Here is a 72,089-nt window from a genome sequence, read left to right as displayed (position 1 = left end):
TATATTTGTAAAATATACTTATTTTCTTTCACTTACAAATATTAGATAATAAAAAATAAATTGTTGGGGAATATGCATTTGAGGTTGAAATATAAACTTTAAAACTTAAAGGCTAAGTTTGACAGACTTTTGTTTACAAGGGAGTCAACTATATGGGAGGCAGATGGGAAAGTGACATGAAGCCCGCATTCAGAACATCAATGGTTTTATGAAGTGGCAGAGCAGGCTAATGGATCTATTTCTTATGTTCTAAAAATATAGAATACTTTGAATATTTTATCATGATAGAAGAGTGTTGATATTCCCCAAATATCCAAATATTACATCTGGAGATGTACTTCAGGTGTAGTTCTGCAGTAACAGTGTCGATAGATTTTTAATGGCATACCAACAAAACATAATCTTTCAGGAATGTGTTTAATAGTTGTATCACAGTGTAAAAATCAGTTCAAGTTAATTCTATTTGATTATAGTGCATTCTGAGCTCATTGTACGCTGTGGAGACGTATAGAGTCAATTTCAGCAACTTTTGGATTTGAGTGTTTAACTGTATTTTATAACGATCCCATCTGATGGTAATACTGGGCAAGTCAGAGCGAGACCTGGCTTGATCAGCCATAAGTTTTAAATTTGCTGTTTATATACTGTGGTGGTTTACTGATCATATTCATGAAAAGCTGCTAAAATACTTCTCATGAAAGAACATCTAACCTTATTACACACAAACGGAAAAACTATTGTACAGTATACGAATGATATGATACAGCTTTATTCTGTATATCAGAAATCAAGATTCAACTATTTTACCATCAAAAGCATCCTGGCAGCTACTCACACCTCAGGGTTCATACTTCCAGTTAAAAAAAAGTTGACACAGATTGAATTAGTTTCTTTTAAGCAAACTTATGATTTCACAATATTGTTTCTTTATTTAAGGGACTTAGGAAGGGATATTAATAAAGCTGTTAAAATACTTCTTGATGTGGTAAGGTCCCGGGGAATGTTGCTGAACAAAGAGATCTTGGAGTGCAGGTTCATAGCTCCTTGAAAATAGAATCACAGGTAGATAGGATAGTGAAGAAGGCATTTGGTATGCTTTCTTTTATTGGTCAGAGTATTGAGTACAGGAGTTGGGAGGTCATGTTGCGGCTGTACAGGACATTGGTTAGGCCACTTTTGGAATATTGCATGCAATTCTGGTCTCCTTCCTATTGGAAGGATGTTGCCAGGGTTGGAGGATTTGATCTATAGGGAGAGGTTGAATAGGCTAGGGTTGTTTTCGCTGGAATGTTGGAGGCTGAGGAGTGACCTTATAAAGGTTTATATAAATCATGAGGGGCATGGAAAGGGTAAATAGACAAAGTCTTTCCCTAGGGTGGGGGGAGCCCAGAACTAGAGTGCATAGGTTTAACGTGAGAGGGGAAAGATATAAAAGAGACCTAAGAGGTATGTGTATGGAATGAGCAGCCAGAGGAAGTGGTGGAGGCTGGTATAATTGCAACATTTAAGAGGCATTTGGATGGGTATATGAATAGGAAGGGTTTGGAGAGATATGGGCCAGGTGCTGGCAGGTGGGACTAGATTGGGTTGGGATATCTAGTTGGCATGGACGAGTTGGACCAAAGGGTCTGTTTCCATGCTGTATATCTCTCCGACTCTATGAGTAGTGGAGAAGGCATTAAATGCTGTATGGTCTACTTCAGCTTCTACTTCATAAATGTCTGTGCCACCAAGTCTGGATTAGAGAAAGACTCTCCACAGTGAAAGGCCATCAAAAGATTGCAGATTATCTGGCTGAGAAAAGAAAAGAAATAAACTAGGATTCTCTTTGGACAGATTCTGGAAATGTTGCATATTTACATGAAAGACTATGTTAATCTGTTGTCTATATTTACTTTCCTAACTTAAGCGTTTTAGAACCATTGTTCTTAGTTTGAGAAATTAGAGCTTTGAATGTAAGATAAATAGAAACATCTGATTGAGAAAATGGCAAACAATTCTGAAGTAAGTACAATTCTAACAGATCATCACCAGTTGTCTCTCTCAACATTTTCATTCTTCTCATAACTTGCCTTTCCACTCATTTTTGTGCTGGTACAAACTTGTCTAAAATACATTTGCTTCCACCCTTCAAGCCTTAATATATATTGTCAATGGTTGTTGTCCCATCACTGATCCCTGTGGAATCCCAAAATGGAAAAAATAACCCTTATATCCACTTGTTGTTTCCAGACCATTAGACAATTCTCTACCCATTACAACACTGCCTTTGCTGTTTGAATTCACGTATCGCTGGACATTGGAGTGTGTCTCAGAAAATTAACAAATAGTGAAATTCACAACTGATCTTGGAGGAACGTGTTTGGGAGAGGTCACCGCACAGAAACAGGTAAGTGAATAGTTATAAGTATAGCCTTGCTGTAAATCTACAAAAGTGAGTACAGTGGGTTCTTTCTTGATTATATGTTTATTGAGATATGTCTCTTGATTAAACTTAAAAATATCAGCCATAAGTTTTAAGTTAGCCTGGAGCTGTGTTTTGTAGATGAATAAGACGGTGCTATTTTTTGGTTCTGCAGATTACAAGAAGCAAAAATGGCCCTTAGTAGGGAGAGTTTACATGTTACTGAGGACCATATCTGCAATATAATCCACAGTACCATTGGTTGCGAATCCTATCAGATCGAATGGATCAATTGGAGCAACAAATAGAGGCAATGAGTAACTTACAACAACAAGGGGGTGTGATGGATAGCAGTTATAGGAAGGGAGAAAAACTGCAGATCCAGTCACATAGATGGGTTAACTCCAGGAAAGGTAAGAGAGGTAGTCAGGTAATGCAGGAGTCTTCTGTGGCTATCCCCATTTCAAACAAGTATGCTGTTTTAAAAAATGGAGGGGATGGTGGATTCACAGGGGAATGTAGCATGAACAGCCAAGTTTCTGGTATCGAGACTGGCTCTAATACAAGGGATACATCGGGTTCCAAGAGATCAATTGTGCAGGGTACTCTCTAGTCTGAGGTGCAGACATTTCTGTGGCCAGCTGTGAAAAATCAGAATGGTGTGGTGCCTCCCTGGTGCCAGGATCAAGGGTGTCTTAGAGAGGATGAAGAATGTTCTCACGGGGGGGAGGGACCAACAGGAGATAATTGTACACATTGGAACCAATGACATAGGAAGGAAAAAGGATGAGATTCTGAAGGGAGATTAGAGAGGGTTAGGCAGGAATTTAAAAAGGAGATCCTCAACATAGTAATATCTGGATTACTCCCAGTGCTACAAGCTACTGAAGATAGGAATAGGAGGATAGTGTAGATAAATGAATGGCTGAGGAGCTGGTTTATTTGAGAAGGATTCACATTTTTGTATCATTGGGATCTCTTCTGGGATAGAAGTGACTTGTACAAGAAGGACAGTTTGCACCTAAATTGGAAGGGGACTAATATACTGGCAGGGAGATTTACAAGAGCTGCTTGGGAGGATTTAAACTCGTAAGGGGGGTGGGACCCAGGGAGATAGTGAGGAAAGAGATCAACCTGAGACTGGTACAGTTGAGAAAAGAAGTGAGTCAAAGAGTCAGGGACAAAGTAGAGAATAAGGTAGGACTGATAAATTAAACTGCATTTATTTCAATGCAAGAGGCCTACAGGGAAGGTAGATGAACTCATGGCATGGTTAGGAACATGGGACTGGGATATCATTGCAATTATGGAAACGTGGCTCAGGGATGGACAGGACTGGCAGCTTAATGTTCCAGGATATGAACATGACAGGAAGGACAGAAAAGAGTCAAGAGAGGAGGCGGAGTGGTGTTTTGATAAGGGATAGCATTGCAGCTGTACTGAGAGAGGATATTCCTGGAAATAAATCCAGGGAAGATATTTGGGTGGAACTGAGAAATAAGAAAATGATGATCAATTTATTGGGATTGTATTATAGATTCCCTAATAGACAGCGGGAAATTGAGAAACAAATTTGTAAGGAGATCTCAGTTATCTGTAAGAATAATATGGTGGTTATGGTAGGGAATTTTAACTTTCCAAACATAGACTGGGACTGCCATAGTGTTAAGGGCTGAATTGAAGAGGAATTTGTTAAGCGTGTACAAGAAAATTTTCTGATTCAGGGTGTGGATGTACCTACGAGAGAAGGTGCAAAACTTGACCTACTCTTGGGAAATAAGGCAGGGGCAGGTGACTGAGGTGACAGTGTGGGAGCACTTTGGGGTCAACCACCATAATTCTATTAGTTTTAAAAATAGTGATGGAAAAGGATAGACGAGATCTAAAAGTTGAAGTTCTAAATTGAAGAAAAGCCAATTTTAACAGTATTAGGCAAGAACTTTCAAAAGCTGATTGGGGGCAGGTGTTCACAGGTAGAGGGATGCCTGGAAAATGGGAAGCCTTCAGAAATGACATAACAAGAGTCCAGAGACATTATATTCCTTCAAGGCTGAAAGGAAAGGTGGGTAGATGTAGTGAATGCTGGATAACTAATAAAGAAATTGAGGATTAAGAAAAAAGAAGGAAGTATATGACAGGTATAGACAAGATCAAATGAGTTCTTCGAAGAGTATAAAGGCAGTAGGATTATACTTAAGAGGGAAATCAGGACGGCAAAAAGGGGACATGAGATAGCTTTGGTAAATAGAGTTAAGGTGAATCCAAAGGGTTTTTACAAATACAGAAAGGACAACTAGGGAGGGAATAGACCCCCTCAAAGATTAGGTTACTTACAGTGTGGAAACAGGCCTTTCGGCCCAACAAGTCCACACCAACCCGCCGAAGTGCACCCACCCAGACCCATTCCCCTACACCTAACACTACAGGCAATTTAGCATGGCCAATTCACCTAATCTGCACATTTTTTTGGACTGTGGGAGGAAACTGGAGCACCCGGAGGAAACCCATGCAGACACGGGGAGAATGTGCAAACTCCACACAATCATCACCTGAGGTGGGAATTGAACCCAGGTCTCTGGCGCTGTAAGGCAGCAGTGCTAACCACTGTGCCACCGTGCCGCCCCTAACCACTGTGCCACCATGCCGCCTTTGTGTGGAGGTGCAGGACATGGGGCAGATACTAAACGAGTATTTTGCATTAGTATTTACTGGGAAAGGGACATGGAAGATATAGAATGTCGGGAAATAGATGGTGATGTCTTGAAAAATGTCCAATATATAGAGAAGGCTGTGCTGTATGTCTTGAAATGCATAAAAGTGGATAAATCCCCAGGACCTGCTCAGGTGTACCCTAGAACTCTGTGGGAAGCTAGGGAAGTGATTGCTGGGCCCCTAGCTGAGATATTTGTATCATCAATAGTCACGGGTGAGGTGACGGAAGACTGCAGGTTGGCTAATATGGTACCACGACTTAAGAAAGATGGTAAGGACAAGCCAGGGAACTAGAGACTGGTGAGCAAGTTGTTGGAGGGAATCCTGAGGGACAGGATGTACATGTATTTGGAAAGGCAAGGACTAATTAGGGATAGTCAACATGACTTTGTGCATGGGAAATCATGTCTCATGAACTTGATTTGAAGACGTAACAATGATGAAGGCATAGTGGTACACGTGATGTATACAGTCTTCAGTAACGTGTTTATAGAGTCATAGAGATGTACATCTTTCCCTTCTCACCCTAAACCTATGCCCTTTAGTTCTGGACTCCCCGATCCCAAGAAAAAGACTTTGTCTATTTATCCAATCCATGCCGCTCATAATTTTGTAAACCTCTATAAGGTCACCCCTCAGCCTCCAAAGCTCCAGGGAAAACAGCCCCAGCTTGTTCAGCCTCTCCCCATAGCTCAAATCCTCCAACCCTGGCAACATCCTTGTAAATGTTTTCTGAACCCTTTCAAGTTTCACAACATCTTTCTGATAGGAAGGAGACCAGAATTGCACGCAATATTCCAACAGTGGCCTAACCAATGTCCTGTACAGCCACAACATGACCTCCCAACTCCTGTACTCAATACTCTGACCAATAAAAGAAAGCATACCAAACGTCTTCTTCACTATCCTACCTACCTGCGACTCTACTTTCAAGGAACTATGAACCTGCACTCCAAGGTCTCTTTGTTCAGCAACATTCCCTAGGACCATTAAGTGTAGAAGTCCTGCTAAGATTTGCTTTCCCAAAATGCAGCACCTCTCATTTATCTGAATTAAACTCCATCTGCCACTTCTCAGCCCACTGGCCCATCTGGTCCAGATCCTGTTGGAATCTGAGGTAACCCTCTTCGTTGTCCACTACACCCCCAATTTTGGTGTCATCTGCAATCTTATGCTCGCATCCAAATTATTTATGTAAATGACAAAAAGTAGAGGACCCGGCACCGATCCTTGTGGTACTCCACTGGTCACAGGCATCCAGTCTGAAAAACAACCCTCCACCACCACCCTCTGTCTTCTACCTTTGAGCCAGTTCTGTATCCAAATGGCTAGTTCTCCCTGTAATCCATGAGATCTAACCTTGCTAATCAGTCTCCCATGGGGAACTATGTCAAACGCCTTACTGAAGTCCATATAGATCACATCTACCGCTCTGCCCTCATCAATCTTCTTTGTTACTTCTTCAAAAAACTCAATCAAGTTTGTGAGACATGATTTCCCATACACAAAGCCATGTTGACTATCCCGAATCAGTCCTTGGCTTTCCAAATACATGTCCATCCTGTCCCTCAGGATTCCCTCCAACAACTTGCCCACCACTGAGGTCAGGCGCACTGGTCTATAGTTCCCTGGCTTGTCTTTACCACCTTTCTTAAACAGTGGCACCACGTTTACCAACCTTGAGTCTTCAGGCATCCCACCTGTGACTATCGATGATACAAATATCTCAGCAAGAGGCCCAGCAATCACTTCTCTAGCTTCCCACAGAGTTCTCAGGTACACCTGATCAGGAACTACAGGAAGAACTAGCCATTTGAATACAGAATTGGCTTGAAGGTGGAAGACAGACAGTGGTGGTGGAGGGTTGTTTTTCAGACTGGAGGCCTATGACCAGTGGAGTGCCACAAGGATCGGTGCTGGGTCCTCTACTTTTTGTCATTTACATAAATGATTTGGATGCAAGCATAAGAGGTACAGTTAGTAAGTTTACAAATGACACCAAAATTGGAGGTGTAGTGGACCGCGAAGAGGGTTACCTCAGATTACAACAGGATCTTGATCAGATGGGCCAATGGGCTGAGAAGTGGCAGATGGAGTTTAATTCAGATAAATACGAGGTGCTGCATTTTGGGGAAGCAAATCTTAGCAGTCACCAAAATTGGGGGTGTAGTGGACAGCAAAGAAGATTACTTCAGATTACAATGAGACCTTGATCAGGTGGGCCAATGGGCTGAGGAGTGACAGTTGGGAGTTTAATTTAGATAAATGTGAGGATGCTGCATTTTGGGAAAGCAAATCTTAGGACTTATACATTTAATAGTTAGGTCCAAAGGAGTGTTGCTGAATAAACAGACCTTGGAGTGCAGGTTCATAGCTCCTTGAAAGTAGAGTCACAGGTAGATAGGATAGTGAAGAATGCGTTTGGTATGCTTTCCTTCATTGGTCAGAGTATTGAGTACTGGGGTTGGGAGGTCATGTTGCGGCCATACAGGACATCAGATAGGTAACTTTTGGGATATTGTGTGCAATTCTGCTCTCCTTCCTATCAGAAGGACATTGTGAAACTTGAAAGGATTCAGAAATGATTTACAAGGATGTTATCAGGATTGGAAGATTTGAGCTATATGGAGAAGTGAAGAAGTAACAAAGAGGATTGATGAGGGCAGAGCAGTAGATGTGATCTATATGGACTTCAGTAAGGCAGTCGACAAGGTTCCCCATGGGAGACCTGGTGAGCAAGATTAGATCTGACGGAATAAAGGGAGAACTAGCCATTTGGATACAGAACTGGCTTAAAGGTAGAAGACAGAAGGTGGTAGTGGATGGTTGTTTTTTCAGACTGGAGGCCTGTGACCAGTGGAGTGCCACAAGGTGCTGGGTCCTCTACTTTTTGTCATTTATATAAATAATTTGGATGCGAGCATAAGAGGTATAGTTAGTAAATTTGCAGATGACACCAAAATTGGAGGCGTAGTGGACAACGAAGAAGGTTACCTGAGATTACAACAGGAGATTGGTCAGATGGGCCAAGAAGTGGCAGATGGAGTTTAATTCAGATAAATGCAAGGTGCCACATTTTGGGAAAGCAAATCTTAGCAGGACTTATACACTTAATGGTAAGGTCCTAGGGAGTGTTCCTGAACAAAGAGACCTTCGAGTGCAGGTTCGTAGCTCCTTGAAAGTGGAGTCGCAGGTAGATAGGATAGTGAAGGTGGTGTTTGGTATGCTTTCTTTTATTTGTCAGAGTATTGAGTACAGGAGTTGGGAGGTCATGTTGCGGCTGTACAGGACATTGGTTAGGCCACTGTTGGAATATTGCATGCAATTCTGGTCTCCTTCCTATTAGAAAGATGTTGTGAAACTTGAAAGGGTTCAGAAAACATTTACAAGGATGTTGCCAGGGTTGGAGGATTTGAGCTATGGGGAGAGGCTGAACAAGCTGGGGCTGTTTTCCCTGGAGCATCGGAGGCTGAGGGGTGACTTTCTGGAGTTTTATGAAATTATGAGCGGCATGGATAAGATAAATAGACAAAGTTTTTTCCCTGGGGTTGGTGAGTCCAGAACTAGAGGGCATAGATTTAGGGTGAGAGGGGAAAGATATAAAAGAGACCTACGGGGCAACTTTTTCACGCAGAGGATGGTACATATATGGAATGAGCTGCCAGAGAAAGTGGTGGAGGCTAGTACAATAGCAACATTTAAAATGCATTTAGATGGGTATATGAATAGAAAGGGTTTGGAGGGATATGGGCCAGGTGCTGGCAGGTGGGACTTGATTGGGTTGGGATATCTGGTTGGTATGGACAGAAGGTCTGTTTCCCTGCTGTACATCTCTATGAATAGGTTGGGGCTGTTGTTCCTGCAGCGTCGGTGGCTGAAGGGTGACCTTATAGAGGTTTATAAAATCATGAGGGGCATTGATAGGATAAATAGACAAAGTCTTTTCCCTAGAGTGAGGGAGTACAAAACTAGAGGGCATAGGTTTCAGGTGGGAAATGAAAAATATAGAAGAGACCTTGAGGGGCAACCTTTTCATGCAGAGGGTGGTATGTGTGTGGAATGGGCTGCTAGAGGAAGTGATGAAGGCTAGTACAATTGCAACATCTGGATTGGTATACGAATAGGAAGGGTTTAGAGGGATATAGTCGTGGCAAGTGGGACTAGATTAAGTTAGGATATCTGGTCTGTCTGGACGAGTTGGACCGAAAGGTTTGTTTCCGTGCTGTACATCTCTATGACTCTATACCTGCAACACCCTGTAAGGTTCCTTGTCAAATGCCTTCTGGAAGTCCCAATGCAACACATGCTATCCACTTTGGTTGAGACTTGCTTGAAAAACTCAAATTTGCCAGACGCTATTTCCCTTTCATGTAGCTATGTTAACTCGGCTTGATTTGATTATTATTTTCCAAATTGGCTGCATCTACTTCCTTAATAATTGATTCCAACATTCTCTAACAATACGCGTTAGGCTAATTGGCCTATAATTGACCCCTTTATGCCTTCTTCCTTTATTGAAGAGGGATGTCACATCAGCAGTTTTGCAATTCTCTGATACTTCTCCATCTTTTGGAAAGTTACAACTAATGCATCTACTATTGTTGTAGTTGTTTCTTTTAGAATCCAAGGATACAAGCCATCAAGGCCAGGAGACTTAACTGCCTTCATCCCATCGGTTTATTAATTCCACCCCCACATTCTTTGTAACTGTTGGGATGTTCAAAGTTCACCATAAAAACTGATACAAAATATTTGTTTAATTCCTCCGCCATTTCCTTAAATCCTCATACTGTCTCCCCAGATAATAAAACTTTCATCAGTAACATTGCTGAAAATGAAGTTCGAGCAAGAATTGTGGAATTACTGCCTGTAGTCCAGATAAATTACATGAGAAATCTCAAACATTTACTTAATTCAAATACTACTGTTCTTGCTAATTTTTTTAAAAGTCTATGGATTAAAACATCTCTAATTCTAGACATGTTCAAGGTATGTAGGATGGCTTTAATTCAAAGTCAGAAGATTCGGTCTTTCTCAGAAGTATTGTTAATTGAAGGCCTATTATAATGTGCTCTGCTTTATTGCATCTGTTTGCCAAAATGAAGGCTGTAATATTGGCAAAAGCAATTAGAATTAAACCAAGATAGAAAAATGTTGTAGCAGAAACATCTGGATGTAATGAAAATGTTATAATCCTGCTAAATTGGTTAAGGGATACACAATGAAATAAGACAAGCATTGTACAGGCAGTCCTCAAGTTGCGAATAGGTTCTGTTCCTGAGTCAATTTGCAAGTCTAAACACAACGTAAGACAACATAAAATAACTATTTGTAAGGAAGGCAACATTTGTATATCGGATCTTTAAACTTAATATTAATATACCCAAGTATAGGATAGCATTACTAACTCAAATGTTCATAAATCAGGAACCCCTGTATTTGTTGATATGTAAAAGGTCTTTGATGCTATTGATCACAAATTGATCTTTAAGCTTTGATGAAAATTAAGTGTTTGTTACAAATTTAGTCGAAATTTATGGAGTGATGTCATAACAGGTACTGAATTCGGCAACAACAAAGCAGGAGAACGTTTCAGAGAACACCTCTGGGACACCCGCACCAACCAACCCAACCACCCCGAGGCTGAACACTAATTCCCCCTCCCACTCCGCCAAGGACATGCAGGTCCTTGGCCTCCTCCATCGCCAGACCATGGCGACATCTTCCGCCGAGGAACCCTCCAACCACAAGTGATGAATGCAGATTTCTCCAGCTTTCTCATTTCCCCTCCCCCCACCTTTTCTCAGTCCCAATCCCAATTTCTTGACCTGCAATCTTCTTCCCAACCTCTCTGTCCCCACCCCCTCTCCGGCTTATCATCCTCATCTTAACCTCCTTCCACCTATCGTATTCCCAAAGCCCCTTCCCCAAGTCCCTCCTCCCTACCTTTTATCTTAGCCTGCTTGGCACACCCTCCTCATTCCTGAAGAAGGGCTTATGCCCAAAACGTCGATTCTCCTGTTCCTTTGATGCTGCCTGACCTGCTGTGCTTTTCCAGCAACACATTTTTAAGCAACAATAAAGCAGGGCCAATTTTAATTTGTAATGGAGTTAAATAGGGTTATCCTCTATCTCCACTATTATTCAATGCTGTTATTGATAAATTGTAAAATTCTCCAGAGGAAAAGGATGCTGATTAAAATCTATTTTTGTAGATTAAGAAACTGTACAACCCTTGTTTTTGCGGATGATATTGCTTTAGTAAATTATTCATATGCTGATACGAGTAAAATTCCTGTCAAAAATAGGCCTGGAAATTAATATTAAAAAGACTGCTGTGTTTTATATAAGTAGTAAAAACATATCCTTTCATTATAGTTACCAAGAAAAGTGGCACTTTAATCACTCAGAATTGGACGATCAGCCAGGTGAATTTGAAAAATATGTCAAGATCTGTATTGATACCTGGGCAGGAGGGTTTAAACACCTAACTGGAAAAGTAAATTGCAAAATTTGTTTGATAATTTGATATTAGAAACAAACCAGTTGTTAGAAATTTTGAAATCATGTAGGATTGTAAAATTCTATTACCATTAAATTCCAGAACACACTTTATAAATTGAATAGTATTTTAAAAAAAGAGGAATGAATATGCTCTATTGTCATGATGAAATCACTGATGGCTATCTCCATACAACAAATAGAAAAAGTGGTTTATAACTTGGAAAGCTCAAATCCTGTTGCAATAATTAAGAAATTGGAGGTTATGAATGAATAAACACACCGCAACTTTAAAACTTAATACATTTACAGTGATGTGAACCTAGTCGAGTAGATTCGGCACTTTACAAACTTGAAAATCCTACAGCAGATCTGAAAAATGACAAAGGAGCAGTAACAACTATTGAAGTGATGAGTATGCTCAGAGCACAATCAAATGTTTAGTCAACAGATGATCATAATTCTATTAGTTTTAAAATATGGAAAAGGATAGACCTGATCTAAAGGTTAAAGTTTTAAACTGGATTAAGGCCAATTTTGATGATATTAGGCAAGAACTTGATTGGGAGAGGCTATTTGCAGGTAATGGGGTGGTTGGAAAGTGGGAGGCCTTCAAAAATGAGATACCAGAGACAGTAGTTCTTGTTAGTGTGAAGGTCAAGGCTGATAAGGTGTAGGAAACACTGGATAACTAGAGAAATTAAAACTCTGGTCAGGAAAAAGAAGGCACATGTCAGGTATAGTGAATCTCTCGAGTATAAGGGCAGTAGAAGTACACTCAAGGAGGAAATTAGGTGGGCAAAAAAGGGAACATGAAATAGGTTTGGCAAAGAGGGTTAAGGAGAACGCAGAGGTTCTACAAATACATTGAGTAACTAGGCAGAGAATAGGGCTTCTAAATATCAACAAGGCAGTCTATGTGTAGAATCGCAGGAGATGGGTGAGATACTAAGTTGGTATTTTGCCTCAGTATATACTGTGGAGAATGGTATAGAAGTTAGAGAACTTGGAGAAATAAAGTGTTATCTTGAAAAGTGTCCATATGACAGAGGAGGAGCTGGATGTCTTAACACGCATAAAGGTGGATAAATCCCCGTCACCTGACCAGGTATATCCCAAAACTTTGTGGGAAGCTAGGAAAGTGATTGTTGTGCCTCTTGCTGACATTTTTTTTAATCAATAGCCAGAGCACTGGAGGGTGACTAACATGGTATCATTATTGAAGAAAGGTGTAAGGAACAGCCAGGAAACTGTAGACCAGTGAGCCTGACATTGGTGGTGGGCAACTTGTTGGACAGAATCCTGAGGGACAGGATTTACACTTATGTGGAAAGGCAAGGACCGATTAGGATACTCAACATGGCCACAGCGTAGATTTATAATTCTTTTTAGCACACAGCTCTATCCCACTTAAATTAAAACATAATTCACTAGGTCAAATGAGGGAGTCACTTACAAGGTTTTCCTCAGTGAAAGATAAAAGGAATTTTATTACTTACTGATCCACCAAAAACACTTAAAAACAGATATTAAGTTTAAAAAGGAGAGTGTGTCCAGTACAAAAGTGAAGACCAAGAACAGGCAATGTTCTTTAAAAAATCCTTATGAGTCCTTGACATTTTACATTTAAGCTCCCATCATGATCATTTAACTGATGTGCTTATCATCAGCAATGGTGAAATTTGTAGATATCCTTCATTTCTTGGTAAATTTGCTTTATCACATAACATTGTCTTTCAAGAGGCTGGAATGACAGACGGAGAACAATCTTTCTAGTTCTGCTAATTGAAATCTGTACTTTTCTCCTTTGTCCTGAAAGCTGGGGCCCAAAATATACATATTGCATATGTCTATGCCTAGTTTCACAGTATGTTTCCAAGCTGCATAATTTGCTGCTGACTTTCATCCCAATATGTGAAATCTCCAGACAGGTGTGAAGTAAATAGGAAGTGCAACCCCGAGTTAACCGTGCCTTTTTATCACAAGGTTAATTCCAATTCAAATTAGTTGTTTATTCTTGCTTTCATCATCTTGACTCAATCTGGTTAGATGGCCAGCAGAATTATTCTGAGCCAGTGTTATTCCTTATTAAAAATCGTTTTGGTCTATGAAATATCATGTTTTAGAAATCAGATGATGGAAGTCAAAAATCAAGTAATTTTGTACTACCATCATAACACATCCTGCTCTTAATCCAAATTGTATGTCCCAAACTTAATTTTATTACCTGCATAATGGTTTGATTCTAATTTATGCCACCTGTTTTTTTACTTTCTACTTTAATACCCTTTGCTCGATGTAGATGATATCGCAGAGTCTAACTGATTGAAAAAAGTTTTCCTGCTACTTGGCCTGGATAACAAATTCAAATATCTCCATTAACAAGCCTGGTACAAGTCGTGCAACTTTGTGGGAAGTGAAGATCAAAACCTATCAATTCACCACTTTCAGGAAAATCCAATCCATCATCTTCAATTCAGTTCCAAAATGGTTGCTTTACATTTCCAGAATTTAAAATGGTTATCAACCAAATGATACTCCCAGAAATTATATATGTAATAACTCTAAATTAGGAATTTTAATGCTTCACATCTTAAATTCAAAATGCACAAAATAGCATGCTGCACAAGACTATCTAATGATAATTTTCAAACATGGTGGTTTTGTACAGCTTTCATATTTTGTTGGAACAATAGTCATCAAATTTCATGTCAACGACTAAATTTTTTTTGTGTGAGTATGTTACTACTTCAATTTAAAAAAACTTCTTCCCCTTGTGATTTGAAAAGATAGTTGCTCTGTAAGGGACCTTACCTCACTCCACCCTATTCAAACCTGTTGATAGGAAGTGTGTAAAATAACTCTGATGATCATTCTCTCTTTCCTAAGTAATCTACTTTCGTTATTTGAATCATACAATATGCAACAAATATTTAGACATCTTCCAGGGATAATAGAACCTCTTTTGACATGCTCAAACATCAATTTATCTGTTTAAACCACCAATTACATAATCCAACAGAATTTGGGTATAAATACTATCTTCGTTTGCACTTGTGCACCATCTGTTTGGGGATTTCATACTGGGCCCAGTTATCATCAAGGATGCAGTACATACCCTCAATCCCTCTGCAGCCAGCTAGTTATGATCTTTATACTCATTCCTATTGTATGACAATGGTGACCTGATATAAATTATATGAATTATGCTAGCTTTAAGAATATTTTTCTGTTCCTACACAGAAACACCACAATAATTTTATTCTGTGTACGCCATGAAATTGTTGCTTAAAGGCCCTGAAAGCCCTGTGTTAGCCAATGAAATTCTGCAGGTTGAGAAAATCTGCCACCTAGTAAAAGTTCTCTTTTTGTGTTACAGCCTCCTTTGCATAGAGGAATTGATGATTTGTTCCCAGAGTACAAGATGCCCAGTTGCTTTATGGTTTAATGGGATTTAAAAAAAACAGGACAGCTTCATCAAATGTTGCTTAATGGTTTAGTGGGCTGAAAAATGGACCACTTGATCAAACGTCACCTTCAATAGTTTGTAAGAATCTGTGTTAACAAGTTCATACGATAACCTTAAAAGATGTGAATAGAATTATTTTGCCCCCTATTAGAATCTACCTGGAAATCAGGAGGAAGGAGATGAAATGTTACCATGGCAGACTCCATAGTGCAGCATGAAATGCAAACAAGTCTCCTCTGTCATCTTTACAAAGATCTGACAACTAAGCTTGTCAGAAGTGGGTGTCATGCACCAGACTTGCAAATACAGATAGTTCTCCTACAAAGCTACATTTGTGTAGCAGTGAAACCTCACTAATAGAAAATCACTTAATAGAAATAATGGCGCCTGTGGGAAAAGTGGAGTTAGGGGCAGACCAGCAAAAAAAAACTCAAGATCGCTCAAAAATTACCCAAACATCTAACACAAAGAATAGCTAGCCTGAAGGTATAAATCATATTCATCAACAAAACAAATAAATTTAACAGAACATTTTTAAAATATTGTTAACGCAGGGACAGAGTGTCATCATGGTGTGTAAGGTAGACTTCTTCATTCCTGTTATGCGAGCTATATCACATTCTCTAAAACGCTTTATAATTCCTAGCTTCTCTTCCAGTGTTACAGCCTTTCTTTTGTGTTCACCCCCCACAATTTTATCACCACGACACTTTTTGCTAACATTCTTGTCACTATACCCCACCATTTTTTCCAAAGGGATAATCTAACAATAGCGTACCTTTCATAGGAAATTGCTGTTTCTTGCACAGAAAGCTGCTCTGTTCAGCAGCTGACATCAGCGCATGCACAGAATGAAGCACGCAAAACGATCACTGCTGGAATCGCGCTATTACGAACATAAGTAAGTGTTCTCAAAATACCATCCCTTAATTCCTCAGCAACGTTTTAAGCAAATTGTGCTGCTTGGACACGCATTATCCAAGAACCACCTGTATGCCATGCACACTCTCCTTATTCACCTAGCCCTTCCCACCAATGCCATCACTACCATTTTAATATCCAATTCCCGTGCTGAACAATGTGGTCACTGCTATCAGCATGCTGAATGAAACATTATCTCATAAGTAGATCTAACAGCATTCAGTAACAAATATAATATCAAAGATGATGCAGAAACTTTGTATAAAGCTTAACAAAAAGAAATACAAAGCTAAGCACACAGCTTGTTGGTATATAGCTACATTAATAATTAATAGCTAAATCATTACTAATTTGTTGAGCTTGGGCTAAGAGTATGATAACCATCATATGTATTGACAGTGAAGTGTAATACATATGTACAACATGCAAGGCATTCAATTAGTGTACAGTATGCAAAGGGACATTGCTGTTTTGAAATAGATTTGTTGAATTTTTAATAGTTACCTGACATTATTGAGGAAAAGAAAGAATTGCTATACTTCTTGATTATTTCAAAACAATATACAAAGTATTTTTAAAAAGGGTGAAAACAACAGTGTTAACGTTTAGAATAAAAGGGAAGTGCAGGCATAGGATCAGAATTTTTATGTTTGTTACTCTAATTTTACTTTTTCCAGAGCTGCCATTTGACAGAATTCCTGAGCTCTCAATGTTCCTTGTCTCAAAAAATGGAATCACAAACACAATCACAAAAGATCAGTCAAAACTCCAGAATATGTAATAAAAATAAAATTGGACTTCTTCTGTCACTTTAACAAATGTCCCAATAAAAATACAGCTTAAGTTACATGGTATAGCACCTTTGTTATAAAACAGCACATGCTCCAACGTACTGCAAGATACCTACAAGTTAAAATGAAAACAATGTACATAGCAGACACTTCCTGTCCAACATCTGATGTATCAAACTCTGTTCTTAAATATTTGTGCCATGCCAGTATTATGCAAATTTGTGCTAGACTTTGGTTGATTAGATCCAATTGTGTACTCATTAAACAGCAAATCAGAAATATTAAAAGTATGAAACAATGAAGCAAATTATTCCAAAGCATTAGGTAATTGTAGCAATCTTACTGTTATGCTAACTGAAGTCAGCCGGTTAGACGAGGATTGAACTGGAGTTAGGGAGTCCACGTTAGCTTTTAAAAGGTATTTTTATCAATTTCCACTTCTCTCCTTATATCATGCTAGCTTTAAGAAATGATAGAGGCTACTCTCACTACCAATACTGAAATGCTTTTAAAGAATAAAATTGAAATCATTTTTATTTTTGTATTTCATGTTTTATGGCTATAAATGAGATAATACAGGTAGAAGATAAATAATAGAATTTACTTACAGATTTTCAATTTAAAAGAAACCAAAAATGCAGTTATTTAAAGGAGGATCAATACATCTCCCACGGTAGACAGAGATATGGGTCAGATCACAAAGCACTGAGGCAGGGTAAGGAGTATGGACCTGGAGAGCAGAACAGTTTGAAAGAATGGAATCTGGAAGCAATAACACAAATAATCTTGATCTACGATGTATCCTCATTTGTTTGAGCCAGTAACAAGATGAGCCTAAAATGCTTAAGATGGCTGACAAAAACTTAACAGAAAAAAATCTGTACTACGGCTGGAACATCCTCCTCGATTTACCTGACCATTATATCCCAGCTCCCCCATCCCAAAAAACAAAAAATGTGGCTGGCATCATGTCAATTAAAAAAAAGGAACTGATTTTTCTTTTAAAACTGGGGTATACAGTGTTTTAACAAGGCAGCAACAGAGGCTAACTGAGTAGAGAACAAGGTTGAGGAGGTTGATAACCAACTTTTATCTCTCAGGAGTATTTTAAGTTAGGCCTGGCTGCTTGAACAGAGAAATATTCTAAATTTTGAAAGCGATTTAAGGAAAAGGAATTTATGTTGAACATCCTTATGTCAGTACATGACATCAGAATATGTTCTGACTATTTACCATCCAACACCAGCTGAAAATACAACTTGACCAGGCACAACAGTTAACAAGTAAACTTTTTTTGCCTGGGTTGAACTGCAGGGGCATAATACACAAGTGTCAAGAAAACCACCAACCAGGCCAATCTAGACAGGTTTGCTGGTCAGGAGACCAGAATGTACATATTGCTCTACCCCAAATATGTACAAAATGTTAACTGGTTACTCAATCCAGGGTCATTATATTTTTGGCTACTTCCAATGTTTGACTGCAAGTCAAAAATGATGAATTGCTGTTTTATCTTCAGATATAGTTGCTTATTTTACATCAGTTCCAATATACTTCAAAGAATAAATGTTATTTATATGGGTTGCCTTTTTCACCTGGAAATCAGTCAAAGTTTAGTTTCAGTCTTGTTGATCAGTTGACACAAGTTGAGGTAAACATTTTACATGTTATGATCATGCTACATCATCAAGGGTATCAGGTAGTTAGGAAAGTGGATTTGAGGTCACAATCAGATCAGCTACAATCTTATAAAATGGCAGGGCAAGCTAAGGAGTTATATGGTCTACTTATGCTCCTAATTCATGTGTTTATACATTTTCATGTGTATGGAAGAAAATTACATCAATTATCAAGATAGGAACATATAGATTTCACTGTCACTATTTAATGCTCACTGTCCCATGCAATTAGAACTTGTAGCTAGCCCAAAGCCCAAACCTGCCTAACACAAGCACACGTCAATTTTAATTTGTAGAGTTTTGATAGCACAAGGTTTTGGTAGCTGGAGTGCACTACAAGGAATCAGTTCATTTACCTAGATATGGGACAGAAAATTCAATCAATATCAAAGAAAATTAAGGATCACCAAGAGCTGCTCGTAATGCTGAATCCAAGAAAAATGAAAAAGATAATATGCTGTAACCCAATTTTAGGAGTATATTTTGATGCAACATTGCAACATTTGCAATTTATACCCTTAACCTTTTTAAGGGAGATTACCAATTAATACCTAACCAAAAGCAGCTTAGGTTGTGGATTCATGCCCACTGAGTAGCAGATTGTGATTTTACAGAATAATTTTACATTGAACCACTGTAACAGAGTCTTAGCCTATCTGTTGGATTGAAGTCCCAGAGTTACACAAAAATTGTTCGAACGCACTATATTGCCTTGTTCTATAAGAATACTTGCATCTGTGGCTACTGTAGATAAACTTCCAATACATAGAAAACAGCCCACACATATCCAAAAAATAATTTCTAGTACAACTGCCACAAGTGTATTACAAGACACTAGTATTCAGTCCACTGATGTACATGTAAAAGCTTATGACAAATTTATAAAGAGAATGTTTTTCTAACCTGCATTTTATATGCACTTTTATACTTTAGATGCAGTCAAAGCTATTATATTTACAATTTAGCTTAAATATAATCCATGTCTTACCCATAATGCACAATTTTAATATTTCATAATCAGGCTGACACAATAAAAGGCTATTAATAGAATACCATTAAGTTATGTTAAATTCTTTAATTTCCGAGACTGTTATATCCATACATCTAATATCTTAAACATTTTTCAACAAAATAGGCTTTTAATGGAAACAATGGTTGTTTAAGAGTTGTGGTGATACCCGCTGCTTTAAAATGTGGCTTTGTACAAACATGAATGTCAAAAAAGTCCTGGACACACCAAATAGTTATACACGTAGCTTGCATCCACATTACAGCAAACTAAGGTTAGTGGTCCAAAATACATCAGCCGTGTTCAGCATTTACTAGAGACAGCACAAAGGAAAAGTTGGCTCTGAAAGCAAGATAAATCCCATTGGCAGATGAAGACCAGAAAACAATACTGCACTGATCATTCCATCCTTTGTGTTTAGACTCTAATAAATAGCCCTGAGCTTTAATACTATTGCGAAGGGACAATAATTTAAAGGCCAAACCTGCAGCAAGTGTCTGTGTGATGTGCATATTCACAGCTTTAGCTAAATGTGCCACACTGGTCTCAACAGTACTAATTTCAATAGATAATTCCTGACAACAAAGATTCTACTGTGTAGACAGTGGTTACGCGCAAGATTATTTGTGTTATCATACAACTTTTGTCCAACAAAAACAATTAGTATTGGCTTACATTTACAGTATTAAGATTAATTGCTTTTTAATGGGAATTTTTTTTTCCAGTACTTTGAGATCTACAAGATGCGCCTAGAAAAAAAATACTACAGTGGAGAATGAAGTAAGCTTGAATAGAGGGAGGTTAAATTCCAGATTAATTGCTGTAACTTTGTCCTTCTGGGGGCTGAGCAAGTTTTCCATTTTCTTTACACATCATTTGACGCCGAAGTTCCGTCAGGACAGCTTTGATACTATATGAATTCTGCCACTTAGCTAGGACTGATATGCTTTTTGGATCCACCTAGGAAAGATGCAAATACAAATTACACAACTATCTGCTACGACACTTTTATTCCTTTTTAATTTAAACACAGATAATTAAGTGAATTAGGTAATTACTTCATCAATTTAAACAATTAGAATTCCACACATGTACATTATATATAATATACCATAAAGCATATACTTGACCCTCCATATTATGAGCAAAGATCTATGAATTAATTCTTACGATTGGCATTTACAGTATACACGGGGATTAATTTTAACAGGTACTGCACAAAATACATTTAAATCTGAAAAAATCCTCCGTTATTCTCATTCAACTGGTACATAATGCCACACTAATGGTTAAAGATACATGTAAACTAACTGTCAAGATAAAACAACAAAAGCTAAATAAAATGCTTGGAGCAAAATGAGAAAGTAAAAGATTTTGCATACATAAGGCACATTTGTAGCCTAAACAGAAAGGATCGATTTCCTCCCAGTTATAATGTTCTACTACTAAGAATTGCTCCATCTTGTGGCATAAACTTGACTCAATTTAAGCCATTTGGGTTGGGTGAGGTTAGGTTAGATTATGTTAGGGGAATGTCAAGAATGGCCAGCTCTCGAACCAAATCTGATATCTACTCCTGTGGGAGATATCCAAGGAATTACCATGTTGCTAGTTACCTTTTATCCATTTAACTAGGTTTAATGCAACAGTACTAAATGTGTAATAAATAAGAAGTCAATTGCTAAACTAGAAATCAAGAACAAACGTAGTTTTCACAGACAACTTTTAAAAACTTATGCCACTTTTAAAGTTATTGTGCGCACAGCCAAACACATGAACTGTTCTGGAGAATGAAATATCCTTCAATACAGGAGAGCATGGATTCCAAAGCAATTGCCGTAACTTTGCCCTTCTGGGACATCATCTCTCTTTTCAAAAAACTGACCCTATTTTAGACAACAGTTGCACTGGCAATAGCTAGATTCAGTACTGAAGTACAAAATTAAAACTAAACTATGCAGAATTTTCTCCTCCGAAAGGGTGTGGATTTAGGTTTTTATTATTGAAATTTATAACATTTTTGTTAGGCAAGAACATCAAATGACATTGTCAAAGATGTGTAAATTGAATTGGAAAGTTTGGTTTCAGAAATTTTGTCACCATACTAGGTAACATCATCAGTGGGTGTCTAAATGAAGCACTTGTGGTATGGCCCGCTTTTTGTTGGCTTAGGGTTCCTTGGGTTGGTGACATCATTTCCTGTGGTGATGTCATTTCCTGCTCTTTTTCTCAGGGGGTGGTGAATGGGATCCAAGTCAATGTGTTTGTTGATAGAGTTCCAGTTGGAATAACATGCTTGTAGGAATTCTCACACGTGTCTCTGTTTGGCTTGTCAGAGGATGGATGTTTTGTTCCAATCCAAGTGGTGTCCTTCCCCATCTGTACGGAAAGACACGAGTGAGAGTGAGTCATGTCTTCTTGTGGCTAGTTGATATTCATGTATCCTTGTAGCTAGTTTTCTGCCTGTTTGTCTAATGTAGTGTTTCTTACAGTTCTTGCAAGATATTTTGTAAATGACATTAGTTTTGCTTGTTGCCTGTATAGGGTCTTTCAAGTTCATTCGTGTGTTAGTGGGCTTGTGGGCTACCATGATGCCAAGAGGTCTGAGTAGTCTGGCAGTCATTTCCGAGATGTCTTTGACATAGGGGAGAGTGGCTAGAGTTTCTGGACGTGCTTTGTCTGCTTGTTTGGGTTTGTTGCTGAGAAATGGGCAGATTGTGTTCGTTGGGTACCTGTTCTTTTTAAACACACTGTACAGGTGATTTTCCTCTGCTCTTCGTAGTTCCTTTGTGCTGTAGCGTGTGGTGGCTCGTTGAAATAACGTTCTAATGTAACTTCGTTTGTGTGTGTTGGAATGATTGCTTCTGTCGTTCAGTATTTGTCCAAATATGTTGTTTTCCTGTAGACACTGACTTGAAGTTCCCCATTGGCTCTTCACTCTAATACGAGATCTAGGAATGGCAGTTTGTTGACATGATCACTCTCACTAGTATCTCTACATGCAGATGAAGGAAGGACACCACTTCGACTGAGACAACACATCCATCCTAGGACAAGTCAAACAGAAACACGCAGGAGAATTTCTAGAAGCATGGCATTCCAACTGGATTGACTTGGATCCCATTTACTACCCCTGGAGAAAAAGAACAGGAAATGATGTAACCAATCTAAGGGAACCTAAACACAAATAAAAAGCGGGTTATTCCACCAGTGCTTCATCTGGAGGCTCACTGATGATGTTACTTAGGATGAAATGTCTGAAACCAAACCTTCCAGCTCAGCTAGCAAACCCACATCCAGAACCTCAACATGAGCTACAAATCTTCTCAAAACTCACTAATGTGTATGTTGAGTTAAGGGTATAAAACACCATGACCTAACAATGTCAGAATAGGTTCAATGGACTGAATAGCCTACAGCTATTCTTGTGAATGTATCAACTGCTATATGACACGAAAACAGGTTTGATGGGTGAAGTGGCCACCATGTGTTTTGCAATGGCTTATGGAACATAACCAAGGACTAACTTGAAGTAACATTTGCAAGCTTCTTGGTCTCTTAAGGTTCTGCAAGTGACTAAGCCAGTGAGTACTGTACTTATTTTTATGATGATGTGCTTGTGCTTCATATGGGAAAAAAAATTAATGAAAATGTCTCAACAAAAACTAAGCCATAAGACAGGTCCTCAACTTCTCTAATTACCTCAAAGAAAGTAATTGCTGCACCACTGTGGCAGTGTAACAATGAGACCTCAGAAAAGTTAGTCAAACTAATGAGATTCAGAAACAAGCACGGCTATCAATGGTGGCAAATATAAACTTACCGTTCCATTGGAATTATTTACTCCATTCATATTTATTTTTGTTACAAATCTAACATGTGGAGCTACCTCTGGATATCTAGGACCACAGTCTATTTTAAGGCTGTATATTCGGTTTTCATAAATTGTCTGTAAAAAGAAGAGGTATCATTTAGCAATATTATTTAATAAACCAACCATTCAAATTTTAAAAGCAAGTTACTACTGCAGACACTGGAAATCTTAAATAAAAGATAAATTGCTGGAAATAATCAGCAGGTCTGGCAGCATCTGTGGACAGCAAAAGAACTATTGTTTTGAGTTGAATACTACTTCAGAACCTGAGGGTAAGGCTGTTCAAGGTAAGAGGGGTAGAAAGAACAAAAGGGATGGCCTGGATTAGGGTAGAGGCCAGGAGAGATTAAAATTTAAAGATATGGTGCAGCCAAAAGGCAAATGGAGTGGCAATGGTCACAGCAATATGACAAAGCATTTGTCCAGAATGAGTCTAAATACCACAATGAACAACTCTGTTTGACAGCAAAAATTTTAAAAAAAGACTCAAACTAGCACATGGCAAGCAAAAAAATCAAAATGGGGGCAGAGTTCATGATCTGAAATTGTTGAACTCATTTTTAAGTCCAGAGGGCTGTAATTGGCCAAATTAGAAGGGAGATGCTGTTTCTTGAGCCTGCATTGAGTGACACTGCAGTGGGTTCAGCAGAGAAATTAAAGCCTGGGAGTCAGCTGCTGAATTAAAATGGCAAATAACCAGAAGAATGGGTCACGTTTTCAGATTGAGTGGAGATGTCTTGCTCAAATTCTCAGCAGAAAATACTGAGTACACTCAGATCAGGCATCACCTGCAGAAAGAGAAAGAGAGCTTTTTCAATCTGATGAAAGGTCATGAACCTGAAATATTAACTATTTCTCTCTCTGTAGATGTTTCCTTGATCTCGATCAATATACTCTTTTTCATTTTTGGATTTCTAGGAACTAATTTGACCATTCTTTACAGCATCGTGTTAATCATGTATCCATGGACAAAAATCACACAAATCTCATGCAGAAATGCAAAATTAAACAAAAAGACTAACAGCATTGTTGACCTTAACCTCAAATGGACTATAAATCAAAAGTGAGGTAATGCTGTTTCAATTACACAACTTTCTTGTTTGAAGTACGAAGTTCCAGAGATTCACTAAACCTCTGGAAATGTATTCACCTTGAAGTGGCAAGTATTTCTTCACCAAGTATCAGGGCTTAGGCAGCAAATTATAGCAACATAATTCAAATACTTCCACGAGTTTAGAAAGTTGAAGGTAATCTAATTGAGGTTGTTAAAATGATTAAAACATATGACAGTTCCTCTATATCTAACTGATTTAGTGGGTCACAATCTGAAAAATAGAGCTATTTATTTGTGAAACCAGGAAGCACTTTTTTACAAAGAGCAAGTGGAAAACTGAACTCATTCCTCAAGTGACTGTATATTCTGGATCAACTGATCAGTAAATTTGTATTAGATAGAAGCATGAATGGTTATGGAATAAAAACTAGTTAATGGTGTATGAGAAAATTACTCGACAGGTTATGCTTATAATCCTATATCCAAATTTTGCAGCTCTAACATGTCTTTCAATCTAAGCTATGGCACTTAAGGTTATATGTAAACCTTAGTAATGTAAGTTTGCACAGTTGCCTGTAACTGTGTGAAACTGAGCTGAACTAGTCAAATCTAGTACATCACTGACAACATGTCTGGAATGTAGTAGATGACGAACTAATGTCAGATGCTAGGCAGAATGGTATATAATCAGAAGGCATGGCCATGGGAATCCTGAACATTGACTCTGGATTTCATAAGGCCTCATGGCAGCAGGGCAAGCATTTGGTAGGGAAACCTCTTGGTGATTACCATCTACTGCCTTGCCGTTGCTTTATGCTGAATACTGCTTGGAAGAAGCTCTAAGGGTGGCAAGGGCACGGAACGTATTCTGGGAAGAGACCTTTCATGTCCCCAAGAGCGACTTGGTGGGTACGACAATTGACTGAAGTGGTCAAGTCCTGAAGGATATAGCTACCATGCAAAAACACCCACATGACTTCCTCTTCATTAATCCATCATAAAACCAATGCACTCACACCACAGACAACATCCACAGTACTATGTCTCATTATCATGCTAAACAGGATAGATTGAGAATAAATCTTCTGCACATTCCTGAGGCACCTTGTGCCATCAGCAGAACTGTATGTAACTACAAGCTGAAACCCAGATCAAGAAAACAGTGGGAAGCATTGAAATAGACATTTCAAAAAGTTCAACAAAATATACATTACATGAAAAACAAAAATTAAGATATACGTGCAGTTTACTTAAGATGGGGAGTGAGACCGAGAGGTATAGGTGCATAGTTCCTTGAAAGTGGAGTTGCAGATAGACAGGATGGTGAAGGCAGCTTTTAGCATGCTTGCCTTCTGTTGTCAGAGCACTGAGTATAGCAGTTGAGATGTCACACTGTGACTGTACAGAGCATTGGTGAGGCTGCTTTTAGTAAACTGCATCCAATTCTATAGGAAGCATGTTATTAAACTTACAGGGTGCAGAAAAGATTTACAAGTACGTTGCCACAAATGAAGGGTTTGAGTTATTGGGAGAGGCAGAAGAGCCTGGGGCTTTTTTTTAAACCCTGGACCATCAGAGACTGAGGGTTGATCATATACTGGTTTATAAGGTCATGGTGGACGTGGAAAGGGTGAATAGTCAAAGTATTTTTCCTCAGGGGGGCAAGTCCAAAACTAGAGGGCATAGGTTTAAGGTGAGAAAGGAAAGATTTAACAAGGGGTAACTTTTTCATACAGGGGGTGGTACGTTCATCGAACGAGCTGCCAGACGAAATGGTGGAGGTTGGTTCCATTACAACATCTAAAAGGCGTCTGGATGGATAAATGAACAGGGACGGTTTAGTGGGATATGGGCTAAATGCTGGCAAATGGGTTTAGGTCAGATTGGGATGTCTGGTTAGTGTGGATGAGTTGGACCAAAAGGGTCTGTTTCCATGTTATTGGATTCTGACTTTATGATGCTGATGGATGTCAGCCTAAGTCTCAAAAACATGTCCAAAAAAGGTCAACATATATGCCAAGTGTAAACGTGTAAAGCCAACACTACTGTTATCTTTGTTGCTTGTACATCAAGCAGAGTTTGCTTAACATGGGCAAAATCTCCACCATATCTTCATTACAGAGTCTATGGTCCTTGACTATGGTAGTTGTACAGGTACAGCAACATTAATTTGAAAATTTTACAGACTATGAGTACAGCTTGAAAAGTGAGCTCAACTTATATGCTGTGTATAAGTGAAAACATGAGTTTTGGAGCTGAAGAAATCGGGTCATCTTGTATGCCACAATCTAAGGTATGAGGGAAATCAAGGAAAGTAGTTGTTTAAAAGAGGAGGCTTGTAATGTTGCAAAGCATATCAGTAAGCCTAAAGATTGGAGTGTTTCACTTGGATTGGATTGATAACAATTGACATTCAAACCCAAGTTGAGAGCTTGGTGCTGCAAAGCAAGTTGGTCAGGCAGCATCTGAGGAGCAGGAAAATGGACTTTTCGGGCATGAACCTTTCAACAGGAACTGATGAAGGGCTTATGCCCGAAACATCTATTCTCTTACTTCTCGGATGCTGCCTGACCTGCTGTGCTTTTCCAGCACCATACTCTGGACTCTAATCTCCAGCATCTACAGTCCTCACTTTCTCTGAGGTGATTCAAATCCAAGTGCTAGGCTTGATCTTCTCCAATGTGAGAGTCTTCAACAATCTCATATTTACGTTAAGTGGCACTGATATTGCTAACTTCTCCATTAGTAAACAGAAACCTCACTTGACCAGCCATATAAACACCATGGCTACAACAACAAATTAAAGGTTGTGCATCAAACACTAACTCCTTCCAAGATCAAGATCTGCATCATCATCTACAAGAACCTTTCCAGCAAGGTAAAGGACATGAGAGTGGTGGTGGAGGGTTGTTTTTTAGACTGGAGGCCTGTGATCAGTGGAGTGCCACAAGGATTGGTGCTGGGTCCACTACTTTTCATCATTTTTATAAATGATTTGGATGTGAGCATAAGAGGTATAGTTAGTAAGTTTGCTGATGACACCAAAATTGGAGGTGTCCTGGACAGTGAAGAAGATTACCTCAGATTACATTGGGATCTTGATCAGATGGGCCAATGGGCTGAAGTGGCAGATGGAGTTTAATTTAGATAAGTGTGAGGTGCTGCATTTCCGTAAAGCAAATCTTAGCAGGACTTACACACTTAATGGTAAGGTCCAAAGGAGTATTGTTGAACAAAGAGACCTTGGAATGTAGGTTCATAATTCCTTGAAAATAGAGTCATAGGTAGATAGGATAGTGATAAAGGCATTTGATATGTTTTCCTTTCGTGGTCACAGTACTGAGTACAGGAGTTGGGAGGTCATGTTGCCTGTACATTGGCTAGGCCACTGTTGGAATATTACATGCAATTCTGGTTTCCTTCCTATCGGAAAGATGTTGTGAAACTTAAAAGGATTCAGAAAAGGTTTACAAGCACATTGCCAAGGTTGGAGGATTTGAGCTGTTTTCCCTGGAACGTCGAAGGCTGAGGGGTGACCTTACAGAGGTTTATAAAATCATGGGGGGCGTGGATAGGATAAATAGACAAAGTCTTTTCCCTGGGGAGGAGTTCAGAACTAGAGGGCATAGGTTAGGGTGAGAAGGGAAAGATATAAACTTTTTCATGCAGAGGGTGGTAAGTGTATGGAATGAGCTGCTAGAGGAAGTGGTGGAAGCTAGTACAATTGCAATATTTAAAAGGCATCTGGATGGGTATATGAATAGGAAGGGTTTGGAGTGATATGTACCAGGTGCTGGCAGGTGGGACTAGATTGGGTTGGGATATTTAGTCGAAATGGATGAGTTGGACCGAAGGGTCTGTTTCCATGCTGTACATCTCTGACTCTATAACTTGTCAGGGTTTTGTCAAAGCACCTTTCAAATGCATAACCTCAATCTTAAAGAATAAGACCAGCAAGTACATGGAAACACCATAATCTCCAAGTCACACATCATCCTGACTTGAAAACAGACCACTACTCGTAGTTGTTTGGTATTACTGAACTTGAAAACAAACAGTGTGACATACAAGTTAAGAACTATTGAATTTTTTAAAATAATATATTAAACGCAAGGTTATGCTATTTTTTATTTCTAAACATATAGATAAAAGATGCTTAATCCAAAATGCTCGGGACCAGCTGTTTTTTGGAATTCAGAATTTTTTGGTTTTCAGAATAAGTGACAGTTTAATGGTGAAATTTTTAAAAATCTTACCGGAGGAGCAGACTTCTAAGTAAGAATGTGCTTGGCCACGCCCCCACACGTCATATCTAAGTGACACGCATAGGGTGGGTGTCGACTTGCAGGCATTCACAGAGAAACCTCAGACCTGTCGGTGCTTGGCCACGCCCCCCCCACGTTGCATCTGAGTGATACGCATCCAGTGGGTGTCAACTTGGGTTAACTGTTTGCTTGCCAAACAACCTTGTTAATGAGAAAAAAACTTCACAAAAAACCTTTGGATTTCGGAGCTTTTCAGTTTGTGGATGTTCGGATAAAGGATCCTCTACTTGTACTAATAATGCTAAAGTGAGACACGGTGTGACGACTGAATGGCTGTTTATGCAAGAGTAAGCAAACAGATAATAAGTACTAATTTATGCCACACTTTGACTCTGCATTTGGTTTGAAATACGCAAATTTCTTTCATTTATTAAATCTGATCTGCTCATGCTGCTACTTTGCTTTGATAGATGACCATACCAGAAGTAGCACCAGTTTTAAAACATGCTGCACTATAAACACACTTCAGCATTTGTAGTGTCACAACACAATTAACACCACCACTAAACATGTAATAAATCACTGTGACCATGGACTCTCTGAAAGTAAGTTGTTTGTCCTTGTGCATGGTTTCAATTTTGGTGTGCCTTTATCACCAATCAAACATGAAGAGTAATTTGCTGAGTTGAACCGCTCTACTCCCACTAGCGAGCAAAAACACTAAATCCTTGAAATCACACCGAGCTGATCGAATACATACAAATTGCAGGATTCCAAATGATGTCTCTAATCTTCACATCATGTAGGCTTCAAGGCCAACCTGCATATATATATCAGTACATAATAAAAGGATTGAAAGAGTTATCCTTAATAAGTGTCAATGTATCAACAAAAGACACGCCATTTTTAATGAAAGGTCTGAATTTGTATCTGTTGGACACACCATTCAATATGACCTGGCAGATTTTTTTCAAAAGCTTAAAAAAAACTTGCTGGACTTATTCAAGAACACAAGCCACTGGGTTTTAGATATGATAGGTTCTGTCCTCACAGATCACTGCACCTGCATACAAAAATAATGTCCCTTTATATCATATCTTATCTGTGACTGTTTCTGCACAATATAAACTGGTCATATTTTCGCCTCTCGGGGGACATGGACATCGCTAGCTAGCCAGTATTTTTATTGTCTGTCCCAAGCTGCCCTTGAGAAGGTGGCCTTCTTCAGTTGGTGCAGTCCACATGCCGAAACCTGCCCAAAACCGATTGTAGCAATTTGCCAATTTTCTTCATTATCACTGGGTGAAAATCCTGGAATTCTGTTCCAAAAAGCATTGTAGGTAAACCATTGGCATGTGGACAACATGTGGACAGGTTTAAAATTACTAGCTCACTGATGTTTCCAAAATGCACACTGTCCACAATTGCAGTAGTTCTAACTGGTGGCTCACCATAACTGTGTCAAGTATAATTTGGAATGTGCAAGAAACACTGGCTTTGCCAGCAATGTGCATATTCTGTGAACAAAAATAAGTACTGGTCAGCCAAGATCAAATTGAACATCAAAGTTTCAGTGGGGGGGAGGGGGGTTGAATGACTTATTTCTGCATCCAAAGGAACTGCAAACAAAATTATTCTTTTCAATACTCAAGATCTGCATTTCCAAACACTCACTTAAACCTGTTAAACTAGCCCATTAATCCAAAAATGCCAACATCCTGGGGATCAAACATTAAATTAGTATCACTGTAATTATGACTTTCCATTTTTAAAACCATACTTACCCTTGGAGGTCCAATAATCATTCCTGTCCACCTTGTCAGTGTCATATCTTCATCGTCTTCAAGTCCCCAACTTACTGTCCCATCACTTGCTCCCTTCTGGCCGTCTTCTAGCTCTTCCAAAAGGCGAAAATTGCGTGGAACTGTTACAGCTGCAACAAATAAAATAAGCTTAAACTATAACAATTAACTGTAGGGATGCCAAATTATTCCCATTCGACTGAGTTATAATACTTTAAAAATGAGTCAAATGGATCACTATACAACATTAAAAAATTGTTACTAGACACAGGTCAGTGTCACATTCATTGCTCTGGTTGGCGAAGGTGGGAATTAAAGTTAGTGAGACAAATTTAGGTTTAGATAGCATATGCAAAAATTGTTTTAAGTATTTTTCTTGTTCTTTAGAAGGATGTCATCAGAGTCACCTATAAATGTTTCCTAGTTATATATTTTGAGTACTTAAGTATTAGGGAATGATAATACCTGATAACTTCAATTAACATGAATTTACTTTATAACAAATCAATAGCACTGGAGAAAAGATTTGAAGTTTCAGCATCTATTTTATCATTGCGATCTCCAATCTGTCTAAATACCAATTACTGACTTAGAATTCATATGTTAAAACATTAAAAGATCGATAGAAATTGAACATTATAGCTTTTGTTAGTTACATACATTGCTTATTTTTTTTTAAAACTTAGAATTATTATGCACTTTTCACAACCACCTGACGCTTCAAAACGCTTTACAGCCAATTCACTGTTATAACAGCCAAGTGTGCACAGCAAACTCCCACAAACAGCAATGTGCTATTGGCAAGATAAACTATTTTTAATATTCACTGAAGAATAAGTATTGGCCATTTACACTTAAGATTATATTTGTCAAATTCATTGTTACTGAAGGATAAAAAGAATACATTTAATATATGTTGTGATCTGTCACCAAATTTTACTTCTGAATATTTACCCAATATAATTAACTAGAGTCAATTTTGTTTTGAATATTAAACATTGTCATAATTTAACTCAAAACAATTTAGAAATTATATTCAGAAGTGGGAACAGCACACCTGAAAGCTCCCCTCAATGCCACACTAAATCCTGATCTGGAACTATATTGCAGTTCCTTCAATGTTGCTGTGCCAAAATCCTGGAACTCCCCAAAAACAGCGTGCTTGTATATGCCACATGAATTACAATGCTCAATGAAGGGAATTCTGTACCACTTTCTAAAGAGTAATTAGAGCTGCCATGCTAGTGACACCAACCTATCCCGAACAAATAAAAAAAGGCAGATCCTGGGGAATCTGGGGGCCCGCCTCCTTTAATTTTTCATATTAGGTAGACCAGAGTTTGTACAGACATGTGACTTTGCACATTTAAAATCTGTGATACTAGTATTTAAATCATTCTAAAACAAAAGTAGCAAGAAAGTGAAGGTGCATAACTTTATTACTGTAGATTTCCAAGCTACAGTGCTGTCTTACTACTTAATAGCAAAACAAATGAAATACTGCAAAACCAGATGAAATGCAGACCTGTAATAAAAATAGTACTTCCTGCAATTATCTTATCACACTGAACCTAAACAAAATAACTTACCTTTGACAAAGTGCAATATTTTCAATAAAACTAATGCAACAATTGAAGATACTAATTAACATCTTTCAGGTTAAAGTAGAATGAATTTTGAAACAAAAATACAAACGTTTTTCTGCCTTCTATCCTGTATAGGGGTACATTCTACTAAGATTAAATCAATGATACAACTTTGTTTCATCTACCTGACCTATTTAGGTTAAAAGGTGGTGATTAATGATTTTGCTTTTTAAAACATAATCAAACAATTGCTGAAGCACCTACCTTTAGTTAATATAGTCACTAAGGGGTTGACAATAAATAGGAAGAATGAAACATAATACTGAAGTGATTCAGTAGTTGTGAAAAGATCAAAATTAGTTGCTTCCATCCTATGATGATTTTTTGTTTACCTGAATAACTCCTTTAACATCAACACCTTCCCAATATGCCTAAGAAGAGTCTTAAAAACAGGGTTATACCAAGTGCATTGTTACTGTTTTTTAGAATCTGTTAGCTCATATACATCAACATCAAACCTCTGCAATAAAGTACTGCTATTGCAGGAGATGTGAAATCAAGACAAATTGTTCAGAGTTTACATTCAGACCAACTTTCAAAACCTATTGGATATGCAACATTAACTCTGCTTCCGCACAGATGTCCACAGAGAAACAGACTTTCTCCAGCACTTTGTTTACCTTTGCATCCTAGCTAGACATTTACATTGGAGAAACTGAGGAGTCAGGACCCAACAACAGATCAATGAGGAAAGAAGCATTAAAGAAAGATACTGGCAGCAACATTTTGAATAAATTGATGTATAATATTAGATGGTCGAGAGAGAAGTATTGAAACTGGAGTCTGAAGTTGAAAAAACACAGATGATCATTTCTACCAGAGAATGTATGAAGATGATGCTAAAAGGCGTTTTTTATGGTGAAAGTACAAGAAATATATTTGGTTTACATTTGAACAGAACACTACATTTGAGAACAGTCTGTTATAAACTTAGCTAGCCCCAAAGGCAGAACCAGCTGCAAGGGCAGAGTTTGTGTCGGTCTAAAAATAATGGCTTCAGTATTTGTTACGTCTATATGAAGAAAAAGGAAGTTTATCTAATGCTACATGACAGATATGCAAGTCTGACAACACAGATTTAATGGAGGGAGAGAAATTGTAGTGGGGCGAAGAGAGACTGATAGCATTAGCATACCTGTGGAAACTAATCCCTTGCTTCCAGGTGATACCACTAAATTGGTAAATGAATAAGGAAGTTGAGGGAGACAAACTTTTGGGGGATGCCTCTAAAGACAATAGTGTTGGGGCAGGAAGAGAAGCTTTTGCAGGCAATTATTTTCCAGTGACTCAACAGGGAAGAAAAGTCCCACAAAGATGGGAAAGTAAAATAAAATGTTAAAAAAGGCTACTAAAGTCAATCATGTACTCAGCTGCAGATGGGTCAAAGGAAAATTGCACCTTGTCACACAGAATATATTTGTTGAGTCCAAAATGGAACTTCAATTGTCAGCAATTCAGTTGCACTGAAGTTAATGCAAGGCAGCAGAATCACAAGTCTGTGATTCTTGATAATCTATTTCAATTCTTTATAACCGGAAAACAAATTTTATGCTCAGTTCTTATTTGATACATGGCAGTACAGTGTGTTTTTTCTTCACTTTGCTCATGGAACATGAGCATTCCTGCTGGTCCAATATTTATTGTACAATTCTACTATCCTTGAAAAGGTGAAAAGGCGTTGCAGACCATGTGCAGGTCAATCCGCAATGCCATTTGGGAGGGAATTCCAGAATTTTGTCCCAACACCATTAAAGGAACGGGCAATATATTTCCAAGTCAAGACGACGAGTGGCTTGGAGAGCAAGTTGTAGGCAAAGGCATTTTCACATGCTTCTAGATTGTACAGGTTGTGTGTTTGAAAAATGTTGGTGAAGGATCTTTAGTGAATTTCTGCAGTACATCTCGTAGCTGGCACACACTACTACTCTTGAGCATTGGTGGCAGAGGGAATGGATGTTTGAGAATATGGCGCCAATCAAGTGGGCTGCTTTTCCCTGGATGGTGTCAAGTTTCTCAAGTGTTATTGGAGCTATACTCATCCAAGTAAGTGGGGAGTGTTCCAGCACACTCCTAACGCGCCTTGTAGATGACGGACAGACTTTGGGGAGTTAGTTGGTGCAGTAATCCTAACCTCTGGCCTGCTTGTGAATTTATACAGCTAGTCTAGTTCAGTTTCTGGTTAATGGTAACCACCAGGATGTTAATAATTGGAGGTTCAATATGGTTAGATGATAATACCATGTAATCACGAGGTGGTGGTCAGAATCTCTCTTATGGGAAATTTAGGGGCAGCACAGTGTCTAGCACTGCTGCCTCACAGCACCAGGGTCCCAGGTTCAATTCCAGCCTTGGGTGACTGCCTGTGTGGAGTTTGCATATTCTCCCTGTGTCTGCGTGAGTTTCCTCCGGGTACTCCGATTTCCTCCCACAGTCCAAAGACGTGCAGGTCAGGTGAATTGGCCATGCTAAATTGCCCCATAGTGTTAGGTCAATTAGTCAGAGGGAGGTGGGTCTAGGTGGGTTGCTTTTCGGAGGGTTGGTGTGGACTGGTTGGGCCGAAGGGCCTGTTTCCACACTGTAGGGAATCTAATCTAATAGAATCAAATAGTCATGACTTGGCATTTGTGTGACATGAACATTACTTGCCACTTGTCAGCCAAGCCTGGATAATTTCCAGGTCTTGTTGCATTTGCACATGGACTTCAATATCTGAGGGGTCACGTGAGGGGTCACGAACTATGTTCAATATTGTGCAATCATCAAACATTTCCACTTCTGACCTTATGATAGAGAGAAGGTCATTGATGAAGTAGTTAAAGATGGTTGGGCCTAAGAAGCTAGCCTGTCGAACTCTTGCAGAGATGTTCAGGAGCTGAGATGAATGACCTCCAACAACCACAATCACGTATGTGCCAGGTATGACTGCAAACAGCGGAAAGTTTTTCCTCATTCTCAATGACTGCGGTTTTTCTAGGGCTCCTTGATGTCACATTTGGTCAAATACAGACTGGTGTCAAGGGCAGTCACTCCCACCTCACCTCTGGAATTTAGCTCTTTTGTTTACTTTTGCACCAAGACTGTAATGAGGTCAGGAGTTGAGTGCTTGGCAGAACACAAACAGAACAGTCAGCATGTTATGACTGAGCAGGTGCTGCTCAAAAGTAATGCTGTTGGCATCTTCCATTCACTTTTCTGATGATTTAGAGTCAACTGATGGGTGATAATTGGGTTGAATTTGCCCTTTTTTTGTCACATGTGGGCAATTTTCTACATCATCAGGTTGAGGAGTGTTGATGCTGTACTGGAACAACTTGGCTAGAAGTGCAGCAAATTCTGGAGCAGAAGTCCTCAGTACCATTGCCAGAATGTTGTCAAGGTCTTTTGCAGAAATGAATGCCTCCAACCATTTCTTGATATCATATGGAGTGAACCGAATTTGCTGAAGACTGACAATTGTGATGCTAGCAACCTCTGGAGGAGGCGGAGATGATCATTCACTTGGTACTTCTGTCTAAAACTATTATAAATGCTTCAACCTTATCTTTTATACTGATGCGTTGGGCTCTCTCATCAGGGAATGGGGACATTTGTTCTAGATGGGAATTGTCTGCTACCTGGCAGCATGAATCTTTCTTGCTATATATCAGCCCAACCCTGAATGTTTTCCAGGTTTGCTACATTTAAGCATAAGCTATTTCAGTGTCAGAGATGTTATGAACGGTGCTGAACACTGTGCATCTCCACTTCTGACCATATGATGGAGAGAAGGTCATTTCCAAAGCAACTGTAAACGGTTGGGCCGAGGAGACAACTCTATGAAATTGCTGCAATGATGGTCTATTTAAGAAGTACTAACCTATATATGTAGTTTTTTTTGTGGTAAAAACTCAAATATGTAATTATTTTCTATGAATATCTAATTATTTTCTGTAGGATTGCACAACATCTTGTAGAGATAGAAACAATGTATAATGCTGACAAAGCAGTTTCAAATGAGTAGAGAGATGAATATTACCACAGTTGACATCTGCACAAAGTAAACCAGCAAGTTGTATTCTGTTCATTAAGCACTAAAGTTTTTAATTTGAACTTTTATTTTTTCTTTCACAATTGCAGTACATTGTCTCTCTCACTCTGATGAGAGCGCAATTCTATGGCTTGGTAAGATTATAGCAACTTTACCCTTACCTTTAATCAAACATTAAATGTAGCTGCCTTCCATTTCAGCCTGTCATTATTTAATCCATTCACAGAAAACTGAAGAAACGTTCTATAATTTTAGAAAATAGTCAAAATCTGAGAGAACATACAAGTTTAATTTTAAAAATTTAGAATTATATTGAATCTCAGTCGCTTACATATTGTCAGTTAGCTAGGCGATTGGTTGTCACCTCTAAACTAAAAGTAGCCTTGGGACATTAAACAGAAACAAAAACGACTGATTTGGGATAGTCAACATGGCTTTGTGCATGGGAAATCATGTCTCACAAACTTGATTGAGTTTTTTGATGAAGTAACAAAGAGGATTAATGAGGGCAGAGCAGTAGATGTGATCTATATGGACTTCAGTAAGGCATTTGACAAGGTTCCCCATGGGAGACTGATAAGCAAGGGTAGATCTCATGCAATACAGGGAGAACTAGCCATTTGGATATAGAACTGGCTCAAAAGTAGAAGACAGAGGGTGGTGGTGGAGGGTTGTTTTGCAGACTGGAGGCCTGTGACCAGTGGAGTGCCACAAGGATCGGTGCTGGGTCCTCTACTTTTTGTCATTTACATAAATGATTTGGATGCGAGCATAAGAGATACAGTTAGTAAATTTGCAGATGACACCAAAATTGGAGGTGTAGTGGACAGCGAAGAGGGTTACCTCAGATTACAACAGGATCTGGACCAGATGGGCCAATGGGCTGAGAAGTGGTAGATGGAGTTTAATTCAGATAAATGCGAGGTGCTGCATTTTGGGAAAGCAAATCTTAGCAGGACTTATACACTTTATGGTAAGGTCCTAGGGAGTGTTGCTGAACAAAGAGATCTTGGAATGCAGGTTCATAGCTCCTTGAAAGTGGAGTCGCAGGTAGATAGGATAGTGAAGGCGGCGTTTGGTATGCTTTCCTTTATTGGTCAGAGTATTGAGTACAGGAGTTGGGAGGTCATGTTGCGGCTGTACAAGATATTGGTTAAGCCTCTGTTGGAATATTGCGTGCAATTCTGGTCTCCTTCCTATCGGAAAGATGTTATGAAACTTGAAAGAGTTCAGAAAAGATTTACAAGGATGTTGCCAGGGTTGGAGGATCTGAGCTACACGGAGAGGCTGAACAGGCTGGGGCTGTTTTCCCTGGAGTGTCGGAGGATGGATTTAGAGGTTTACAAAATTATGAGGGGCATGGATAGGATAAATGGGGTCGTAGAGTCCAGAACTAGAGGGCATAGGTTTAGGGTGACAGGGGAAAGATATAAAACAGACCTCAGGGGCAACTATTTCACGCAGAGGGTGGTACGTGTATGGAATGAGCTGCCAGAGGATGTGGTGGAGCCTGGTACAATTGCAACATTTAAGAGGCATTTGGCTGGGTATATGAATAGGAAAGGTTTGGAGGGATATGGACCGGGTGCTGGCAGTTGGGACTAGATTGGGTTGGGATATCTGGTCGGCATGGACGGGTTGGACCAAAGGGTCTGTTTCCATGCTGTACATCTCTATGACTGTATAAAACATTCAAGCCATATTTATACCCCCCTTAGTATCAATCAGAAGTGTTTCCTGCTTTGCAACAATGCTAAATCTAATAGTTGTAACACTCCAGGACCTATTGATTTTAGACACAGCCTAGAGATTCCCTAATACTTTTCAAACAGTTCTTTTTTTAAGAAGTTGAGTTATTCTCTAGTTTATTGACTCTCCTCTGCAAACAGTATATCAATGCCAAAATAATCTCCACAGGCTCAGAATGAGTTTGGAATTATTTGGCTGAATGAGGACTCTAATACTTAGAGTAAATTGATACCAATTTACATGGACAGTTATTTCTGTGGAATGAATACGCCAATAAATCAGTGTTGATATCCTACACCACAAATATTCCCCAGCATAAAATGTCAAAGTATATTCCATCAACTTGCTTTAAAATCTTGATTTCAGCTTTACAAAGAGAGCTATTATAGCAACATTAATTCTGATTTGTGTTTTTCCTGAGAGTTCAGGTTCACTGAATGCATTGTTACATCATTTTAAATTGAATTTATTACTAATCTGATTTGTTTAGATAAATAATCAAACCTTAATGTGTTCGTGCATAGCTCTAGTGCCACAGAGCATCTCAAAAAAGATGACATTTGTTGATTAACGTAACAGGAAATGCAAAACCAGTTAGAGACTTCAGAATAAGATAGACACCTTGAAAAAAAGATATTGAATCAGCAAATTATATGTACATGAGCCTAACTTTCTAGAGATTTCTTCTGCCCTTTTCATATTTGTGTAGCAACCGTACCAACTCGCTTGCATCAGTGCCCCAAAGTTGTCCCTTAGAGACTAAACAGAATAACATCAATTTAAGGAGTATTTCTAAGTGTCAGGATCATGCAAATCAAAGCACATGGGCATGCACCACAGATACACTGGCCATGCAAACACTGCCACCTCATTGGACAATACCAATAACGTGTCCATACAAGGCTAACTTTAAGATTCTTCAATCAATGAAGAAAACAAATCTACTTGCAATTCAGTACACTTACTGATTCACAATGACTTTTAGCTTGCATTTGCACGGCAATTAGAAAGCCAATTCAGCATGGGGCCATCTAAAAAGAATGCAAGATCCATGTGCATACAGCAAGCAATAGGATGAATCTTAAACACTTACTAAGGTCCTAGGGAGTGTTGCTGAACAAAGAGACCTTGGAGTGCAGGTTCATAGCTCCTCCAAAGTGGAGTTGCAGGTAGATAGGATAGTGAATGCTGCGTTTGGTATGCTTCCCTTTATTGGTCAGAGTATTGAGTACAGGGATTGGGAGGTCATGTTGCGGTTGTACAGAACGTCAGTTCGGTCACTTTTGGCATATTGCATGCAATTCAGGTCTCCTTCCTATCGGAAGAATGTTGTGAAACTTGAAAGGATTCAGAAAAGATTTACAAGGATGTTTCCAGGGTTGGAGGATTTGAGCTATGGGGAGAGGTTGAATAGACTGGGGCTGTTTCCCCTGGAGCGTTGGAGGCTTATGGAGGTTTATAACATCATGAGGGGCATGGATAGGGTAAACATCTCCAGCACCACTAATCCAGTATTTGGTTTTCAGCATCTGCAGTCATTGTTTTTACCTTGTCGATTTTAACCCTACTGCGAATCCTCTTGCAAGGATGCCTGCCTTGAAGAAGTTTTCCTCCTCTCTCTACAAGAATCTCAGGGAGTCCCTCTCCCACTACAACTCCCAGGTCATTCAGCACTGTCTCCTTGACTTGTCCGACCTGCCTATCTTCTTTTCCACCTATCCACTCCACCCTCTCCTCCTTGACCTATCACCTTCATCTCCTCCCCCACTCACCCATTGTACTCCATGCTACTCTCTCCCCACCCCCACCCTCCTCTAGCTTATCTCTCCATGCTTCAGGCTCACTGCCTTTATTCCTGATGAAGGGCTTTTGCCCGAAACGTCGATTTCGCTGCTCGTTGGATGCTGCCTGAACTGCTGTGCTCTTCCAGCACCACTAATCCAGTATTTGGTTTTCAGCATCTGCAGTCATTGTTTTTACCTAAACATCATGAGGGGCATGGATAGGGTAAATAGACAAGGTCTTTTCCCTCGGGTGGGAGAGTCCAGAACTAGAGGGCATAGGTTTATGGTGAGAGGGGGAAAAATATAAAAGAAACCGAAGGGGCAAGCTTTTCACCTAAAGGGTGGTGCATGTATGGAATGAGCTGCCAGAGGAAGTGATGGAGGCTGGTATAATTGCAACATTTAAAAGGCATCTAAATGGGTATATGAATAGCAAAGGTTTGGAGGGATATGGACTGTATGCTGGCAGGTGGGACTAGATTGGGTTGGGATATCTGGTTGGCATGGATGGGTTGGACTGAAGGGTCTGTTTCTGTGCTGTACATCCCTATGACTCTATGATTCTAAATGCAGAGGCTAAACTAAAAAGTATGCACAATCCATGTGCAAACAGCAAGCAATAGGATTAATCTTAAACCCGACTTAAGAACGCTTACTGAGAAATGCAGTGGCTAAACTAGGAACTACAAGAAATATTTAATTCAAATTTTAAAATATTTACAGAAAGAAAAACAGAGCTGAAAAATGTGTTGCTGGAAAAGCGCAGCAGGTTAGGCAGCATCCAAGGAGCAGGAGAATGGACGTTTCGGGCATAAGCCCTTCTTCAGTATCCTGAAGAAGGGCTTATGCCTGAAACGTCCATTCTCCTGCTCCTTGGATGCTGCCTAACCTGCTGCGCTTTTCCAGCAACACATTTTTCAGCTCTGATCTCCAGCATCTGCAGTCCTCACTTTCTCCCAGAAAGAAAAAGAGACAGCTAGTAAGGTTGATGAGACTAGAGACAAAAAGAAAATGTCGCTTTGAATAATATTTCCAAAAGTGTTTAACATTTAAAATTGAAAAGTAATTAGAAGAAAACAAATACCTCACTAATAAAATGTAAATTTAGGGAAAGGAAATGTTTGCATAATTATGATCTGCCATGCTATTAAAACTTAATTTACGGAATTTTTCTGTCAAGTCACATCACAAGTCCCACAACTACATACCCTCCATCTATTTTAATATCATGAGATGAAGTATTACAGTAGTGTAACACAGCCTATGATGGAACAGCTCAAATCGGATAATATCCAATGTTTTGTATTTAACAGTGCATGTGCAGATGTTAGAGGTTGCTGTCAAATTTAATCCGTAACAAAAATATGCAAAGATTCAGGTTATTGCTAAAATAGATTTCATAACTGCAATATCCTTTACTGCCTGAAAGTTAGCAAACATGTTTCTTTTACATTGCAGTAAATTTAAGACTTAAGAAAACACTTCACAAACTGTTTAATGAGAGATAGCACTGCTCAGTTTTATAGTCTGCTAAAGTAGGTTAACTTTTGCCTCAGAGAGCCAACTCAAATTCAACATGAGGATCTAATGAAGTGCTTCAATTTCAGATTTTGAAACTTGAAGGCAATTATATATACATCATAACATCACTTGCAGGTAATGGAAAACACTAACCAAATATTTACAAACAGAACTATTAATAACCAAGTACGCCACTCAATTAATCAGCAGTGAAGAAATCTTCTAATCATTGCTTTGCTGTCTTTCATTCTGTGCCTCAAATCATTTAAGAAGTAATTCTTCAACTGACAGGATCTGAAGACTGAGAATGAATGCAAGAAAACGTAACAACAGCTGGAACATCACTAGGGTAGCAAAAGAGGGTGCTTTGAGAAAGCAGAGAAAGTGAGTGAAATGTAAAGAAAACAGATTCGCAAAGAAAATAAGGGACAGAGCAACCAGAGGAAAGCAGCAAAAAGGGAACTATAGGACAGCGCTCTCAATAGAAATAGATGACTGATGGTTGTTTAACCTGAGGATCACTGCAGATTGGTTGATCCAACCCAGTTTTGAAAGCCACAAATGAATTATCTCTGCCAGACACTCAGGCAAAGGGTTCCAGATCCTAACTACCCACTGCGAGAAGTGTATTATTTTACTTTTGGTCCTTTTGCAACGTCAACATTTTGACTTCTACTTCTCAACTCATCAAAGGAAACTATTTCCCTCCATCCATTGTCTTGACTCCTTGATTTTGAGCATGACCATCAAATCTCCTCAACCTGTTCTCTTGTAAGGAGAATAATAGAACAAAATAGAATGGTAATTTATTATCTCTTATATTTTGACAAAACTACAGTGAGAAAGAGATTCAAGCTTCTCCAGTCTATCCATGATGGAAAGAATGATCTTTCCAGAATCTCCCTAAAGCATTCATCTCCTTTCGGAAGTGCAGTGCCCAGAATTAGATACAATACTCCAGTTAAAGCGAAATCATCAGAACTACCTTTTTTTATGCTTCTATTTATGAAACCCAGGATTCCAAAGGCTTTTTCTAACCATTCTCTCAACCTGCCTACCACTTAGAAATGTGTGTCCCTGTTCCTGTATCTCTTTTGGAATTGTCTCTTTTGGTGATACCAGCTCTCCTTGTTCTCTGCCAAAGTACATCACTTTATGCTGCCTCGCATTCAATTTACGGTTTTCCATCCAAGCTTATGTATACTTGAATCCACCACTAATCTTCTCACAGTTCACAAGGGCAATTAGTGATGAGTAATAAATGTTGCTCTTGTCAGCAACTCTCAAATCCCATTAAAGATCAAGACAGACAATGCCTCCAAGTTTTGTCATATTCAAATTTTAAAGTTATATCCAGTACTCCCTAGTCATTAACATAGACCAAAGTGCTGACTCCCAGGGAACAACAATGTATACAATCCTCTAGTTCAAAAACAACCTTTTTTTTAAACCATTAATCTGTTTCCGTCACTCAGTCAACAGCCACCACAGTTCCTTTAATTCCATGGATCTCAATGTTGCTGATAGCACATCACCAAATGCCTTTGGAAGTCCATATACATCACCAACTGTGTTACTCTCATCTCTGCTTCAAATGATTCAACCAAATTGGTTATATTTACCTTTAACAACTCTCTGCAGGTTTCCTTAATTAATCCATACTTGCCCAAATGACTTAATTTTTGTCCCAGAATATAATTTGCAAAGGCTGGTTCTTTAAAAGCCAGCTGCCTCGAGGTAAGGAGGAAGGCTAAACTGTATGGGCTAGTTTGCTGTTTCTAAGAATTCTGTGACAGAATGTAAGTAGTGTTTGGAAATGCTTGTCATCAATTTGGAAAGTCATGGTGATTCATATGAACCAGAGAACAATACTGAAGAACAGTTTGATATGACTGATGCATCACCATTCAACAAGTAATGGCAACTCAGTGTGTGGCATCATCATTTGTCAGTGGGAGAACATTTTTACAAATCAGATTTGACATCGCAAGTGTACATCTAAATATTACTTACATGTTATGAGGGTTTCTGCCTCAACCATCCTTACAGGAAATGAACTCCAGATTCCCATCACCTTTTCACACATCTCCTCTAAACCTCCTGCATCTTAACTTAAAAGCATGCCCCCAATCATTGATCCTTCCAAGGAGAAATATCTCTTTCTGCCTAGCCTATGGCCACTCAATTTTATATGATCTCAATCATGTACCCCATAGTCACATCTGCTCCAAAGAAAACAATCCCAGTCTTTCCAGTCTCTCTTCACAATTAAAATTCTCCAACTTAGGCAAAATTGTAGTAAATCTTCTCTCCATTATAGTGGCCTTCACAGTCGAATAGCTTGCTATCATTCACCAAGTAAACCTATGCAGGGTAGCATAGTGGCTGAGTGGTTAGCACTGCTGCCTCTCAGTGCCAGGGACCCAGGTTTGATTCCAGCCTCAGGTGACTGTCCGTGTGGAATTTGCACATTCTGTGTCTGCATGGGTTTCCTCCAGGTGCTCAAGTTTCCTCACACAGTCCAAAGATGTGCAGGTTAGGTGGCTTAGCCATGCCAAATTGCTCTGCAGTGTCCAGGAATGTGCAGCCTACATGGGTCAGCCATGATAAACGTGCAGATAAGATGGGAGCTAGAGTCTGTGTGGAGGCAATGAGCCAAATGGCTTCTTCCCACTCTGTAGGGATTCTACGATTCTAAAAGACAAGAATGGTTGTTTAGGCGGTATAGTGGAGTACAGAAAACAGAACAGCAAATTGGATGATGATGATGATGATGATGATGATGATGATGATGATTGGGGGGGTGGGGGGGTTGCTAGATTTCCATTAAGTCTATAATGCTGAGTGGATTCAAAAGTTTATTTTTCAACAGCACTGTTAGTTCTCATTCAATTAAACATGATGAGAGCAGTCTCTGACTTGCTTTTACCGGCATGTGGCAGCAACTTGCTGTGGGTAGTGAGCTGTTCCTATCGATAATAGAGAGGAGGTTGCCACTTAACCTTGAATATTAGGTTTCAGGCTCTAGTTATGAGGAGTTTGGGATTGTAGATCAAGCTACAAGTAAGATCGTTGCACACTGAGCTTCAACCTACTTGCGTAATAAGGAGCATTCCAAATATATGGTGTGTATTTATCCAACAAACAGAACCTGTGTTTTTTTTTAAACCTACAGCATTTTATGTTAGGGGAAGAGCAGGAAAGGTAAGCAACCTGCATCAGGGAGTCAGCATCACTGAGAGAAGCAGGCAGCTTGATGACCCTCACAGAGAGGCAGACAGATGGATGGTGGGCCCAAGTGGGGCACAGGCATAAAACTAAGATTTTTCTCGCCTATATGTAAGTAGCAGCAAGGTTAAAATAATAACAGAGTCCATATTCTATTTAGTTAAGGTATGTCTGAGGAGTTCAAGTCCATGATTTACACATGCTGCACTCTGTGGGAAATTCTAGATGCTCCGTGCACTTTTGCTGACCATGTATGCAGGAAATGTCCCCAGCTGAATCTACTTGAACTCTTTTTAGAGATCGAGCAGCACCTGAGAACACTACCGTGCTGAGGAGTATGGAGATAGCAAGTTTCAGGACATGGTCACCCATAGCATAAGGAAAGTCAGACAGAAAGGGAATAGATGATTGCCAGACAAAAGAGGAGCAGGCATATAAGGAAGAAGTCCCCTAAGTGCATTTCACTTGCAATCTGTTTTTTGACCTTGGATCACCATGAGTGATGGTTACTCTTTGGAGACCAGCCAGAGCCAAGGCCACAGCACTATGGGTGCAAAGAAAGTGTGGAAGAGCAATAGTAGTATGGTTTCCGTTAGTGGAAGTAGTGGACAGGTGCTTTGGTGGCTGTAAATATGGCAGAGTGCTCATTAGTATGACTCTTGTGTCAAGGGATGATATAGAAGAGCTGCAGGGCATTCTGAAGTTGGAGGGTCAATAGTTAGAGGTTATGGTCTATATTGGGAACAATGAAACAGGAAGAAAGTTAGATCCTGTAAGCAGGTTTTACAGAATTAATTAGAAAATGAAAAGCAAAACTTCAAAGTTAGTCAACTCCAAATTACTCCTGGTGCCATGGGTAGGAAGAATATAAAGATACAGCAGATGAATGTTTGGCTGGAGGGATGGCGCAAAAGGGAAGCTTTAGATTCCTGAGGTATTGAGAGCTTTTCTGGGGAGAGATGTTGTGTACATTGGGAAGCCTTCAAAAATGAGACGAGAGTCCAGAGAAAGTATATTCCTGTTAGGGTGAAAGGAAAGGCTGGTAGGTATGAGGAATGCTGGATGCCAAAAGAAATTGAGGGTTTGGTTAAGAAAAAGGAAGCATATGTCAGATATAGACAGAATAGACCGAGTGAATCTTTAGAAGAGTATAAAGGCAGTAGGAGTACACTTAGGAGAGATCAGGAGGGCAAAAAGGGGACATGAGATGGCTTTGGCAAACAGAGTTAAGGAGAATCCAAAGGATTTATACAAATACATTAAGGACAAAAGGGTAACGAGGGAGAGAACAGGGCCCCTGAAAGATCAGCAAGGTGGCCTTAGTGTGGAGCCGCAAGAGATGGAACAGATACTAAACGAGTATTTTGCATCAATATTTACTGTGGAAAATGACATGGAAGATATAGAATGTAGGGAAATAGATGGCGATACCTTGAAAAATGTTCGTATTACAGAGGATGAAATGCTGGATGTCTTGAAATGCATAAAAGTGGATAAATCCCCAGGATCTGATTAGGGGTACCCTAGAACTCTGTGGGAAGCTAGGGAAGTGATTGCTGGGCCTCTTGCTGAAATATTTGTATCATCGATAGTCACATGTGACATGCCGGAAAACTGGAGGTTGGCTTACGTGGTGCCACTGTTTAAGAAGGGTGGTAAGGAAAAGCCAGTGAACAATAGACCAGTGAGCCTGACGTCGGTGGTGAGCAATTTGTTGGAGGGAATCCTGAGGGACAGGATGTACATGTATTTGGAAAGGCAAGGACAGATTAGGAATAGTCAACATGGCTTCATGCATAGGAAATCATGTCTCTCAAACTTGATAGAGTTTTTTTGAAGTAACAAAGAGGATTGATAAGGGCAGAGCAGTAGATGTGATCTATATGGACTTCAGTAAGGCGTTCGACAAGGTTCCCCATGGGAGACTGGTGAGCAAGGTTAGATCTCATGGAATAAAGGGAGAACTAGCCATTTGGATTCAGAACGGACTCAAAAGTAGAAGACAGAGTGTGGTGGTGGAGGGTTGTTTTTCAGACTGGAGGCCTATGACTAGTGGAGTGCCAAAAGGATCGGTGCTGGGTCCACTACTTTTCATCATTCATATAAATGATTTTGGATGTAGGTTTGCTCGCTGACCTGGAAGGTTCATTTCCAGACATTCCGCTACCCTGCGAGGTAACATCTCCAGTGGGCCTCAGGCAAAGCAATACTGATAATTCTTGCTTTCTATTTATGTTTGGGTTGATGATGTCATTTCCTGTGGTGATGTTATTCCCCGTGAAGTCACTTCCTGTTCTTTTTCTCAGGGGGTGGAAGATGGATCTAACTCTATGTGTTTGTTGATATTCTCAAAAATCGCTAATATAAATGAATTTGATGGGGGCATGAGAGGTATAGTTAGTAAGTTTGCTGATGACACCAACATTGGAGGTGTAGTGGACAGTGAAGGAGGTTACCTCAGATTACAACGGGATCTTGATCAGGTGGGCCAATGGGCTGAGAAGTGGCAGATGGAGTTTAATTTAGATAAATGTGAGGTGCAGAATTTTGGTAAAGCAAATCTTAGCAGGACTTATACACTTAATGGTAAGGTCCTAGGGAGTGTTGCTGAACAAAGAGACCTTGGAGTGCAGGTTCATAGCTCCTTGAAAATGGAATTGCAGGTAGATAAGATAGTGAAGGTGGTATTTGGTATGCTTTCCTTTATTGGTCAGAGTATTGAGTACATGATTTGGGAGGTCATCTTGCGGCTGTACAGGCCATTGGTTCGGCCACTGTTGGAATATTGTGTGCAATTCTGGTCTCCTTCCTATCGGAAAGATGTTGTGAAACTTGAAAGGGTTCAGAAAAGATTTACAAGGATGTTGCCAGGGTTGGAGGATTTGATTTATAGGGTAAGGTTGAATAGGCTTTGGCTGTTTTCTCTGAAGCGTCGGAGGCTGAGGGGTGACCTTATGGAGGTTTTCAAAATTATGAGGGTTATGGATAGGATAAATAGACAAAGTATTTTCCCTGGGGTGGGGGACTCCACAACTAGAGGGCGTAGGTTTAGGGTGGGAGGGGAAAGATATAAGAGAGACCTAAGGGGCAACTTTTCACGCAGAGGGTGGTATGTGTATGGAATGAGCTGCCAGAGGAAGTGGAGGAGGCTAGTACAATTGCAACATTTGGAAGGCATTTGGATGGGTATATGAATAGGAAGGGTTTGGAGGGATATAAGCCAGATGCTGGCACGTGGGACTAGATTGGGTTGGGATAGCTGGTTGGCATGGATGTGTTGGACCAAAGGGTCTGCTTCCATGCTGTACATCTCTAAGACTATGAGTCTACACATTGGACAAGTTACGACTGACTGTGTGGAGTTTGCACATTCTCCTCGTGTCTGCGTGGGTTTCCTCCGGGTGCTCCGGTTTCCTCCCACAGTCCAAAGATGTGCAGGTCAGGTGAATTGGCCATGCTAAATTGCCCGTAGTGTTAGGTAAGGGGTAAATGTAGGGGTATGGGTGGGTTGCGCTTCGACAGATCGGTGTGGAGTTGTTGGGCCAAAGGGCCTGTTTCCACATTGTAATGTAATCTAATCTAAAACAACTGGACAGGTACAACATCCCACAATGGAGATTTGCTCATGCTTTTGGGGCAGTTTAAACATGATTGGCACGGGATGGGTTCCTAATGAGTCAGAGGGGAGAGAAGCTGATATGTAATTAGAAATCAAAACCTGAGTGAGCGTGTCTGGAAGGCAAAAGAAACAGTCGAGACAAGAAAGAAGTTGAGTTTGTAAGGCTAAATGAAATCTAAACCTGAATAAGATGATAGGTAGGCTAGGGACACAGATGGGCACTTGCGAGTATAATACCATAGCTATAACTGAGACCTGGCTGAAAGACAAGCAGGTTTGACAGTTCAACTTTCTTTGTTAATGGGTATTCAGTCTAATGTCATTGGTGGGGAAGTTATTAAAAAGAATTGATTGATAAAACTGCACTTGAAGATACAAGAATTAATCAGATATAATCAGCATGGATTTGTTATGGTAAGACCATGATTAACAAATTTGAACAAATTGCTTTGAGGATGTAACTAGGAGTGTTGATGAGGGTAAGGCATTTGACACAATCTACATGGACTTCAGAAAACACTTTGATAAGGTTTGGAAACTGGTTAAGAAGTAACAGCCCATGTGATTGAAGGCAAAGTAACACATTGGATCCAAAATCGGCTAAGTGGCAAAGGTTGATGGTAGAGGGTTATTTTCGTGACTGTAAGTCTATTTCTAGGAGGCTTCTGCAGATTTGGTCCAAGGATCCTTGTTGTTTATCATGTACATTAATGATTTGGACTTAAATGTAGGGATAGTATCAGTAAGTTCACAGATCACAAAATTCGTAGAGTATAGTGAGGAGGATAGCTCATTAGTAAGAAAAGGATATCAACAAATTGGTCAACTGAGCAGAGAAATGGCAAATGGAATTCACCCCTGAAAAATGAGAGAAAGTGTGCCTGCATGGCAAGCAATTACATTGTGAATGGCTGCACCCATTGAAGTACTGAAATTCAGAGGGACCTTGGTGTGCACATTCACAAATACCTGAAGGTAGCAGAGTGATTTGTTTAAAAAATGCATATGGGATACTTTATTTGTTGAGACAGTACAAGAGTGAGGACTTTATGCTAGAATTGTAAAAAATGCTGGTAAGGCCCCAACTGGAGTATTGTATACAGTTCTGGTCAGTACATTATAGGAAGGATGTGACAGCACTTTACATGTTCCAAAGGAAATTTTCACAGGTGCTGCCTGGGTTAGAGGAAAGTTTGGATAGGCCGAGGTTGTTTTCCTTGGATGAGCAAAGATTGAGAGCAGACTTGATAGAGATGCATAAGATTACAAGGGCATAGATAGGGTATTGATAGCAAGGCACGAGTACAGTGGTCAATAACCAGGGAACATAACCTTTTAGCTCTTATCTTAAATCTAAGAGGAGAGTTGAAGTGAGATTTTTTCGCTCAAATGATGGAGGAATCTGGAACACTCTGCCTGAAAGGATGGCTTGAGCCAGAAATTCCTGTACATTTAAGCAGTATTCAGATATTCACTTGTAGATTAGATTAGATTAGATTACTTACAGTGTGGAAACAGGCCCTTCGGCCCAACAAGTCCACACCGCCCCGCCGAAGCGTAACCCACCCATACCCCTACATCTACATCTACCCCTTACCTAACACTACGGGCAATTTAGCATGGCCAATTCACCTTGAATGCACATCTTTGGAGTGTGGGAGGAAACCGGAGCACCCGGAGGAAACCCACGCAGACACGGGGAGAACGTGCAAACTCCACACAGTCAGTCGCCTGAGGCGGGAATTGAACCCGGATCTCTGGCGCTGTGAGGCAGCAGTGCTAACCACTGTGCCACCGTTGTATTGTCACAGTTATTGGCCAAAAGGTGGAAAGTGAAATTAGTAGAGTCAGGTCTTTATGGACTAGCACAGATATGATGGGCTACACAAGTCCTTCTGTATTATAAACATCTATGAGCCTGTGTGAATGGAATTTACAGGCTGTCTGAATAGCTCTCCGATATAGGTTTTAGTCTCAGCCATAACTTTCAAAAACCCAAGTTTATTTTGTTTCAACATTTATTAAATCACTAATGATTCTTTACTCACTTATGCATTTATTCAACGGTTCTATGACTTAAAATGCCTAGAAAATCAAAAGAAATGCTGATGAAATTTATATGTAGGCTGGTAAGCATTTAGTAACAGGAATCATCAAGACCATGTCTGGCCATATCACTTAGCCAGTTAGCAATAAATATTTAAAATGGTACAGCTTAATGCAGATCAACTGAGTTTTTTTTCCTTAGGAAGGTGCATCTTCAATACAAATAAAACTGAATGTTAAGTCCTGGGCTAATCAACCCCAGACCAGCAAATCCAAATAGGTTGAAAATTATTAACAACTGACAACTACTGTGCAGAAAGGGTTTAATTTGTATTACCAAATGAGGTTTAAAAAATGCTTGTTTCACATCATTAGCAGCATGCAAATTCTTCTAAGATTGACTGTCTCACTTTTTACATTTGTTTCCGGTCTCTCACTCAGTTTCATAGCTGAGTTGGTTGACAAAAGAATTTAACTACAGGTACGTGCCAATACAAGTGCCTTATCAAGTAAGAAATATCAGATGCAATCAAATGTTACCAGTTGTATACTTTCCTGTTGTTATTAAAACATTTATTTCCAAAAAAACTGTTATAAAAGTTTTTTTTCTTTCACTATACATTGGTATTCATGGACAAAAGTGATTCGACAAAAAAATGTTTCAGACACCATTGTGAGCACACCTTTGCTGACCTCAAAATGAATTCTTCAGTTTTCAACTTCCCTGCTAAGTTTGCCTTTGCTCTGAAAGTATCCACTAAAAATCACCTGCAAATGGGTTTGGAGATGAGGTGGGACTTCTCTTAGGTCTGTTATCATTGATCAGCTGCTGGGAAATTGACAAACTATCTTTGTGAAATCACTTAAAAATACTTCAGTTGGCCCAAATCACTTAAGTGTGTGGATGATTACATGAATGGGAAGAGTTGAGAAGGATATGGACCAAATACTTGCAAAATGGGGCTAGATCAATTTAGGATATCTGGTTGGTATTGAACAAACTGGACCGAAAGGTCTGTTTCCGTGTTGTACAAGTTTATGACTCTGACTCTATGTGGTAAACAGTTTTTTTAAACCACAGGAGCAGCCCACAAACAGCGCTAAGGCAAATAACCTGAGGTTTTGTCTTTTCTAGGTGTTGGCTGAGGGATGAATGTTGCCCACGATCTTTTATTTCCATTTGAGGCACAAAGCAAACCTTCAAAAGACAGGTCCTCCAACAACACAACTCTGCCTCACTACTGCATTGAAGTATCTGCCTTGCTTATGCACTCGAGTCTTCAGAATGGACTTTAAAACCCATGGCCTTCTAACTTTCACACTATCAATGAGTCAAATCTGGCATTATAAAAATCAATCGTTACTGTAAATGCAAGTAATGAAATAGAATAAAGTACCACAAAGACTGACCTAACTATACTAAGAGCATCAAACATTTTACTGATGTTGGGATCCAGTGCATGGATACATAAAACATTAAACTTTTCAAATTAAGAGGGCTGAAAAACTAAGCTCGTCCTTCAGCAGGATATATAAATTTAGCTACTATGCAACTTGGGTATGGTATGCATACTGCTGGTTCAGGACCCCAAGGAGCTAATTTTAACTCATCAGCCAGAACAACTAACAGGGAGTATGTTACAAAGTTAAAACAGAATTCAGCTGACCTTATCAGTCTTATAACATGACACAAACCATTTTTCCTTTTACAGAATGTAAGTAAAGGACTACACCTGTCAGATACAAGTCCGTTCTGTTGTTCAGTTGGAGTATGACAGACCTGTATCTCAACCTCAAGTAATGACCCAGATCCTAACAACACTTGAGTAATTTTCTAATAGCAAAAATCCCTTTGCCATTTGATTTTACTCCTCTTTTGCCAGACTGCCAGCTTCCTCAGATCATCAGATATTATTCCAAATACAAAACAATGAGCATATTTACAATACACTTTAAACAGAAGCCGACAGAGCAGAAGGGAAAGCAAACTGGAACATCTGCAGAAATCTTGCACATTTGATGAAGTAGAGGAGCCTATGAAAACCAAGAGAAATTGGATTTTATTTTAAAACAGAAACCATTTACTAAACTAAGAAGAAACAAAAAGACTAGAAATGACAGTAAAATAAAACAAAGTGTGGATGCTGAAAATCTGAAACAAAAACCCAGCAGGTCTGGCAGCGTCTGTGGAAGGAAAGCAGAACTAATGTTTCAGGTCTGGCGACTGTTCTGCAGAACTGATGGTAGCTAGGAAAAAGTGGTACATATGTCGAAGACTGGGGCGGGGGGGGGGGAGGAAAAGAGGGGGAAAAAGAAAGAGACAGAAAAGGGGAGTATGTGGTATGTGGAGACAGAGGACAGAGAGAGAAAAAGAGAAAGAGGAGAGGAGAGGGGGAGGGGGAGAGGGAGAATGACAGTCACCGGGATGGATGATAGAATGGCAGGGAGAAAGAAAAAGGTAGACTAGTTGATCAAAATGGGATGTCTATGCTAAAGTAAAATTCAATAACTTTAAAGCCTAAACACCTTCATGTCCTTGACCCACCCACATAATCCAGGTCCTGTCATGACCTGGACTGCTTCCACACCACAACCAGGGAGTAGTGTGTGGAATTAACAGATAGCGAGACAGTTCAATGTCAATGAAAAGCATCTCTACCTCTGGTCACTCTAGCTCTGAAACATTAAAATAATTTGCTATATAACAAGGGGTAAAAATGTCTAAATTGTTTTATATACTACAGTGATGTCAGGGACCCAGATATTGAGAACCTAAAGGTTGAAAAGGAAGCCCCATGGACACTGGTCCAGTACAACGTACTTGTCATCTGCGAGGACTTTTAGAAAGATTGCAGTACAGATAGCCACAACACAGCCAAAGGCATGGTGTCTCAGAATTGTTCCAAGATGAGGGGATCTAGTGAAAGAGCAGAATAGAAATTTGGTAACAATAGGAGATTCTATAATTAAGGAGTAGGATTAACTTGTGACCTCAAAGGTGTGATGCCAGGTAAAGGATATCTTAAGGCAACTGCAGAAGAATTTGAAATGGGAGGGGTGAATATTCCTTACATGAGACATTAATATCAGCATTTGGATAGGATGGGCCTCTACTGTTCGGAAAAAGGATCTGCTTTTGTTTAGTACATTTCACAACCAATGTACATTTTGTAGCGATTTATAGAGGTGCTTTCAAGGTACAATACTTAACTACTAACACAAGAAATGCTGCAGCCAATTTGCACACAGCAAACTTTCAAAAGGTGGCAACGTGACAAGGATCAGTTTTTTTTTTGCAATGGTCGCAGAGGTAAAAACACCTTTGATAACTCCCAGTTCTCCTCAAAATAATGGAGTGAAGTGTTTTAGATCCACGCGAAGGTCAAATCAGGCCTGAAAGATGGTACCTTTAAACAGTCATAGAAAACAGTTTAAACAGTGGTTAAGTGGCAGAAATATTAAATAATTTTTGTTTTAGTATTGACCAGGAACACAGATCAGATTGGCATACTGACTGATGCAATTAGAAATAAAATAATTACACACAAAATAGTGGAGATAGTTGTTCGGATTTGAAATTGCTGTCCAAGAGGGCAGGAGAAGATTAGTAGAGGCAGATTTCATAGGCGGTTTCAAAAAATGTTGGGTATGTATTTCAAAGTGATGAATTTAAAGGGGGGGGGGCGGTGTGATAGTGGTCGAAAAAAACGGTTTTTACCCAGGAAATGGTGTAAATGTAGAATGCACTACCACACAGTGGTTGACATAAATAACATTTCAACATTTAAGAAGAGGCTAGATAATTAAGAGAGAGTAAGGAAGAGGATGATTATAGTCAGAGTTAGATAAGGAAAGATAGAAATAGCCTTAAGTGAAGCAAAAACGTCATCACGGATTAGTTAGGAAGAATGGCCTATTCCATATTATATTCTCCACTTGTACATGTTATTACATCCGAAATTGATGCTTATTCAATGTCAAGGGGGTTTATGAAAGATGAAACAACTGTTATGGACCAGACCAAGCCACCTCTAGATATATTAAGAAGCCTAGACCCTAACATTTTATTATTTTAAAGGTAAGTGTAAGGGGTTACATTGCAGATGTGTTTCGATTGGTCGAGCGACTCAAGTTTAAGCAAAAACACACTTTATTTTGACACTACAAATAAAATAGACAAAAAAAACTTAACCAAAACTCTGTTGAAATGCTTAACAAAATATATATATTAACTACTATTAATTAACTGGTCCAATATAGTAACGTCTGATAAACACACCCTTGGCACAGGCAAATTCAGTAAAATAGTTTGTCTCACATGCAATTCTAGCAGCAGGAAAAGAACATCAGCTTTTAGCTTTAAAAATAAGAGCTTTCACATCCAGCTTCCACCCCAGAAACTGCTGAAAGTCAGAACAAAAAACCCTGGTTCTGTGGGAGCTTGTACCTGACCGATTCACGCTGCTTCTGTTGTTCTAATATTTCAAAATAAACCTCAAAGGCCTAACAAGCTAGTAACTTTGCTATCTTCAGGCATACCACTCAGCATCTGTCTCAACATTAGAAATAAAATAATTGCACACAAAATAGTGGAGATAGGACAAAATACACCTCTTAAAGCCATAATACTGTCATACCTCCCCTCAAAAAACACTAATGTAAAAAGATAGCTTCATTTTTAAAAAGCTTTAAAAAGCTTTAGCCTTCCACTATTAGTACACTAAAATACATATACATTACACTGACTAAGCATGTAAACATTCACTACTACAGTCAATTTCAGTTAGTTTTGTTCTGTCACCAAACAGTTCAGTCTTCCTTCATCAAGGCAACACACCAGCAATTGTATTCTCTTGTCTAGCCATGTGAAAAGTTTTCAAGTTAAATGGCTGCAATAATAAGTTCCATCTAAACAGCCTGGGAATTTTATCCTTAATTTTTTTCCAAAAGCTTTAAGGGGTTATGATCAGTATATACAATTGTCTCAGGTATGTCACTGGCAATGTAAATGTTGAAATGTTGCAATGTCAACACTAATCTAAAGCTTGATGATTATTCAATTTTCTGGAAAAATACCCAATAGGTCTTTCTATCATCTTGTCATCTTCTGGCAAGTGTACAGTACTGACACCCTGAGAATGCGTATAGGGTATAAGCAGGCAAAGAAAGAGGTAAGTTTTGAATTTTGTAAAACAAGACGCTCAGCTGAGCACGACTCAGATCAGATAAGAACGTGCAGTTAACAATGGGGTGCTGGAGGCAAAAGTAATGTGTTAACAAGGTGAAAAAGCATTCATTATGCAGAGCCATTTAACAATATTGGAAGCATTCAGTATGTAAGGTCAGTTAAACAAGCTGAAAAGTATTCATTATGTGAAGCCAGTTAAAAACATTCATTGTATAACACCAGATGGCTTAATCTTTGCTATTGATACTTGCTGATTATAACAGTCAATACGTATGTTACATTATCAGGATGCTTCTCCCTGTAAAATGACTATATAATTCATTAAGGAACCACTCTTCCAGAGAAGAACAAGAACTCATGTCCCTGTACACATAGATGATCGTTTTCTCTCTCTCTTTCCAGGGCCCGGAATTAAGATGAAGGAGGTAAAACTATACTGTGCCTGAGTGTTTTGCTTCGACTGAGGGGGTAAACGGGATGACAGAATAGTTTGCATGATTATGTGTGGTTAAAACCAGGTCAGTGATTAACACAGCTTTCAGGATGTCAAATGCCTTCTGACATCCTTCCGTCCATAGAAATTTTCTGCACTTCAACAAGTCAGTCAGCAGAGCAACCACACTACTAAACATCAGTGCACACTTCCAACAAAAACTATTCAGTCCAGGAATCATTGTACTTCCCTTTTCAATGGTATGGGAAACTCCCCATAACTTTTGTTTTCAAATCCCATGGAGCATTTGTCCATGTCCAATAACATGGCACAGGAACATGACTTGGGCTTTTGCAAACTCATTGTTAATCAGGCCAGGTTTATCCCCAAGCCTGCTTCCTTAAGTTGATCGAACAATTCCAATCGATGCACCTAATGTTCCTTCCATGTGTAACTAAAAATCACCAGATCATCAATGTATACTACACAATTAGGTAATCCAAAATAACCTTTTCAGTCTGTAAACTGTGGCTATTGCATCTTTCATACCAAATGGCATGACTTTAAACTGGTACAGTCCATTCAGCGTCACAAAAACTAAAACTTCCTTTGCTCTTTCAGGTAAGGGTACCTGCCAGTGAGGAAGTGCATATGGTATGAGCAGGTAGGGAGAGTTAAGTTTTGGGTTGTGTGAGACAAAGGCTCAGCTAGCATAACTTGGATCAGATAACTTGCAGTAAACAATGAGGTGCTGGAGGCAAGGGTAGTGGGGGTTGACAAGGTAAAAAGCATTCCTTATGTAAAGCAATTTAACTAGATGAAAAAGTAGTCATTATGTAAAGTCAGTTAACAAGGTGAAAAACATTATGTAATGCCAGTTAACAAGGTTAAGAACATCCATTGTATAATACCAGATGGCTTAATCTTTACTGTTGATGCTCGCTGATTGCAACCGTCACCCAATCAATATAGACATTGCCTTATCTGGAAGCTGCTCCCTGTAAGTGACTATATAATTCCTTAAGAATCTGCTGTTCGAGAAAAGACTGAGAACCCATGTCTCTGTGCACATGGGCAATCATTCTCTCTCTCTCCAGTGCCCGGAATAAAGATGGAGGTAAAGCCATACTGTCTTTGAGTGTTTGCTTCAACTGATACAGGATAGGGAAATGGGATGACAACAGTATCCTCTAAGGAAGTCTTACTTTGAAGTACAAGTTGCTTATCCCACCTTCTCAATACATTCTTCCAAACATGGATTAGGATATGAATCAGATCTTGTAACTGCACTGACTTTGTGATAGCCCATGTATAATCATTGTATATCAGCTGGATTTGGCATCATTACTCTATGGGTGAGCTCCACTTGCTGCAACTCATTTCGATTATATGGCCTTTGAGCATGCATTCAATCTCTTTGTGAACCTATGCCAACTTTAGAGGGTTAAGTCGATAAGGATGTTGCTTCTTTCTATATGGCATTATCAAATATTTCACTTCGCTCAATTTCCTTTTGATTTGATAAGATCCACTAAACTTTGCGTTTTAAAAGTTCACCCACCATTGTGAGTAACACTAACACTTTATCTCCACTCGCAAAATTATGAAGTTTTGATTTCTTGTCTGCTTCCTTTTCATCACATGCTGTGCTGCTTTCAAATGCTGTCTAGTCAATTCATCCACTCTATTTCATCTTTCTTTAAAATCTGACACATAATCCAAAGATATGGTCTCTGAACTCTGAATTACCAATTTCACCTCAATCCCAAAACCTAATTCAAATGGACTCAATTCAGTTGATTCATTAGATGCAACCCTAATCACAAAAAAAAACAATTGGAATTACTTTATTCCAATCCTCTGGATAGTCATGACTATAGGCCCTCAGCATGGTCTTTAAAGTTTGACTTATGAACCAACTGAATCATCTGCCATTTCTGTTGCTAATCTTGCAGTCTTAACTCTTTGTTCTTCCACGTGTTCTCCACTTCAGGTAGTGAATTTTTGAACTCTTCCAAAATAATTGTCAAAAAGTGTAATATGTCTGATCTATTTTCCACAGACCAAAATTACTTTTTAATCCTTTCACACTCTATGTTCATTTGACCACGTCCCCTCTTTAGATTCCTAAAATGTTGCCCAAGGGCTTCTGGTACTAGCTCATATAGATTTAAGATGGTATTTTATCTTCATCGTACTGCCCAAATACGTCATGTGGTAATGATGCAAATACCTTACTAACTCTAGCTATCAACTTTATTTGAAAATAATACCCACATGGTCACCGGCCATTTCATTTGTTTAGCCACTTTCTCAAATGAAATAAGAAAGGCTTCTACATCCTTCTTGTGAAACTTAGGCAACGCTTGGATATATTTAAACAGTCCCTACCAGGCCTATGGCTATGATGCAATTACCTCCACCATTTTAAGTCAACTTCAGTCGAGTTTTTAGTTCCAACCTCTGAAGTTCAAAAACTCTTTCACCCCTTCTGTTTTCAATCATAATTTAAATTGTTTCATTTCCTTTTCATGCTCAAACTGCTTCATTTGTGATTGAAGTGTAATCATTTCCAATTTTTCCAAAGGCATGCAATTGCTGGATATATGTTGCACTATTGCTGCAATTAGAGTCAGAGTCATAGAGATGTACAGCATGGAAACAGACCCCTCGGTCCAACTCGTCCATGCCGACCAGATATCCCAACCCAATCTAGTACCACCTACCAGCACCCGGCCCATATCCCTCCAAACCCTTTCTATTTATATACCCATCCAAATGACTCTTAAATGTTGCAATTGTACCAGCCTCCACCACTTCCTCTGGCAGCTCATTCCATACACGTACCACCCTCTGTGTAAAAAAGTTGCCCCTTAGGTCTCTATTATATCTTTCCCCTCTCACCCTAAACCTATGCCCTCTAGTGCTGGACTCCCCGACCACAGGGAAAAGACTTTGTCTATTTAACCTATCCATGCCCCTCATCATTTTGTAAACCTCCATAAGGTCACCCCTCAGCCTCTGACGCTCCAGAGAAAACAGTCCCAGTCTGTTCAGCCTCTCTCTGTAGCTCAAATCCTCCAACCCTGGCAACATCCTTGTAAATCTTTCCTGAACCCTTACAAGTTTCACAACATCTTTCCGATAGGAAAGAGACCAGAATTGCACGCAATATTCCAACAGTGGCCGAACCAATGTCCTGTACAGTCGCAACATGACCTCCCAACTCCTTTACTCAATACTCTGACCAATAAAAGAAAGCATACCAAACACCTTCTTCACTATCCTATCTACCTGCGACTCCACTTTCAAGGAACTATGAACCTGCACTCCAAGGTCTCTTTGTTCAGCAACACTCCCTAGGACCTTACCATTAAGTGTATAGGTCCTGCTAAGATTTGTTTTCCCAAAATGCAGCACCTCGCATTTACCTGAATTAAACGCCATCTGCCACTTCTCAGCCCATTGGCCCATCTGGTCCAGATCCTGTTGTAGTCTGAGGTAACCCTCTTCGCTGTCCACTACACTTCCAATTTTGGTGTCATCTGCAAACTTACTAACTGTACCTCTTGTGCTCTCATCCAAAGCATTTATGTAAATGACAAAAAGTAGAGGACCCAGCACCAATCCTTGTGGCACTCCACTGGTCACAGGCCTCCAGTCTGAAAAACAACCCTCCACCACCAACCTCTGTCTTCTACCTTTGAGCCAGTTTTGTATTCAAATGGCTAGTTCTCCCTGTACTCCGTGAGATCTAACTTTGCTAATCAGATTCCCAAGGGGAACACTGTCGAATGCCTTACTGCAGTCCATATAGATTACCTCCCCTTCTCACATGAACGAAAGCAATCCCAACTTAAGCTTGTTAATTCCAACAGCTTTGCCTTGCTTACTTTGTACAAAACTCCCAAAATTATTTCTTCCACATCCACGAAACTCTTAGTGAGTGAGAGAGCCATTATTACACAAGGCACACCCTATTTAAATCAACCGAATGTAACAACTGAAAAGAGAACACCAATCCTGTCAGCCTTTGTGTCCAATAATTCTAAACCTAACCTGGAATCAGATTCTGATCCTGACAAGAGCCCCCAGTGTGGTGCGATCCAGACCAAACCTGCTGAAAACATGTTAACGTAAGCTAGGCCTTACCTTTTTCTTATTTTCAAGTTTACGCGCTGCATCCCAGAAACAATTCATTTAAGCAAAACACACTTTGGTTTGATACTACAGTTAAAATACAGACAAAGTTAAAAAAGAATTAACTGTAAATATTGAAATGCGGAACAAAATTTTAAATATACGCTACTATTAAATAACTTACAATATAATAACATTCCATTACACACAAAAGAAAATTCAGTTAAATAGATTGTCTCACGTGCAATTCTAGCAGCAGGAAGAGAATGCCAGCATTTAGTTGTAAAAGTGAGAAATAAGACCTTCCACATCCAGCTTCAAGATGCCAGCAAATGCTGAAAGCTAAAACATAGTGCTGTGGGAGCTTGATCCCATCCATTCAATTGCTTCTGTTGTTCCAACTTTGAATTAAAAAAATCAAAGCCACAAAAGCTTTATTGACTTTGAGCACACAGCCTGACACCTCTGTCTCATACTTTCTTCACAAAGCAGAAGAACAAAATGCACCTCTTAAAGGCATAGTATTGTCACATAACCCAGAGCTTTTTTCACCCTGCTGTCCTGGAATTATATTCCAGGATCACTATCTTTACATTTAGTTGGATTCAAACCACAAGCTTGTCAAATTTGCAATGTCAAGATTTGGAGAGGAAGTAATTGAATCTATAGGGAGCACCAGGAACATAAAAAATTAATTAAGTACAATATACAAATGGACATAGTAGTGAAAAACACAACTATTGCTTTTATAAAAGTAAAGACACAAAATAATTAAGTCTCAGACTCTCATGAATGAGAGCAGAATAAACAACTTAAAGCTGAGAAAATTCTAGACCTTTCAATTTATATAGCAACCAAATAGTATGCTGATTTTTAAAAACCAAACATTAAAGTTTAAGGAGGACAAAGTTCTAATCTGGTTAAGCCCAAATAATACGTTTAAAATAAGGTCTTAAAAACGGAGGTTTCCGGAATATAAAACAGACCCATTAGCATCTATGTGAACAAAACTGGATAAAGAACTTCTACAACGGAATCTATTATTTCCCATCACCAGATAATGGTAGATCTAAGCGTTTCAGCAAGTTTTGAATTTTCTTTCAGATATTTAGGATTTGCAATTTTTTCTTTTCATATGTCTTGAATTCCACAGTATCAGAGAATTATTGGAACAGAGAAGGCAGAATCCTGAAATACAAAACTGACCTCCAGTTTTAATAGATTGAGGTATGTGCAAGACTTGTAAAACATGGATTTTCGCTGACTTGAAAGGAAGAAACTGAGGAAGAACTAGAAAGATATAAAAGTAAGTAAATGCAATGGAACTTTGTAGCACAGGAAGTGTCAAAGGAGGTCATGCATTTATGCCAACTAAAGAACAATCCAATAATCTAACACACTGTCCATTCTCTGAGCACTACTAGGTTTTTCTCCCCATCAAATATTTAGACCCTTTTTAAAAACAAATTGATTACGGACAGTTTCCAATAAGACATCCCCATGTTCCATCTCAGATCTGAGCAAAACAAATCTCCCTTTGTATGTTCATTAATATACATGGAGTTAAAGAGAACAGAAAAAGTTTTATCAATTTTCTGATGGAAGTCCCTTATAATTCTGAGCACCTTCATCAGATCTGCATAGTTTTCCCTGCTTTAGTGATGGGAAATACCACTATATTAACTGATATGACTTATCTCAATATTCATCTTCATATGCCGATTTACCAATTCTTACCTTAGCATCCTTCTTCAACTACCCCAAGCCAGATGCAATAGCTTGACTGCAACCCAAGCAATTTTTGCATAGGTTTAGCATGACTTCTTTGCTTTGATACTCTTTCATAAATAGGGGCATCTACAATTCAAACTTTCAATAATTCAAAGCTTTAAACAAGTGTTAACTTAACCTTCTACTTTAAAAATCTGTCCATATCAAATGCTGACTGCTTTAAAGTTTTATAATTTAATGTACAATTACTTCTCTTATTCTATATCTCAAAATACGTCACCTTCAACTCCTTACATTGAATTTCATCTGGCATCTCTCTGTCCAACCTGTTTTCTACTAAAGCTGCTTGGTCATCTCTGACTAACAGTTGACACGGTATCCCTAAAAGGGCTCAATGTTGATTCCAGGAAGATATGTCTAAGCACTCAAATGTTCTATTCATCTAATCTTCTGACTAGCTTACTATCCTTGTTTTCACGTGCCCTTTAACATCATTCTTAGGTGTGAGCTACAACTTTCTGGAAATATATACACACATTCACTGCAATCTATCAATACTATTAATTATTGCTACACAGCTATTCTTCTTAAAAGAATGATTCATTTTGTCTAGAATAATTATGTCTAGGGTGGTTACTGAGGTTGTAGATGTCTTGTGAGTTAATTTTTCAAAATTCACTAGATTCTGAAAAAGTTTCATTATCAGAAGGAAAACAGCAAATATAATACCTATAGGAAACTATAGACTAGTTAGCTTGATGTCTGTCATTAAAAAGCTTTAGAATAAACTTTATTAAGGTTATAGTCAGACACTTCAAATAACAATGCAATCTAAAAGAGTTAGCCTGATTTGAGGGAAATCACATTTAATCAATTTAGAAAACAGAACAGCACAGGAATAGGCCCTTCAGTCCACAGGTCTATGCCAATTATGATGCCATTCTAAACTAATCCCATTTGCCTGCAAACTGACCACATCCCTCTATTCACTCCCTGCTCATGTTTCTATCTAAATGCTTCTTAAACATTGCTAATATACTTGCTTCTACCACCTCAGCAGGCAGCACATTTTAGGCACCTACCACCCTCTGCATAAAAAGCCTGCCTTGCACATCTCCTTTAAACTTTCTGCTTCTCAAATTAAACCTATGCCTATTTCTATCCTGGGGAAAAGACTCAGTCTCTTCCTTACCCATGCCTTTCAATTTTATATACTATTTGGTCATCCCTCAGCCTCCGATGCTCTAGTGAAAACAATCCATGTTTGTCCAATTTCTCCTTATAGATAATACACTCTAATCCAGGCAACGTCTGATAAACTTCTTTTGCACTCTCTCCAAAACATCCATATTCTTCCTACAGTGTGGCAAACAGAACTACACACAATACTCCAAATCTGGTCTAACTAAATTACTAAAATGGTGGACTGACAGTAGTGTGGATTTTACAGTTACTACATTTCAGTAGAATCAGATTTTTCAATTCACTTTTGATTCTCGAAGAGTCAAAAAGCATATTTTTTAAAGCAGAATTGTGTTCGCAGAATTTTTTGGAAAGGCTTACATCTCTTACTTCTCGATTTCTTATACTTATTCGATTCAGTACTATAAGATTTTTATTTTAATTCATTTTTGGTTCTTTTATAGTCAAATACCCAAAAAAATGCATGTGACTTTTTTCAAACAGTGTTTTGTTAACAAACCTCTTGGAGAGGCCTACCACATGGATAGCTCACTTTTTATTCTCTAAAATTATACATGTAGAAGAGTTTTTTTTAACATCGCTAAATAGATTTTTGTTTTACATTGAGGACTTTTTGAAAACATCACTAAAGAGTTTTTTTAAATCGCAGAGAAGAGTTTATTTTTAAACGGAATTGTGTTTACGGAGCTTTTGGAGAGGCCTACATGTTCATGGCTCTGGAGATTTTTTTTATATCTTAGAAGATTGAAAGTTGCCTGCTAGATCACTTGAGGAGTCATGTTTTAATTTCAGTTGTTAAGCTAAGTAACTCATTTTATTTAAGATTCATATACTTGATTTTGTTTTCTTTTTTATTTTTTGCAGTTTAAGAGTTAATTATTTGGGTAGGGAAAGGAAGTTTATTTTAGAGGTCATTCTGCAATGAAATGTTTTGTTAACAAATTCACTACAACGCGATGGACAATTTGGGGATGCTGTTTCTAAAACACAACTCTTAAAACTTGCGCTGGCTGTAATACGATTACATCACCAACACTAAGCCATTTCTAAAGCGTGATTTTTCTATAACACAGGGTTGCATTAAAACACAAGCATCACGTTATAGAAGACCTACCTGTATATATAAGGTGCTATTGTAAGCGGTTTCTTTGTCGGCTTAACATCATTGAGGGCATAAAAAGACACAGAGTTAGATGGCTCGTAGATTTAGAGAAGTGATTACACAGCAGGATCAGTCAATTAGATGGGTGACTGTCAGGAAAGGAAAAAAGGTAGTTCAGAAGCGAACCTGTGGCTATTCCCTTCTCAAATAGTAATGCAGTTTGAGGTACTGATGAAAAGAATAGTCTCAGAGGAAAATAGAAGATGCAGTCAGATCTTGTACAATAAGAATGAATCCTGTATTAGATAGGGTTTGACAAAATTTAAAAGAATAATTGTTATAGGAGACTGTTCTGTCAAGCACACAGAAGGTTCTGCAGCAGCGAACGTGAATCTAGGATAGTACATTGCTTTGCTCGTGCCAGGATTAAGGACATTAAAGAACGTTTGAAGCATATTGCTAAAAGAGCAGAGTGAGAAACCGTTCTACACATTGGTAGGAATGACAGTTAAGAAAAAGACTAAGGCTTTACAGAGTGAATATAAGAGGTTACGTAGAAGATTAAAACAGAACCTCACAAATAGTAATTTCTGGCTTACTCTCTGAGCCAAGCTTGAATGAGGGAAAGAATAAAAGGTTAAAGAAGATAATCAATGGCTGAAGAGGTGGTGTAATGTTCAGGGATTCAAGTTCTTTGATCATTGCGTTCTCTTCCGAGACAGAAAATACCTATTCATAAAGTGAGAATTTCACCTGTACTAGAAAGGGACCAATATCTTAGTGGAAATATTTGCTAATTCAAGAAGAGAGAGGGTAAACTATTAGGATCCCTCCACTACCCCTCTCTAAGTAGCAGAGTAAATAAAAGATAGATGAGGATGGTGTTGAATCTGAAAAGAACAATTAAAAAATACAAGAACATGTCAGAGAACAAAGTAATTCTTAAGAATTAAACTGCATTTATTTCAATGCAAAAGGATCTTACAGGTAAGGCTGATGGATTGGAACATCATAGCTATTACAGAAACTTAGCTGAGGATGGATAGGACTGGCAGCTCAATGCTCTGGGTTTCAGATGTTATAGGAACAATAGAAAAAGAGACAAAAGAGGAGGGAGAGTGCCATTTTTGAATAAGGATAACATTACTGTTGTAACTAGAGAAGATATTTCAGAAAAATCACCTGAAAAACATGAGTTCAAATTAGAAATAAAAAGGAATGATCACATAAGAGATTGTATTATAGACACCCCTTCCCTGACAGTCAGAGGGGATCTGAGGAACACATATGTAGAGAAATCTCAGAAATAAGAAAAAATAATAAGATTATAATAAGTGATTTTAATTTTCCAAACACTGACTGAGACTACCATACTGTGAAAGATTTGGATGGTGAAGAATTTGTTAAATGTGTTCAAGAAAGTATATAAATATTCCTACTAGAGAAGAAGCAAAACTTGATCTTCTCTTGCGTATTAAGACAGGGCAAATGACTGGAGTAATAGTAGGGGAACACTTTGGATCTCGTGATCATAATTCTATTTGTTCCAAAATAATTATGGGAAAAAATAAGCCTTCCATAAAAAATTAAATTTTAATGGCATGAGACAAGGACTTTCAAAAATTGATAGGAGTAGACTGTGTGCAGGTAAAGGGACATCTGATAAATGGGAGGGTTTGAATTAAGGAGAGGCTGGGATTTTTTTCACTGTAGTGTAGGAGGTTGAGGGATGACCTTATAGGGGTTTATAAAATCATGAGGGGTACAGATAAGGGTGGCACATCAGCTTAGTGTTAGCACTGCTGCCTCACAGTGCCAGAGACCCAGGGTCAATTCCATTCTCAGCTGACTGTGCATGTACTCCCCAAGTGCTCTGGTTTCCCCCAGATGCTCCAGTTTCCTCCCACAATTCAAAGGTGTGCAAGTTAGATAAATTGGCCATGTTAAGTTACCCATAGTGCTCAGGGATGTGTAGATTCAGTGCGTTAGCCATGGAAGATACAGAGTTATAGGGTAGGATGCTCTTCTGAGGGCGACTGTGGACTCATTAGGCAGAAAGACCTATTGCCACACCGTAGCTGTTCTATGGATAAGGTGAATGGCAGGTGTCTTTTGCCTAGTGTGGAAGATTTCAAGACTAGAAGGCATTTTTTAAGGAGAAAGGAGAAAGGATTAAAAAAAGACGTTTTCACTGGAGTTTAGAAGAATGAGGGGTGACAAGATCCTGGATGGTCTTGACAAAGTTGATGTAGATATTGTGCTTCCTTTGGCGGGCAAAATCAAAATTAGTAGTCACACTGTTAGGATAGAAATGAATAAGATTTCTTTGAATAGAGTTGAAGCACTTTAGTACACTGTCTCAGGTGGAGGTGAAAACAGAGAATTTGAATCTTAAGATGGAAGGAGATAGATTTTTATGTAATTGAAATCAAAAATCATTGAAAGTAGATGGGAATATGGAATTCAAAACACAAGCAGATCAGCCATAAACTTATTGAATGAAGGAACAGTCAGGTTTGGCTGAATTGCCTAATTCTGCTCAAAATTCCTACATTTGTAACTTGTTTCTAGCTACTTAAGTTATTCAATCTTTCCTTCCTTCTTAAATATGAACGTAACCTAAGTTAGCAACCCTCCAAAGGAGGAGGGAAAGTACATATCTATCAATAGTGAAAGAGTGCTAGGGAAATTAATGGTGCTAGAAATCACTGGCTTTGGATCTGATGGGAAGCATCCTGGGATACTGAAAGTAGTAGCTAGAGATAATGGACGGACTGGTAGTTATCTTGTAGGAATCCTTAAGATTCTGGAAAAATTACAGAGGATTGGAAAACTACCAGTGTAACATTCATTTAGAAAGGGAAGGAGACAAACAGATAACTACGACCCAGTTAGATTACTGTTTGTTGTTGGGAAAATGTTAGAGTTGAAAAGGGTCCTAACGGCCAGCCTCGCAAAAGGTGGTGCATGTATGGAATGAGCTGCCAGAGGAAGTAGTGGAGGCTGGTACAATTATAACATTTAAAAGGCATCTGGATGGTCATATGAATAGGGAGGGTTTAGAGGGATATAGGCCAAGTACTGGCATTGGGACAAGATTAATTTAGGATATCTGGTTGGCATGGACAAATTGGACTGAAGGGTCTGCTTCCATGCTGTACATCTCTATGACTGTAAAGGACGTAACAGCGTATCATTTAAAATTAATAATTTGAGCAGGCTGAGTCAATGTGGCTTCATAAAGTGAAAATCAAGCCTTACAAATTTGCTTGAATTCTTTAAAGTAACAAGCAGGATGGATAAAGGGGAAAACAGTGTATGTAATATTTAAATTTTCAGAAGTCATTTGATAAAGTTTCATACATTACGTAACACAAGAGCTCGTGATATTGGAGGTAGTATGTTGACAATAAAGGGTTGGCTAACTAACAGAACACAGAATTGAGATATTGCGGGGTGGGCATTTTTAGGATGGCAATCTATAACTTGTGGAGTGCCACAGAAATTACTGCTGAAGCCACCATTATTTCCAATATATATTAATAACTTTGATAAAGAAACTGAATGTAGTATAGGGGCCCTCGATTTATGAAAATCCAACTTATAAGGGGCATAATTTTACAGACCCGACATATGATCATTTCTTGCACGGTCCTGTATTGTGTTCCAACTTACGTTCGGAGTTCAGAACAGAACCTGTTCACAACCTGGAGACTACCTGTATAGCCAAGTTGTATGTGATACAAAAATAAGTGGGAAGACTAGTGGTGAAGATTGTAGAGTCCACACAGGAAGATAGACAGGTTAAGTGCATAGGCAAAAACTTGGCAGATGGAATATATAGTGGGAAAATGAGAAGTTATGCTTTTTGGCAGGAAGAATAGAGGAACCGATTATTGTTTAAATGGAGAAAGGCTGTTGAAAGCTACAGAATAATGGGATTTTAGAGTCCTTGTCCAAGATTCACATGAATACCTAGGTTCAGCAGGTTAATAGAGAAAGTAAGTGGAATGTTAGCCTTTATTTCAAACAGAATGGAGTACAAATGCTAAAACCATAAGAAGCACTAATCAGAGAATAACTGGAATACTGTGACATTTTGGTTCCCTCACTGAGGGATGTGAGGAAATATTGGTCCCCGCATCGAGGGAAATTTACTGGGATGGGAAGACGTTTAGGGAAAGTTCACTAGGCTGATATGAGGTATGGAGGAGCTGTTTTATGAGGATAAGTTGGGCTTGTATTCATTGGAATTTAGAATGAGACACCACCTTATTGAAACAAAAGATTCTTAAGGAACTTGACAGGGTAGGTACAGAAATGTTGTTTCCCCTAGGACCACAGAACATAATTTCTTTATAAGTGGTCATACATTTAAGACAGATTAGGATAAATTTCATCTCTCAGAGGGTAGTGTATCTGTGAATTCCTTACTGGAGAGCGATGTTGAGGCAGGATTGTTCAATATGTTCAAGGCTGAGATACATTTTAAATCAATAAATGATTCAAGGGTTATAGAGAAAAGTCATAAAGTGAAGTTGAGAATTCGGATCACCAGAAACAGATCATACTCAATGGGCTGAATGGCCTACTTCTGTTCCTGTCTTACGATTGTACAAATTCCAAACTCAAAAAAACATCAGAAACATGGAGGCTGAAGTTTCTGCTAACTCTTCACCATTCCAGGATGCATGTCACATATCCCTTCCCTCTTTGAAGTCCACCATCAATTCTTTATCCAATAGCAAACTTTCCTGTCTCATACCTTCACATTTCAACTGTCACAATCTTCTCTGAAAACAAAGTCTTATAATTCTTCCACGACTTAATTGAGGCAAAATGTTCTCAGTATTAATTGACATAGTTGTTAAACCATTTATGTGAATTTGTTCTCATATCAATCATACAGAAAAGGTAAACCAATAAAAACAATTAGAAATTCAACTGCAATATTGGAAAAAGATTCTGGGTGTTTACTGCAACTTGTGCCACTCCCACTGTAGTGCACTACAAAACCTGTCCGGTTATAGGCATTATTTTACTATACATGATTTGAATTTTAAAGCCACAACCTTCAAGTAGACACAAATCAAACTGAAATCAAGCGAACGTAAAGATACATTTCAAATGGCAGGCTTAAATCGAGGCACTGAGTAGTAATCTGACACTGAAGGTTCCCCAACACAGCTCTAACAAATGTTGTGGAACAGGCCACCCCTGGCAGTCTCACAATAGCTGAGAGAAAATCCCCTTGCGCCTGGATTAGACAGAATGACAATGAGTGAAATTGGCACCACATATATTAATTAAACGGGAAACATCCAAAAAAGATTGTTAAACTAGTGAAGTGGAGGTGGAAGGAAGCGGGACACTGGCGTTCGTAGGTGCGGACCAAAACCCAGAAAAAGGAGAGAGAAAAAGCGGCGCAGCCTCAGCCTCACCCTCAGGAGAGAGACCGAGACCAGGTCAGGGCGGCAGCGGCAGTATCGCAGCCTGGCCACTGGCCCAGGTGAACCGAGACCGATAAACTGTGATGGCACCCCCCTGACCAACAACACCCGCACAGGTTCAATTTCCGATGATAAAGGCACTTCCCCCACCCCCCCAGGCTGAGTAATCCGGTAGGCCGGCTTCCTGCCTGGGCGGCAGGGCTCCAGTTCCCTCAATGCCCTCCAGTTCCGCCCAAACAAACCGCGCAGGCTCTGGGCCCCCGAGGGAAGGGGGAGGGGGGTGGTGAGGGGTAACTGTGCTGCAGAAGCGGCTGTTGCTCAACCTCACTCCTCTCCGCCTTAGGGCCCTTCCCCAGGAACCAGCGACTCTCAGTCAACAGCAGAGAGAGAGGAGAGCGCACGGGGATTTGGGGGGGGGGGGAGGCCCCTTCCACCCTCCCGCCGGGCTCAGCCCCTCCCCGAGTGGAGTCTGTGGGAAGCGAAGCGAAGCGAAGCGAAGCGAAGCGGAAAGGCACAGGCTTCCCCCCACCCACACCCCCCGGACTCACTCTTGCTCCCGGTGGTCGCCATCTTGTGTCGCTACCGGTCGCTGCTGACCTCCGCCGGTCGTGACGTCACTAAACGCGGGAACTACCCACGGGGGCGCGCCCCGCGGGCACGACGACGTCACGACGCACCGTCGCGCCCCTCCATCCCATCCCCCACCCAAACCCCAGGCGCGCGCCCTCCCATCCTCAACCCCGACACGGGAACGCGCGCGTCTTTTTTTCCGTCCCACCAAAGGTGTGCGCGCCTAGTGCCCACTTCACCCCCCCTCCCTGCCGGGTGCGCGGCCACTGCCCACTCTCCACCCCCCCCCGGGGGGCGCGCTTACTGCCTGCTCCGCCCCTTCCCGAATGCGCGCTCACTGTCAGCTCCCCCTCCTGGGTGCGCGCTCACTACCCAACCCCCCCCGCCCCTTCCCTTTTCCGGGCTGCAGCATCGCCGCGTGCTTGTAGCTCGAGGGTTTCCTCCCGACCATTAACTCGGCGTTTCCTCGTAATATGACCCTCGAGGAATTGCAAAGTTTTCCGAAACCGACCCGCCTCATTCATTTGTGCCTGTCCAAACGTTATTTACAAGCATTCAAAAGTTTTTTTGTTTTGTTTTGCAAGGACAAGCGTCAGGCACGACAGCACGCTGGCAATATACATGCAGCTCGTTCATTCTCAGCAAACAGGAACAAGAAGTAAAAGGATTTGTAATGTTCTACTACGATTAAATGTCTGTTTCCAACATGTTCTGCTTTTGTTTCACAAACATGGCCAGCCCTTTGCTCAAAGGTACTAACCTTTTAGTTTTACATTCTGGTGGTGATTATTTGGCGTGGAGTGACCACAAATTTACATTTGCCATTTAAGGTACGAATGGGTTTGCAAATTTATAAAGAGAAAATTTAGCTTGCTTTCTTTTTGTGAGTATTTCAAATGTTTGTCAGCTGAAGGCAGAGTTGAGTATTCCTGCAGGACTTAAGATTTCATGTGACTCTGGACCCACAGTAATGTGGTTGACTTTTAAGTACCACCTGAAATGGACGAGCAAGCAATTCAATGGCATCATCTGTTAAAAAGTAACGAAAAAAAAGGAGTTACCGGAGCCATCTTCTACTTATTTTGGAGGTCTAAGATGGGCCATGTCTGCAGGGACTCCATGTACAAACTGGGGGGTCAGAGAACGTACCCAATGCTACCCTCATCCTGATGGCCACCTTGGTGTATGGCAATAGACAATAGACAATAGATGCAGGAGTAGGCCATTCAGCCCTTCGAGCCTGCACCGCCATTCAATATGATCATGGCTGATCATTCCCAATCAGTATCCTGTTCCAGCCTTATCTCCATAACCCTTAACTCTACTATCTTTAAGAGCTCTATCCAATTCTTTCTTAAATGAATCCAGAGACTGGGCCTCCACTGCCCTCTGGGGCAGAGCATTCCACACAGCCACCACTCTCTGGGTGAAGTAGTTTCTCCTCATCTCTGTCCTAAATGGTCTACCCCGTATTTTTAAGTTGTGTCCTCTGGTTCGGCACTCCCCCATCAGCGGAAATATGTTTCCTCCTGCCAGAGTGTCCAATCCTTTCATAATCCTATACGTTTCAATCAGATCCCCTCTCAGTCTTCTAAACTCAAGGGTATACAAGCCCAGTCGCTTCAGTCTTTCCGTGTAAGGCAATCCTGCCATTCCAGGAATTGACCTTGTGAACCTACGCTGCACTCCCTCAATAGCCAGAATGTCTTTCCTCAAATTTGGAGACCAGAACTGTACACAGTACTCCAGGTGTGGTCTCACCAGGGCCCTGTACAGCTGCAGAAGCACCTCTTTGCTTCTATACTCAATCCCTCTTGTTATGAAGGCCAGCATACTATTAGCCTTCTTCACGACCTGCTGTACCTGCATGCTTGCCTTCATTGACTGGTGGACAAGAACACCCAGATCTCTCTGAACAGCCCCTTTACCTAATTTGATACCATTGAGGTAGTAATCTGCCTTCCTGTTCTTGCCACCAAAGTGGATAACCATACATTTATCCACATTAAACTGCATCTGCCATGCATCTGCCCACTCACCCAACTTGTCCAGGTCACCCTGTAATCTCCTAACATCCTCATCACATTTCACCCTACCACCCAGCTTTGTATCATCAGCAAATTTGCTAATGTTATTGCTGATACCATCTTCTATATCATTTACATATATTG

General features: G+C 39.5%; 1 protein-coding gene across 1 annotated transcript; it reads right to left on the bottom strand.

The window, feature by feature from the left end:
* Positions 1 to 19,532: 19,532 nt before the first annotated feature.
* Positions 19,533 to 70,019, bottom strand: LOC140462979 (ubiquitin-conjugating enzyme E2 variant 1-like). The gene is made up of 4 exons (XM_072556553.1): positions 69,897 to 70,019; positions 30,464 to 30,612; positions 23,310 to 23,435; positions 19,533 to 20,446 (listed from the first exon to the last, which is right to left on the bottom strand). The coding sequence occupies exons 1-4, from the start codon at positions 69,916 to 69,918 to the stop codon at positions 20,300 to 20,302; spliced, it is 444 nt and encodes a 147-aa protein (XP_072412654.1). The 5' UTR covers positions 69,919 to 70,019; the 3' UTR covers positions 19,533 to 20,299.
* Positions 70,020 to 72,089: the final 2,070 nt, after the last annotated feature.

Source organism: Chiloscyllium punctatum, chromosome 37 (genome assembly GCF_047496795.1).
Source record: "Chiloscyllium punctatum isolate Juve2018m chromosome 37, sChiPun1.3, whole genome shotgun sequence".
NCBI lineage: Eukaryota > Metazoa > Chordata > Chondrichthyes > Orectolobiformes > Hemiscylliidae > Chiloscyllium > Chiloscyllium punctatum.
This window is presented reverse-complemented; position numbering and strand designations above follow the sequence as displayed.

What these genes read in the sequence shown, in the direction of transcription:
- LOC140462979 (XM_072556553.1), bottom strand. Translation starts at nt 69,918, where the DNA reads ATGGCGACCACCGGGAGCAAGA. An exon ending in TGATTATTGGACCTCCAAGG is followed by an intron (nt 23,436 to 30,463) that starts GTAAGTATGGTT and finishes TTCTTTTTACAG; the next exon opens with ACAATTTATGAAAACCGAAT. An exon ending in TAAATAATTCCAATGGAACG is followed by an intron (nt 20,447 to 23,309) that starts GTAAGTTTATAT and finishes CATCTTTCCTAG; the next exon opens with GTGGATCCAAAAAGCATATC.